Source organism: Canis aureus, chromosome 3 (assembly GCF_053574225.1).
Source record: "Canis aureus isolate CA01 chromosome 3, VMU_Caureus_v.1.0, whole genome shotgun sequence".
NCBI classification, from domain to species: domain Eukaryota; kingdom Metazoa; phylum Chordata; class Mammalia; order Carnivora; family Canidae; genus Canis; species Canis aureus.
The window spans coordinates 33,489,906-33,560,648 of record NC_135613.1 but is presented as its reverse complement, the minus strand read 5'-3'; the positions used below and the strand labels follow the sequence as shown (position 1 = coordinate 33,560,648).

Sequence of the window (70,743 nt, the reverse complement as noted above, 5' to 3'; positions counted from 1 at the left end):
TGGGGCTGCCGGAGCCAGGGGCCGTGACCCCCTAGCCCAGGGCACCCTCATGTGCACAGCTCCTTGCTCTGAGTACTGAGGGCATCCCCAATCTGCAGCAGCTGGACCCTCACAACCTCCTGGCACAGGGCACTCCTGTGATGTCCGCCCAGCAGAAGAGGAAGCCAAGGCCCCGAGAAGAGGCGATGCGCCCGCAGCCAGGCAGCTGGACAGTGGGGAAGCTGGGGATCAGAACTCCGATCTCCTCACCCCAAGCACACAGCTTTGCTGCTACCTTTAAGGCCAAGAGAGCAGAGAGGTTTCATGTGCCTCGCGGCCAGCCTGCTGTTCTCCCTTCATACTGTCCTGGAAAAGCCTGAAGGTCTAGGAAGCAGGGATGGCATGCATATTCCAGGCCTGGGCCTGCACCTGGGGAAGTTTCTCAGCTCCCCAGGCCTCCATTTCCCCTTCTGAAGATTGCCAGGTCACACCAGGCTCTGCCAGTGATAAGGTCCTCCATCTCTCTTTTTTACCAATTTTCAGGTAACCTTCAGAATCTTCCAGAAAACCGGAGCTCATTTAGTCCACTATGCATTTCCCAACCGAAACTTTGTTTTTCAAAATAAAGTAATTGAACTAGTGCGTGAAACCATGTGAAGACTCAAATATGAGACACCTCCCTCTCTTCTGAGGGATAAATTGGGGGGAAGACCCCCTTGCCTTCTATTCAAGCATGTGTGGCAGCTGCACATCCTTCAGGTCCGCCTGAAGGAGGACTTGGCTGCACTAGGCTTCTTTTGGGGGTGCTGATCCTAACACACTGTGAGAGCAAAGATGTGCAGGCCTTGTTGCCACGGCATTCCAGGCCTTCCTGCATCTGCCCTTGAACGGCTTCTCTGGCCCATCTCTTAACCTTGTGCCTCCGTGCTCCAGCCATCCTTCCCTGAGCCGCCCAAGACGATGGGCCCGTGGGGACAGTTCCTGGGAAGGGAGGGTTGTATACCTAGGTGGGCCAGGACAGACATCTGAAAGATAACATTGCATTGAAACCAGAAATAGAAAGAGGAGCCAGATTGGCAAAAGCCTTCCAGGAAGAGGAAATAGCAGGTGCAAAGGCCCTGGGGCAGGGATGAGCTTGGTGTGTGTACAAAGAAGCCAGCCTGCTGGCATGTGGTAGGTGAGGGGAAGAGTGGTAGATAGTAAAGGGAGGGGTGGACAAGTAGGGACCTGGGCAACGCTGGCCCACAGCCAGACCCACACACCCGAGTGCCAGCAGGAGGGAGAGTGTGAGAAGCATGGGATGCCATCGGGAACATCACCCTGGGTGAAACAAATGGGCTACAGCAGCCCACAGAAACATGGATGATTGTGAGCATATAACATCCAGTGAAAAAAGTTTGCTCCAAAGACAATAGCCTAAAATAACTTTTAAAAACTAGGGATCCAAAAAAAAAAAAAAAAACTAGGGATCCCTGGGTGGCGCAGCAGTTTAGCGCCTGCCTTTGGCCCAGGGCGCGATCCTGGAGACCCGGGATCGAATCCCACGTCAGGCTCCCGGTGCATGGAGCCTGCTCCTCCCTCTGCCTGTGTCTCTGCCTCTCTCTCTCTCTGTGTGACTATCATAAATAAACACAAATTAAAAAAAAAAAAAACGAACCATTGAGGAATACATATGGATGTGATGAAATAAAAAAGGAAAGCAGGCAAATGAGGCACTGGGATTCAGGATGCTGGTGACCGCAGCTTTGGGGGGGTTGGCGGTGGTTGAGAGCTGGATTGGAGACCAGATGGCTGGGCGGAGGACGCTTGTCTGGAGCAATGGATTCATGGGCACTTGTCACATTATCAAAAAGAAACAAACATCAAATCAGAGTGGTCATGCATGGACCGATGCTGAATTTGTCTCCTGGACCGGCCTGCGTAGGAGCCATTTGATCCAGAACCTCGGAGACCAGGCCCGGGGATTGGGATTTTATTTGGGGAGCACTGAGAGCCACTTCAGGGTTTAGGGTTGGGGAGTGACTTGACTTAATTCCTATTCTGCAAGGATCACTCTGTGAAGAACAGAGGAGTGGGGAGGAGAGGGAGGCTAACCAGCCTGTTAGGAGGCTACTGTCATTACTGTGCAGGGAGCGATGTGGGGGTTCGGGTGATGTGGGGGTACAAGGATGATGTGAGGATGTAGGGGGCAATGTGGGGTGCAGGGGTAATGTGGGGGTGCAGGATACAATATGGGGTGGCCAGGGGCAATGTGGGAATGCAGGGGGCAATGTGGGGGTGCGGGGACCAGCACTGGTTGTTAAGTGAGAGCTCTATTTTGCACTCAGGTTTGAGATGTGAGCTGGTTACTCTCCCCGTGCACCTCACACACACATTCCCTTCTCCACACTTTGTGTCCAGAGGGGCTGACCCCATGGACGGCATCTTCTGGGTTCCCTCAATCTCTGGCTCCCAGGAGGAGACCAGAGGGCAGGAGGAGCCAGATTCTGGAATATCACCGCTAAAATGAAAGACATGGCTACACCTCGTACCAACTACTACTATGTAAGAGGCTCAGTACTGAAGGGGTCTCTCTGAATTTTGGAAGTTGTCTACACCATACCTGGGGGCCATTTCCTTGGGAACTGGCACGCCTGCCAGTTTGGGATGGACCTGAAGTAAAAGAAGGCTCTGCATCGTGTGCAGATTATGGTGCCAGCTGCCCTGGCACCCAGGCCCTGTGGCCCAGCAGATCCAGTGGAGGGTGGATGGCCAGGGCAGGTTGGGGTGGGGTGGGGTGGGATCCCTGGAGCCCCACAGAATCAGCACAGACCACTGAGGCTCTGGGGCCTGGCCTGTTCTCCTCTACTGACAGCTCCTCTGCATTAGAAAAACAGCCCAGCCTGGCTGCTGGCTCTGGGAGAGCCTGGAGCCCACAGCCACTGGACACCTGAGAGCAGTGTGACCTGAGCTGCTGGCTGGATGTCCTCCTGGGCCTACGTTCCCCACCCGCTGTCTTCTCCCTGCCCCATGCTGACCTGTGGGGACTGTGTTAAGGGGCTCCTTTGCCCTCTGGCTTCTGGCTGAGCTCAGCATTGAGGAGCCCTGGCAGGAGCCTGGGTGGGGAGCAGGCAGGGGTCATAGCAGTTATTGTCCCAGGCCCCTTCCTCCAGGGTGTCCCTGAGAGAGGTCGCTGCTCCATCACAGCACACTTCTCTATATAGCTGTCTCCTTCCAGGTCTCACCAGCTGCTCTGTCTTCATACTTCTTCAGCCCTTCTTCAGCGAATGAAGCTCTCCAGTTACTGCACTAACCTGTAATTTCCTACTGCCTACCAAATTTTTTCTATTAGTTCCCTTATTGACACCCCTCCTTAAGTTACCTCAATCCGAGCGTGCTGTTTCCTGCTGGGACCCAATAGGATGATAGGTGTGCACGCAGAATTCCATTTAAATTTTATTTTTGAGAGAGAGAATCTCAAGCCAACTCTCTTCCAAGCGTGGAGCCAGAGCTTGACATGGGGTTTGAGCCCAAGACCCTGAGATCATGACTTGAACCCAAATCAAGAGTCAGACACTTAACCAATCAACCCACCCAGGTGCCCTGTGCAGGCTGAATCCTAAAATGACCCCAAGGGTCCTGCCCCCTGGTTTACACATCCTGTATGATCCCCCTTTGCTGAGGCTCAGCAGGACACAACAATCACTCCTGTGATCATGTTATACGAGACCCTGCCCCAGCTGACTGGAGAGAGAATCTTCTGGTGGCTTTGAAGAAGAAACTAGCATTCTGGGAGAGATCTATGTGCTGACGTCCAGAGGGTGGCCTCTAGGAACTGAGAGTGAGTCCCAATCAACAGTCAGCAGGGACACGGAGACCCCAGCGCTGCAACTGTCAGGAGTCAAATTCTGCAACAACCTGGATGGGTCTGGATGAGGACCCTAAGCCTCAGATGGCACTGCAGTTGATTGACGTTGGCAATCAACGTCACCCTGATTCCTGCCTGGTGAGACACCCAGCAGAGACCCCAGTCGTGTTAATTACCCAGTCTCTAACCTACAGAAACTGTGAGATAATAAGTGGGTGTTGTTTAAGCCAGTAAGTCCCTAGTAATTTGTCATGAAGCAATAGAAAACAAACACACTGGATTGGATACACTCCTGCAAATGGTGAAGCTGGGTGTGAGCAGCACACTCCTGCATTTGATGGTGGAGGCGGGCACAGAACTGGGTGGGAGCAGGTCCAGGAAGCACAAGTAAATGAAATGAACGCGTGGCTTTGATGCCATGGAACCTACTACTGGTGTTCTGACATCCCTATGGGGGCATTCCCTTTGACCAGTCAGCAGAAGAGAAACCACTGGGAGCCCCATGTTGACAAATGAGTGTGCATCAGACTGGATGGAGGTGAATCACAGCCCCACTTGGGGCTGCCCTCAAATCTCATGAAGGGAGAGTCTCCCATGGGCAGAACTTCTTTTTTTTTTAAGATTTTATTTTTATTTATTCGTGAGAGATACACAGAGAGAGAGGCAGGGACACAGGCAGAGGGAGAAGCAGGCTCCCCAGAGGGAGCCTGATGTGGGACTCGATCCCAGGACCCCAGGATCACACTCTGAGCTAAAGACAGACACTCAACCACTGAGCCACCCAGGTGCCCCATCCCATGGGCAGAACCTCAAGTGGTGCCCTACTGTCCCCTTCAGCAGAAGAGATAGCCTGAGGCTTGTTTGCATTTACACTGATCCATGGGTAGAGGTTCCTGGGTCAGCCATCTGCTCAGAGACTTGTAAAGATCAAGATCGGAAAGCTGGGGGACAAGGAGTTTTTCCTCTCAAAATAGGCAAGGTGCAAAGCCCTCATCTCATGTAAGCATACGCCAGAGGGTAGCCACTGCAGAAAGAGGCTTCCGTGAACTACAGGGACAGGATGACTCTGGAGGTCAGCTCCGCTCTCTCCCCAGCTAGTCCTGTCCTCGTTCAAGGGGCTCATGAACAAAGTGACCATAGCAGCAGGTGTATTAGTCTGCGCGGGCTGCTATAACAGAGTAGGGGCCTTAAACAACACAGTTTCACTACTCATAGTTCTGGAGGCTGGGGAGCGCATGATCGAGGTGCCTGCAGGGTGGGTTCCATTCCGAGGTCTCTTCCCTAAGCTTGGAGGCACCACAAAGCTGCCCCCTTCCCTGGGGTCCCTTACCTCCCCCCCGCATGAGGGCTCAGCAGAGTTCACCCAACAAGAGCAAGCCACACAGAGGGAGACAAAATCTGCATGCCTCCCAGGTGAAGCCGCAACCCATAGAAGGCGAACATGGTGACAGCTCTCTGCAGGCTGGAGACAGAGCTGCAACTAATTCTTGGGTGTCTATGTGCATTTCGGGCTCTGTTCTCAGCAGAGACCTTACGGAGGGTCCCCAAATGCAGGTGTCAATGGGACACAGGCACACCACCAGCAGAAGCATCCATGCTCAGGGTTTCCACCCAAGAGGCTCCCAAGAGGCCCATCTTGCTGTATGCTAACATGACCTCTCCTCTTGGTGTGCATGGAAAGGAAGAGAGGGGGAGCTCTCTGGTGTCTCTGCTTATAAAGACACTAATCCTATGGGATCAGGATCCCTCCCTTAGAACTGCATTTAACCATAACTACCTCAGTAGAGGCCCCATCTCCAAATACAGCCACACTAGGAAGTGGGGCTTCAACATATGAATTATTGGGAGATACAATCCTTCAGTCCATAACAGCCAAGGCTCTGTTATTGCAGAGGCTTCTCACAGGCTTAACAGCATGGACTTTGCCCTACAAAAGCTGATTTGGCTACTGTCACTGTTGAGTGCCCAGTCTGTCAATAAGACAGGCCCATGCTGCCCACTTTGGGCACCATTCCCGAGGGAATCGTGATGATGGCAGGTTGATCACATGAGGAGTGCATCGATTAATCCTCATGGAATGTGGGTATAGATTTGCCTTCTCTACTGGATACTTCCGCCAGGACCACCATCTGTGGCCGTGCAGAATGCTTTATCCACCACCAGGGCATGCCATACTGTATGGCCTCCAACCCAGGAATGCAATTAACAGAGAGATAAGTTTGTGGCAGTGGGCTTGCACCCAGCAGCTAGCCTGCAGGGATGGCGGGGCGGCCTTCTGAAGTTTCCGTTACAGCACCAGCGGGAAGCTAGCACCCTGTGAGGCAGCAGATCTGTCACATAGGATGGGGAGTGTGCCTTCATTAGTGACCAGTGGATGGTGCTGTCTCCCACCAGGAGCATCCCCTCTCACTTTTTAATTTAAATAACAGCTTGCTTGCATTGAATTCATATGCCATACCATTCATCTGTTTCAAGTGTACAATTCACTGTTTTTTTGAGCATGCACGGTGGTGCAACCATCATGGTAGCCTGCTCACTCTCATGCCCCCATAACTCTCTTACAGAACTTTCATTTCCCATCTTTGCAACATAGCAGATCATGTCCAGCTCTGCCCAGGTTCCCTTTTTCCATGTTCGAGCCCTTCCTGAGTTCAGCGTGTTTTTGCATCCAAATGCACCTGAGGCTCTTCTTCGAAGAACATCCCTTGGACTCCCAGAACGTACTTGGCCCAAAGTCTCAGACAGCTGGAGGTGCCCAGGCATGTACATCACTTTCAGGCAGCCCTTAACCCGTGACTGAGAGTGCTGACTACCAGAAGGCAGGCAGAGAAGAGAGGGGAACGTGGCCACAGATGGAGGAGCAGCAGCCATGAGACAAGAACAGAGGAGAAAGGAGTGTCCTGGAAGTCCAAAGAAAGGCATGAAAATGTGTGAGGAGGTCAAGGGAATAGAAGACAGCAAACTGACCACTGGATTTGGCCACAAGGTCATGACTGGTGACTTAAATGGGTAAGTTAGATGTCAGCCTTACCTGTAATGAACCCAAAAAAGAGGCAAGAAAATGACGTGAAGTCTTGGAGGATGACATGCAGGCCATACGTGGCATCAAAGGCAAGCAAGACTGGACTCCTCATGAGACTCTGAGCAGCCCCCTCGGAGGTGGTGGAGGTCCAAGGAGGGGACTGGCCTAGCCAGAGGACACTGCACCAGCAAGCCCTAGAGGCATTTAGGGAAATTCTAGTGCAACAAGGACTAAAGGCATAGAAGATTCTGAAGAGTCAATTGGGTTGTGGGTTCCAAAGGCCTTGCGGGTTGGCCTGGGGAGCTGGGCCTTGGTCCTGGAGCAGTGGGGAGCCAGAGAAGGGTTTAGGTGGGGTGTTAGGATGCCCAGGTCAGGACCTGGGAGGGAAACACTCACTTCATCTTAGGAGCAGCACAAGGCCAGGCCCACTGGAGGTGCCTGATAAATGCTTACTGACTCTGGCATCAGAACACAGGCTGTTGCAAATGCTGGAGATGGTGGTTGACATCACCCCATGACTGATGTTAATATACTGCGGTAGTAAAAAATTTACTCCAAATTGGAAAAGAAAAATCTAAAAGCCAGATGCTCAAAAGCACTGTCTTAATTACAGACTGACCGTGAAATAGCCAGGGTTTCAAAACCAGGTATGTTCCACACATTTCAAACTGAGGTGTTATGGCTTGTTTTCCCAAGTGGGGGGAGGGGGAGCAATTGTTTTGGCAAATGGCTGACGATGTCAGAAGGCAACTCAGTGTTTGCCGGGGAACTGGCTTAGAGCTGGGAATTAATTGCCCATGAATGTGGAAAAACAGCCAAGTCCACACAGTGTTCCATGGACTGTGTCTACTACCCAGAAGAAGAAAGAAAGAAAGAAAAAAAGATGTTCTGATTCCAATTATAAAAAGAAAAAAGATGAAGAAAAGACACCACCCAGCAGCTAATTACTGACAGGCCAATGCCTGTGCTAGCTCAAACGCAAGAGCTGACATGATAGAATGTTAGCATCTTACTATCTGCTGTTAATAAAATGTAGCACAAAGGCTCAGAGGAGCTGTACATCTGCTCACAGGATGCTCCACAGCTCGGGGAACCCTCCCCAGGCCGCCTACCCACTGGCTCACCAGGGCTAGAGTGGGATCCCGAGCCTGGGGCTTGGGGACAGGAGTGAAGGATGCCCTGGTGTGGAGAGCCAACAGCCCTCAGAAGGAAGGGGGTGAAGGCTGGAGCCAGCTGGCCAGGATGCCCTCTGCAGATCTGCTGTGTATGTGTCACCAGCCGAGGGGCTCTGCATGCCAAGGAGTCAGCTGCACAGCCCCGCTTGGGAAGAAAACCCCAGCAGGAAAAAATACTTATAAAATCAAGTTAACAGTCACAGGAAAAGATTGGAAACAACCTCAGAGTCTTGTAGCAGGACACTGGTTAAGTAAGTGAAGAGGCATCCCTTCGATGAAATACTACACAGCTGCTAACAAGAACGAGGCAGCTGGGAGGATCTCCAAACTTGAACGCAGACGTTCACTACTGGGGTCGGGAAGAGAATTAAGGGCTCTGTGAACTTGGCGGGGGAAGAATTGCATCTTGATTTTTGCTAACCTCTAACTGGAATTTAGTGTTTCTTTCCATTATGAGTGTTGGCCACAGACCCTGGAAGAATTAGCAGTGACCTGGTCACCAGAGAAATCACAGATTTTCTCCTATGGCTTTACAGTTGCTGCAGGTATGTCAAACATATCCATGACATCACGACTTTGAAAAACTACTAATAATGATTACACCCACCGCCTGATCTTGTTATTTAATGCATTAGTAAAGAAATACATGTATTACTAAACCACAAATGTATTTCTCTATTTTGACAAGTATATTAAACATAATTGGTTTCCTCTGTAACCTTGTATGTTTTATTTTATCCATTTAAAGCACTGCTCTGTGAAGAGGTCAGAGGCTTTCCCAGACTGACAAAGGGATCCATGGCTCAAAAAAGACTCAGAAGCCTTGATCTGGCGTTAATGAAAAGAGAAATGAGCAGAACAGCGTGGATCAGATGCCACCATTTGTGTGTGTGTGTGTGTGTGTGTGTGTGTGTGTGTGTGTTTTAAAGCAGATCAACGGGGGATCCCTAGGTGGCTTAGCGGTTTAGCGCCTGCCTTCGGCCCAGGACATGATCCTGGAGTGTCGGGATCGAAACCCACACCGGGCTCCCTGCGTGGAGCCTGCTTCTTCCTTTGCCTGTGTCTCTGCCTCTCTCTCTCATGAATAAATAAATAAAATCTTTAAAAAAATAAATAAATAAAGCAGATCTATGGAACAGATTAAAAACCTGAGAAATAGACCCACACAAGTAGGCCCAATTAATGTTTGACAAAGGTGTAAAAACAATATGGTGCTAGAGGCACTTAGACATCAGTGGCAAAAAAAGAGAGACTTCAACCTAACTTAACACTTTATACAAAAATTAACTCAAATGTAACATGTAAAAATGAATCTGAATAAATTGGTTCGACTGTATCAATGTCAATATTTTGGTTGTGATCTAGTGCTATAGTTTTGGGGGAAACTGGGTCAAGTGTCCATGATTTCTCTTATTTCTGACAACTGCATGTGAATCTATAATTATCTCAAAATTAAAGATTAAACAAAATAAAGCTTGTACAAATTATCTCTGGGAGGAGACAAACAAAAAAGGAGGACATCGCCGAGGAGATAAATGAGAAGGGACAACAGAGGTGGGGAAAAAATCTGTTTCTGGCTTATACTTATAAATTGTGTATGATTTCCATGCATTCCTTATATTCACAATTAATTATTTTTAAAGAAAAACAAATAAACATCTCCTGGAGAGAGATGAAGAAATGAGCATGAAAAAGAAATTATCCCAGTAAAAAATCAAAACTATTTCCTAGGTTACACGTGAATTGCAAGCATTATTATTGATACATTTCCCAGCAGCCTTGTGAAAGGATTTCGATTAAAATTTTAATATGCTATTAATACTCATTTCTTTAAAAACTGACTTCATGCTTCCCTGTTCATTTTCAAAATGAATTAAAAGTTCTGGAAAAAAAATTTTAATGATTTCATTCCTTGTGTGAGAGCACCTGAGCTGGATTGCCGTTTGTGTGCAGCCTGTCTGTCTTGAAGACCAGCTGGGCTGGGTACACTGCAGTGGGCAGTAAGTCCCCGGAGGCACCACAACTCCCCTGAGACTCACAGCTGTCCCTTGCTGGGGAGCGGGAGAGCACCATGTGGTTAGGAACTCCAGACTCAGGTGGCTCCAGACTTAGGTGGAACTCAGGTTTAACCCTAACTCTGCCACTTATAGACAGTATGGCCAAGCACAAGAACCTAGCATTTGTAAGTGTCAGTCTCGCTGGGTATAAGATGGGTGTATCATGGTGCCTGCCTGGGGGAGTCGCTGTGAGAATTCACAGAATTTGTGGAAAGTGCTCAGTATAATGCCTGGTGCAGTGGGAGCACCAGGAAGTAAAGAGTCACAGCCATGGGGCTTTGCAGCTGCTGTCAATCATCCAACAACACAGGTACCACATACACTGTACACCGAGGGGTGGTAATCAGAGGTGGCATTTCACACAAGAGCTCTCTGCATTCTCAGCACACCCAATGCTACAGGGAGGAAAGGGGGGCAAAGGGAGGAGATGTGATGTGCCCAAGAACACATGGCTAGGAGAAGGCAAGGAGGAAGAGCTGGACCTGAAGACCCTGGGCCTTGGCCAATGAGAAGAGGCCACAACTCATCTAGGGTCTCTGAGCAGCTCCTCAGTAAGAGAACCTGGGCCCAGGTCCGCCAAGACTACAGCACCCAGAAGTAGAAGGAGCTGTGAGGATCTCCAGAGCTGCAGCAGGAGGGTCTCGTCCCCTGCCCTGTGTGTTTTGTCTGCAAAAGGGTGCAGAGCAACCCCATTCTCCAGGAAAACCAGGGGCAGCATGGTGGGAGAGCTTCTCTCCAGGAGGGTTTTGGAGACCACACTGATCACCATGATGCCTACATTAGCATTTTCTCGGAGGGCTCTGTGTGCTGTGGTCAGTAGAGTGGGCAGTGGTTTCAAGAGGCAAACACGCTCAGAAACTAGGGTGCATTCACATAGTTAAAAAAAAAAAAACACCTGAAGGTAGTAACTCAGGAAAAAAATGGATATTAAAAACTCTGTAACTGGTGCCCAGGGATGTATGTGGCCCTCTGCACCTCTTTGGTCTCTTAAAACCTGTGACTTTGGGCAAATCACTATCTCTCTCTTTGCCTCACTTTTCTTCATAAAATCGGGAAAATACTACACCTCTTCCCGGGTTTGTTGCAAGGATTTAACGACGGAAAGGGTGCAGTGCTTGGCCACAAGTACAGTTTCAGTGAAGGCTGACGCCCTGTTCCTCTGCCCCCTGTGGGGGATCCCAGCCTGGAAACAAGGCGAAAGATGTTGCCTTGTGGCCAGAGGCAGGCCAACTCAACTTTCCACCCAACCGCACACGGTGGCCCCGAGATGCAGCCATTCACTCTCTAGCAGGCACTCCAGGACTACTTGCCTAACCAATGCTGAGCCCACATTGGGACAAATGGCACCTTGTCTCTACCTCCAGGAAGCTCCAAGACTTGTGGGAGGGACATCTACGCAGTGGGATCCGTGCAAGAAGAGGGCCGGTGATAGAGGGCCCGGACAGGCCCTAACAGGGCCTCCTAACCTAGGCTAAGGGGCCTGGAGGAGGGGGGCAGCGGAGCTAGGTCTGAAAAGGTAAGTAGGAGAAGAGTAGGTGACCCAGGAAGGAGTCTAGGTAACCGACTCAGCACATGCAAAAGTGCAGAGGAGGGAAAAGAGAGGACCGAGCCGAGGGACACGGTGGGGGTGGGCGGGGGTGTCGGGGTTGGGGCCGGTGTCTGCAGACAAAGACAGAAGGGCCTCTATCTCCCAGGCAGGGAAGCACAAAGAGGGTGGCTAAGCGGTGTGCCATCTAGCCTCGCTCATCGTTTCGATTTCCCGGGGTGATCGCAGGTCTCTGGGGGGCGCTGCAAGCCCGGCGCTGCGCAAACCCGGTCCTCCCGCCCAGCGGGCTGCGGACCTGCGCGCTTCTCGGCCGCCGGTCGCTAGGCAACAGGCCCCGCCCATAGCCGCTGCCGCGTGCCCTCTCCCGGCGGCGCCCTGACAGTGCATCCAGCGTCAGGCCAGGCCCGCCGGCTGCTGCCTTCCAGAACATTCTCTCAGTTTATGGCCAAGCCTCGGTCATTAGGGCTGGGCAGTGCTGCTGGCTGCCAGTCTGTCCCTTCCCTTCATTTTCTGCCTGGACCTGGCCGACTCTACCCCTGCAAGACCTGTGCTGGGCCAGCCAGTGAGGAGAGGAGGCTGGAGGGGGGCAGGCCCACTGGCTTGAAGATGTTGGCCTCGGGGCAGTAGGGAGCCATAGAAGGTGTGCAAGCAAGGTAGCAACGCGAGCAGATGTGGTGTTTCAGCCTCATGCTGTTGCTGCTGAAGGACTGCAGGATGGAACAGGACATTCAGGGAGCATAATGGATTGACTAGAAAGGCTACAGGGAGCAGGGGTCCCCTGACCTTAGCATGGTGAGAACGAGGAAAGGATGAGCCCGGGCTGTCGGAGCTTGGGGTTCACACCAGGGGGGAAGAGAGGAAGCAGGTCTCCAACCCTGCCCCGTGGCTGTCTTGTCACTGCAGCTGGCACCCTCAAGGTCCCAGGGAAGAAGCTAACCAGGCTCCGGAGATTCGTCAGATCACAGGTCTATAGGAGAACCGAGCATTCCTCCCCTCCCTGGAGTTCTGTGGACACGGATTTCAGCAACAGGACACTGTCCTTCTCAGCCTCCAGAGCGCCCCTTCTCAACCCCACAGACTGAATAAACATCCTATTTCCTTGCCCCGGTCTGGAATGCTTTGGAGTCCATGTGGCCAGACTCTCAGACCTGTGTATTGCAGATCAGAAATACTTTGATTAATGCAGCTTGGGTGAAAATCTTCAAAACAGGGAGTCTAAGATAAAGCAGTGTAATGAAGGAGTACGGAGGGGCACTGATCCAGCCCTACTTGGCCATACTGACGGGGCAGGGTGAGGCCATCTGGAACCCAGGGCTCCTCAGGGCTGTGGACCCCAAGACAGGACCAGTGCTATTATGCAGGAAGCATTGGGGGGCTTCAGCCTCAAAGCCAGGCTAGTCCAACATCACAGCATCAGGCAGAGACAAGACAATGCTGCCCTGCAGGCCTCAGTGCCTGGGTCGGCCCTGCTAGGACTGCCCAAAAAGCAGGGACAGAAACCTTCTAGGACTAGATCCTGCTCCAGTGCCAACAGAGCAGGCCGAGGCCCAGCCAGGACACTCATGTTGGGAGAACAGAGAGCATTTCTCAGCGATCATCTTGCCGCTTGTCCTGGGGATTCTGGGACACCCCTGCCTACAAGCCAGGTGGCATGCAGACTGGCCTGTTTGAGTGCCAGTCTGCCCCTGGACAGAGGACAGGACACAGTGTCTCACCCAGAATCCTTCACTCCAGGTCCCTTACTCTTTCTGCACCCACCCCCCAGGAATGCCTACTTTCACCTTTAAGATAGAGTTGAGATCCCAACTTCTGACCACCCCCACAGCTGAGTGAGGGAAACTAAAAGAAATCTTTACATCTTGTGTGTCTGCAATGTCCTCAAAAGGTCTCCACTGCTTAAGAAAAATGGTGGGAATATCAACGACAGACAGAAATCTAGTAGCCTGGCCCAACCCTCTCCCTTGGCAACAGGGAAAGGGGAGGTAAGCCAGGAAGGGACTTGCCAGGCCCAGACGCTCTCCCCAAAACCACCTTCCACAAGACTTAAAGAAAATGAAACTTGCACGATGATTTCCACTGCTTATTTTATTTCAACAGTCAACTGTCCCCAGAGAAGAAATGGATACATAGATGATTTAGAAGCACCATTCTCTTCTGAGAACTGCATCAGTGCTTACAAACAGCCTACTTTTTAAAGTTGGCAATCACTATAAAAATATCAAATAGTCAAACTTTAATAGATTTTTTTTAACCAGAAAAGATGCCTATAGTGGCTTAAACTTTATGGAGAGGAGAGGAGGCAGCCCCAGCAGTCAGAATGCTTGGTGCAGCCCCTTGGAGAAGGGGCGAGAGGCAGTGGCCAGGCAGCCCTCACAAGAGATAGAGCAGCAGGGAAGGACGCTGTAGAACCTGCTGTCAGCACCTGGTCCCAGCTGCCCACACAAACCACCTGGATGTGCTTGGGGCTCAGTGTTTGTGCTGCCCCCAGCTGGGACCAAGCAGAGGCGGAAGCAGAAGGCTGAAATAGATGGTGCCTCCTGTCCTGGAGCGGGCCCGAGGAAATCAAAGACCACTTCTGGGAGTGAGTCTAACAGCAGCACAACCCAGACTCAGTTAAATTCATTCCTAAATGTGAGCTTCCACCAGCCCCCCAATCCTCAAAGCCCTGGCCCTCCCCTGCTAACCATCCTCCATGTTCCTGGTCAATCCCACGTCTCTGGATAGAGAGAACCTTAGAAATCACCTTCCTCCCTCCTGTCTTGAAATGGAAATTAAACTGCCATTTTATGTCTACTACTACCCTTCCTCCCTACACATCCCCAAACCCGTTAAGAACATCATTGCTGCAACACCCGCAACCCCCACCCCGCTGGCCCAAGCATGCCAGGGCCTAGTCGGACTGCTCCTTGGAAGGCAGCTGGCTGGGCTCACCCGGCAGCACCTCCGCCTCTGCCTCAGGCGCCTCTGCCTCCACCTCAGGGGCCCCCGCCTCCGCTTCAGGGTCCTCCGCCTCAGGGGCCCCCGCCTCCGCCTCAGGCACCCCGGGCTCCTCTGGTACCCCTGCATCCTGGCCATCTGTGAAGGACAAAGAGGGGCTGGATTTACAAACAGGGGAATTACCTACTTTCAGATGCAAACTTTTGGTCAGGCATTCTCAGGGTTCCCAGCCCCTGCGGAGAATGCCTTTGCCCTCCATGGGCCAGGTGTCCGGACCCTGGCAGCCTAGCCCCAGCCCAACACAGACTCCAGCTCACACTCTGGCTCTGCCTGTCGCCAGCTGGGTGGCCAGGAGCAAGCTACCCCGAGGCTCTGAACTTCTGCACGCTTCTGGGGAATGAGATCTGCCCTCCCAACGTCAGGTCAGCAGGGGATGACAGGAAACAGGGAGAATGAACACAAATGCCGTCCTGGGGTGCAGGTTCAGATGGGTCCTCAGAATCACCTCCTGAGGTGGGGCCGTTAAGCCCACTTCTGCAGAAGGTGAGGGAGGGGGGAGGCTCCAAGGACTGAATGACCTTGCCGCGGGTCACAAAGCTACTGTCTGGCTCTGGGGCCAGCATGCTTCAAGCCACACACCATCTCTGCCTATCTAGGCATCTCAAACACAGCACGTGTGTACAGAAGGCCTCACTTCCTTTTCCTAGGGAGCCTCAGGGAAGGACTGAAAGGGGAAAAAAAAAAATCCTAGAACCTTTAAAGCTGCAAGAGCCCTCGTAAGAAAACCTAAAGCACTTTTACCTCTAATATTGACTACCACAATAACCCTGTTAACAGGACCCATTTTACAGATGAGGAGACAGGCCTCGAGTGAGTGGGAGGGCCTGAGGTCACCCAGTGCGCCAGTGGCAGAGCAATGAAGGACAGGGTCCCTGGCTCCTGGCCGGTTTCTCTCCACGAGGACTTATCCCTAGCAACCCCCACCCAGTTCCAGCTGCTGCCCCAGCCTCAGCATCTGCTGCTTCCCTCTCTAGAATAGCCCCAGCTGAGCCAGAGCAGCCTGGCACAGCTGGTCTCCTGAACACACCACAGGAATGCCATCCTTCACATCTCTGCCCACAGGCCCTGATAAGGGGTGGGGGTGGGGGGGGGGAATTGGGAATTAGCATGAGCTCCGGAGCCAGACAGAATTCTGTGGAGATCCAAGCGCTGCCATCTTCCATTTACATATGTGAGAACCTCTCAGGGTTCCATTGGTTTTCTCACCTGAGACTGGGGAGCCCCTCTTGGATGCTTGCATATGGAATAAAAAGAGGGATATAACTGAAGAGCTCATCCCCAGACCCAATGCATTTTAAATTCTGCTCTCCACCTCTACTTTGTGATTAGGCCCCCTTCCTCCAGGAAGTCCTCCTGGCTCCCCAGAAGCTGAAAGCCTGGGGCCCTCTTACCAGTGGTTTCCTTGTCTGTATCAGACAGAATGGTGAGAGAGAAAGACGCCGGTGGTGGCGGCGGTGGCAGAGGCGGCAGAAAGTGGAGCGCAGACAAGAAGCCTGGTGGGAGAAATTGAGGCTGCGGTGGTGGTGGTGGCGGTGGTGGCGGAGGCGGCGGCGGCGGTGGAGGTGGCGGCGGCGGCGGCAGCGGGTAGTAGCTTGGCTGGAAGTCTCCCACTGGCTCCGGGACCTGCATGGCGCCCAGAGGGAGAGGGTTAGCCAGACAGGCTGGTCAGACAGGCCTCAGACTGCTAAATAGGGGGCTCCCAAAGGGGTAGATTCACCTCTGTGACCCAATATCTAGGCACAGGGCACATGAAACAGGGTGTTCAGCAAATACCCATCCAGTGATTGAAGGCAAGAAGAAATTCAGGCATCTCAGGTACGCCTGGGGAACAGCCACATAGTCACACTGAGCCCTTCTGACCCTAGGAGGGAGGTTCTAGCACCATCCTCACTGCAATGAGTGTCAGTGGGGTGAAGCTTCAGGCCGAGGGCCACAGAGCTGGGAAGTGAGAGGCAAAAGTGGGTCCTGTGGCTGCTCTGCTGCTCTGTGCTGGGGAAGGTGCCAACACATCCCAACCCCTGTGGTTCCTTCTGGTACAGCTAAGGATGTAGACACCAGAGTCGGGGGCCTTATTCCCATAGCTGTGACTTAGGCAAGGGGAGCTGGGAGACCACAGCAACACGGCTCCAGCGGGCAGCTTGTGCGTCTGCTGCTTCCTCGGCAACCAAAGGATAAGCTCACGCTACAGGACCCTATGGCTGGAATGGGGCATCTGCAGTGATGGCCACACCACTCACAGCTTAACAGAGAAAGACATGAATGTAATAAAAAGTGGTAATACATTTCAGATGTAGGTCCTAGTATTTCCTTCTGCATCAGATACTTCAGAGCAGCATTTTACAAGCTGTGTTTTGGAGAACCCTAGTGTCCTATAAGGTATTTTACGTGCTCTTAAGTGTTCTTTGTCAAGGGATTGGAGTACCCCACACACTACCCCACACTGGTGAGTCATATATGAGCACACTGAAGCCTTGAGGCAGTCTGCATTTTCTAACAAGGAAGGGAGAAAGCCCACCTTTAAGTATCCAGTACGTGCCAGACCCTCTGCCAGGCACTTCCCATGCATCACACCTTATTCAATCTGTCCACAGCCCTGTGAGGTGGGTACTCTTTCCCCTACTGTTCAGACAGAACCTGAGTCAGACCCTCAGAGATCAGAGGACTTCCCCAGGCCATATGGCTGGGAAATAGTGGAAGTAGGGTTGGATCCCAGGTCTATCCAACTCCAAGCTTGTGCTGTTTTGTGGGAAGAGAACAGAGGAAGTGAAGCAGCAGCAAATGGGGTAGGAACAGGAGTAGGAGGCTGAGGACATCCATGGGGAATATCTCAGAGCTCGGTCAGGAGGGACAGCAGGACAAGGATGAAAGCAATTCATAGGCTCTTGGGTTTGAAACAGCTTCAGAAATAAATGCCTGATCCTCTATCCAGACGTGAAGGGGGTGGGAAGGGGGATTATTAGTGCTTTAATTCCAAGCTGCTCAGCCAAGTCTCTCCCTGGATCACAGCTCCTGCCTGGGGCCTGTGGTGGCAGCTCAGGCCCAGATAAACCAACTGAGATCACACTCTTAACAAAGGCCGTCTGGCAAGCCTGTCAATCAGAGCTCCACCCTGGACGCCAGGCTCCATCCAAGCTTCTGTGTGAGCAGACGGTGGGTGCGTGCTCTACTTGGCCAGAGGCCCCTCTCTTTGTGTGAAGGCTGGAGGCGTTGTGCTCTCCTGGAGTTGCAGTGGGGTGGCCAGCGTCCCCAGAGTTCAGGTATAGCAGGGGTGGTGTAGAGTCAAGGGCCGTGTTTGCTCTGCCTCTCATGACAGAGATACCTTGGAGAGCAGAAGTAAGTGCCAGGGCCCCAGAGTTGGGGTGACAGCTCTGTTCTGATCAGCTATGTAATGTGAACACCAGTCCTTCACTCCCAGGTTCTGTGACCATGAACAAGTACTTAACTTTCTCTGAGTCGTCTTCCTCTATGCTACAGTGGGGTGATACAGCGTACCCTGATGGCTCACAGGAGGGTCACAGGCACCCTGGAAATTATCAAGACCAGTGGGTTTCAAAGCTTTTCCTTAGAATCAATGGAAAAGGACTTCTAGAAAACTTAACAATGTCTAAAACAGACAGAAGAGATGCTGCTGGGGCTGCAGCAGGAGTGGGGACCCTGTCCCCGGTGTGCCTGACCTGTGTGAAGCCCCTCACAATGGCTCCACACACTGCAGCTAAGACTCTCCGTATGTAAATATCAAGCATTCCTTTCTTCTCAACCACTTTTCACAAAAAAGCATGCTCTGTCCTCACTCTTCTTTACCTGCCACCCAAGAGAAACGTCACTCTAATACCCAGGGTTAGGCTTTTAGCCCTGAGGGAGGGAGGAAAGGTAATGGTGGCTTACATTTCCCTGAACTTGAGCTGCATTAGAACTGACCTGCCCCACAGATCCAGTCTGATGGGGCCCCATCAGGACTGGTTACCCAGGCCTCTGCAGCCCTGACAGGCCTCAGGGTTGTCAAAGGGGAAAGGGCTTTTAGCCACTCTGGTCTGGAAGGAGCTGGTAACCAAGGCCACAAACCTGGTCACCCCAACTTGTACCTCATACAACAGGGACGGCCTGATTCTTACATACTCAGTATTCAAAACACAGGCTTAAAGAACACAGCTGTTAGTAAATGACCACTGGTCTTATAAAAAGATTACATCTTGTCCATTCTTTCAACAAATGTTTCCTTAAGGTGACAGGTGTTTGGAAGAAGGCTTCCATATTTTGAGACTAAGCTTAAATTCTTCCTGAAAGCCCCCAGCAGTCTCAAGTGACCCCTATCTTTTGGCAGGGGACCTCCATGTGCTCCTGGCTTTGCCCTCAACAGTGTGGTTCCAGGAGTGATACTTTCCTTCTGGTACCCAGCAAGATGAAGCACCCTTCCAGCTCCAGCTGGTGGTCACTCACTCAGGCCGTGGTACTATGTGGCTGTTCCCCAGGTGTACCCGAGATTTGTCTACAGTCCTTACCTGAACCCCTAGCTCTGAAAAGCACATACCACAGCACAGACAGCCCAGGCCAATGTGCTGACACACAGATGGACATGCCTACACGTGTTCACTCCGAAAGGTGCACACCGCACAAGGTCAGTGTTGTACCTGTCCTACCAGTGCTCAGGCCCTGGCACAGATGGGTACTTCAGTTCACTTACTAGGACAGAGGATCCAAAATAACAGCAGCAGCATCTGGGATAAAGAAAAACCAGGAAAGGAATGGGGGATGGGACCTACCAAGCCTCCTCCATGGAAGTGGCTGCAGGACACATGCCGGAAGCCCCGCTGGAGGGGGATCCCCGGAGTCGGGGATGCATCCTGGTAGCCCAGTGGGAATGGGCAGTAGGAATGCATGTTGGAGCAGCTGGGATACAGCTTGGAAGGCTCTCTCTCCAGGTACTCAGGCCCCATTACACAATCGGAGTTGACGCTCAGAGGGAGCCCTGAAAAGGTAAGCAACGAGGGAAGCGTTAAAAACACACAGAATAGGGCACCTGGGTGGCTCAGTGGTTGAGCGTCTGCCTTTGGCTCAGGTTGTGATCCCGGAGTCCTGGGATCGAGTCCCACATCGGGCTCCCTGCAGGGAGCCTGCTTCTCCCTCTGCCTCTGTGTCTCTCATGAATAAATAAATAAAATATTTTTTAAAAATTAAGTTAAATTAAAAAATTAAAACATAGAACTAGAGAAAAGAGCGTATCCCTGTACAAAGGTAGCAGTACAACACTCAAATCCACTTACAAAGAACTGCCACATCCATTATGCTTTTGATCCTCCCTGCTTTTAGAGCCCTTCAGCCACGTCCCACTGCTCTTAGAAAATGCCTTTGGCCCTAAAGCCCCATGAGAGCTTGTTCCTGCCTCCACCCCGGCCTCCTTACACACTGTAACCTCGCATCTTCTTCTTTCTCAGCAATCTCAAGGCCTTGGCACCTGCTGTTCCTTCCCTCAGTTTGGAAGGCTTTTCCCCCAACCTCACTGTGCTTAAATAAAGTCCTCAATATCTAGCTCCTACTCTTCCTTCAGACCACAACTAAACCATTACCCATTCGAGCTCTACACATTGATTTGTGGGATTCCTTGATCTGTGCTGTCCCTCCCACAAGGAGGAGATCCTTGAAGGCAACAAATGTGACTTTCCCCGTCACTTCTTCATCACTAGTGTCAGGCACAGTTACGTGCTCAGTCCCTGTTGAGGTGGAATAGAGAAAGGCACTGTCTCTGTGGAAAGATATCTTCTAGAATTGCTGTTTCAGGTCTGTCATCCCTCTCTAGTTTCCCAGAGGCCTGAGTTCTCCTAGAATGTCCCAGAAGGCAGAAATGGCCTTCAGAGGGCATCTAGGCCAATCCCCTTAGCACAGCGGGGAGAGGTTTCCACAGAATAGCTCGCCTCCTGTGCTTTCTACCACACCGCCATAGAGAAAAACAAAGGAAAAAAAAAAAAAAAAAAAAACCACGTGTCTGCACCCAAAAGGAGCCTCAAGTCTGTATGTGACTTGAAATTGTACTTTTAATAGTGAAGACCACAAGACATTAAGAACCATGCGTTTACCAAGAATTTATGCATATGGCGGGAAGGGAAGGAAAAAAGGCAGGATCAATAGACCAACTGCTCTCCAGTGGGGAGCAGAGACCGCGCTCCCACTCCCCGGGAAGGCGGGGGGGGGGGGGGGGGGGGCAAGGTGCGCACGCGCAAAGTTGGCTGGGAGGAGCCTCCCGCGGAGGCAAGGGGAAGAGTGCGCAGGCGCAGCCCCGTCGAGCAGGCCCGCGCACAGGGGCGTCCTGAAGGAGGCGCCACCAGCCCAAGAAAAGGGCGGGAAGAAGCGCGCAAGGGCACTGGGGCGTCTTCCTGGAGGAGGAGCCACGGCTCAGGCGCTGGGGGCCATTTTCTTTCTCTCAAGGCCGGAAGGCCCGCAGCTGGCTACGTGTTAAGAGCCTCCGGAACAACCGTATTTCTTTCTAGCCTTTAATCTTTTGCAAAATGGCACCCAGCCCCGGACTGTAGATTACGGTTTTCCAAACCCGAGTACGCCCGGAAGCATTTACGTCCCACCCCCACCCCCACCCCCACCCGAGGGCCCATGGCCGCACCATCCACGCCGGGGGGCCTGGGCCGCCGGGCCGGACTCTTACCGAAGTCGGCGAACGGCGGGCTGGGCACGGGCCGCAGCGGCCTGCGCAGCTCCAAGCGGCCGGGGAAGCCCTTGCCGGCGGCCTCGGGCCCGAGCGGGAGCCCCAGCGGACCCGGCGCGGCCGCGGCAGCTCGTGCGCTCAGCCCCGCGTGGCCGCGGCCGCCCAGGACCGGCTGGAAGGCGCTCGGCCCGGGGCTCGGGCCGCGCGGGGGCCTCTCGGGGAAGCCCGCGGCCACGCGGCCCTCGGGGCCGGCCTCCCGCTCTCCCGAGGCGGCCACCGGAAGCAGCTGGCGGAGGCTGGGGCCCGGGGGCGCGGCGGCCGCGGCCCCCGCCGCCGGCTCGGGCCCCTGCGCGCCCAGGGCCATGTCCTGCTCCTCCTCGGAGGCCTGCCTCTTGAGCACCTTCTGCGCGGCCATGATCTTCTGGCGCTCGGTGATCAGGTAGCACTTCTCGCAGGTGCACTGCTTCCAGCGGCACTTGCCCGCGTGGCCCTTGACCGGCACCAGGAAGCCGTGGTTCCGGCACCGCGAGCACTTCGGGGTCCGCAGCATCTTGTCGGCCAGCCCGGCGGGGTCTGCCTTCATAGCACAACCGCCACCTCCGGGAGCTGCCGAGCGAGTGCAGCGAGGACGAGCGGCGCCCCGCAAGTCCCTGGCGCTGGGGACTTTGGATACACTTGTAACAAAGTGGTTCTCGTAGGTCCCGGGAACTGCACGGGACCCTTGCATTTTCCCTCCTTTTTTTGGAGTGCAAAATGTGGAGGCTTTCCGTGTCTTAGTGAATTGCATGCAAAGGCTTGGGTGGAAGAGATTCTTCGGGGAGTGCTAGTGCATGTATGTCGTCCAGGATATCTCAAGTCTTACCCGTTTAATTTTCCAAACTTTCTGTTCCCGCCACAGCGTGGACAGAAGAGGTTTCTGTAACTTCAAAAAAGGCGGAGTGATAGTCAACGGTCCAACAGATTTAAAGCTCCAGAGGAACAGGCCTCTCCGTACACACCCGTTCCAGGAGAAAAGCATTGAAGGGGGCAAACCATGTTTCTCCTTCCAAAAGTTTCTGCTTCTGCTGGATTTCATTTCTCCCTCCTGCTGAGAAGCAGCGGCTCACGGTGATGCTTCCAGAATATTCTCAAGAGCTCAGCGCAGTATGATGGTTGCTCAAGGGTGTGCCCTACTAGCAAGATAGAGAAATGCATTTCTGGCAAATGGTGCGTTGCTGTTGTTGATGGCTTCCAAGGTAAAGCATGCTTTAGACAGGATATTTTAGCGGGAGCTTTTATCCTTTTTAACTTTGCCACGAATTTGGTTGTTCCCTGTAAAGCAGCCCAAATCTTGGTACATCTGAAAACTGGCACAAACTTCATAGTTTTCTAATGCTACTAAATTAATTCATTTTCTTGTTTGAAAGAAAGGTATGATACTCTGAGGTCTTTTTTTTTCTTTTCTTCCAGGTCCAAAAAATGGGAAAATTAATCACCAACACCTACATTGAAAAGCTTGTAATCACAGGATCAGACATATTTAAGAAGGTGGTTACACTTAAAACCTTGCTAAAATGTGTGTGTTTTAAGCTGACCTTTTTCTGAAATTTTCTTTCTGCTAACAGAATGGCAGAAGCCGAGGCCTGGTGTCCACCTTGAATTTCTGGAACTCTTGGTTGCTGCTGGCTCCTTTGCATTTCTCACCAGCAGCCTGACAATAGGGAATGGTTGCCATTCTGAGGCTGATTAGAAACCGGGACCTGAAAAGAGGTTTGTAAGGCCCTTTTCTGCTTTAAAGAAATATATTCCTCATTTTAATAAGAGGGCAAAAGTATATGCTTCCTGTATTATTTGGCCCTTCAGGGATTTCACTGGTAATTTTACATCCATTTAAAGAGATCTAGGTTGTCTCTGCTTTGCTCTAACACCCCTAAGTCTTAGTTTTTGATTTAAAAAAATATGATCCTGTAGATAAAAGAACAGGCATGCTCATTTTCTGACTCCACCAATTCAAAATGTCTAATTTTTTCACTGAACTTGTCATTCGAAAGTGGTACTTAAAAATCATAGTTTCAATACTACTGTCAAAAAATCTGGGGCATAAGCTGCATTGTTTCATGATAAGGTCATATTCTGCATTATCAGATTTAAATTTTAACATTCGAGGATAAGACAAAAAAGAACACTGCTCTCATTTACATTTCATGCTTGACCACCCAAGCTCTCTTCATTTTCCTATTAATGATTTAAAGGAAAATCCTATTCAAAGCCAACTATTCGAATTAACATATTTTGGCCTTGTTAACTACAAAATGCTTCCATATTTACTTCATAGCTTTAGAGGCAGAATATACCCATAGGTGATGTGAATTTGCATCATGCTTTGAGAACATTAGTAAACAACCATATATCTTTTTAATCAGTAGTCACATTATAAGATGCAAAAACCCCAGGGTTTACAGAGTAAACAAATCTAAGAAAAAAGAAAAAAAGACTAGTTTATTTCTCTCTTCCCTGGGAAGTCTCAATTTGTGTAGGTAAATTCCAACAGAGCTTTATTTATTTCACTCTTGGAAATTCAGGAAAATTGATAGTTTTGTTTTATTTAGTTTGATGACTGATTACTTCTTAGGCTGCTGCTTTTTTAAAGAAATATATACGTTTCTTTAAATTGTTATTTTTTAAAAATGGTAAAAATGAAAAACTGAAGTCATAAAAAGATGGGAGCCATAAGTATATAGTAGACTCCCTTTTTTTCTCCACACCTAAACCTTAGGATATTTATGTTTAAGAAAGTCTGCATCCAGCCCCGGTGGCGCAGCAGTTTAGCGCCGCCTGCAGCATGGGGTGTGATCCTGGAGATCCAGGATCAAGTCCCACATTGGACTCCTTGCATGGAGCCTGCTTCTCCCTCTGCCTGTCTCTCTCTCTCTCTCTCTCTCTCTCTCTCTGTCTCTCATGAATAAATAAATAAAATCTAAAAAAAAAAAAAAAAAAACTTTCCTTAAAAAAAAAAAAAAAAAGAAAGTCTGCATCCTCTTAAGCAGTGGTTTATAAAATAACGGAGTCATAGTGGCTGAGGAATCACCAGTTTGACTAATTAACCACAAAGGAGCGGCTTGGTGGTCATATGTGACTCCCAGCTTCAAGCGAGGCTCCTTTTCCCTTCAAGTCCCAAGCTTCCTGTCTTGAATAATGCCTCTTCTTTTCAGTTAATATGACTGCTATTGGTACTGCTTAATTTGTATTCATTGTAAAGAGTCTTGCATTATACAATGCATGGAGGTATCATTTATAATCATTAAATATTGCATGCACTGTAATGCTTCCTTACTGGGAGTACACAAGAGGAAGAAAGGGCTTTTTTTGCCTATAGCTTCTTTCCCCTAACAGTTATAACCCAGATAGCTGCTATCTTCCCCTCTTCAAGCTCTCTCCAGTGAGCAATGAAAACTTTATTGAAGATTTTGTAGAGGATGAAAGGGAGGATTTACATGACACATCCTATAGCCAATGCTTGAAAATCCTGCCTTAGCATCCTGCTGTGTTATTGGAGAGAAACTGGTCTACTCCCTCCCTCCACCCCCAGCCCCCAGCCTCTCTGGTTTCTCTCTTTCTTGATTTTTTGGGAGCTCTGTAACAGCTGTGACTATCTTATTTTCCTTTATGTCTAGCACAAAATAGACATTCGGTAAATATTTGTTAAATGTGCAAATGGCTCTTGCCTCCCTCTCCTGCCAGTGTCAAAATTATCTCATCTCTAATTGGCACAGTAAATTAGCTTGGCTTCAGCAACTCTCCCCAAGCATACAAAACAGAAAGCCCACGGTGAGTGAACAGGACCACTCTCTGACAAGCAGAATTTGGTGATCAACTTTGGTTCCTTGAGCTCACCCCCAACCCCTGATGGTTTACTAACAGTAATAATAACAGCTAGCACTTACTGTTTCTATATGCAGTCATTTTTAGTCCGTTGAGGATTCATACAATCCTTACAACAGTCATCTAAGGTAGGTGCTGTTTTTTTCACTCCCATTTTACACATTTTACACATGAAGAAACTGCGACCTAGAGTAGTAATTTGCCCAAGATTTTCCAGCCATTGAGTGGCAAAGCCATGATTCAAAACCAGGAAATCTATCCTCAAAGTCCATATTCTGCTAACTCAATATTTTTTCTACACAGATACAGTGCTCTCCCTAAGAAAGCTTTAGTGATGAATAGAAATTGTCTTATTATATATACCATTACAGATGGGGCAAAGGGGGGTGAAGGTAGTAGCAACCTGGGAAAGCTTCCTAAGATGCCCTGCTCAGTTGCTCTCCTCCACCCACAGCCAATATTTATTGAGTGCCAACTATGTGCTAAGTGTTTGAGACACTTTATAAATAAAAATTCAGAATCCTTACCTTTAGGCATATATTCTAGCTGGCAAATCAGACAGTAAACAAATAATTCCAGATAAAAGCTAGGGAGTAGGGTACAGGGAGAACCAGAATGCTATAGGAACACATAAGGGAGCCTAACCTGCATCAAGAAAGCAGCTCCCAGGGGCACCTGGGTGGCTCAGTGGTTGAATGTCTGTGGCTCAGGTCATGATCCTGGGGTCCTAGAATTAAGTCACACATCGGGCTCCCCTAGGGAGCTTCTCCGTCTGCCTCTGTCTCTGCCTCTCTCTGTGTCTCTCATGAATAAATAAAATATTTTAAGAGAGAGAGAGAAAGAAAGAAAAAGAAAAGAAAGAGCGAGCAGCTCCCAGGGCACCTGGGTGGCTCAGTCAAATAAGTGTCCAGCTCTTGATCTCAGCCCAGGACTTGATCTCAGGTCGTGAGTTCAAGGCTGGCTTTGGGTTCCACACTGAGTGTGGAGCCTACTTAGAAAAATGCTCCTTTTAGGGGCTTGTTTTTCTGCTGAGGCTGAAAGGATGAGTAGGAATTAGGTACAGGAGCAGGAGAGGGGTATCTTAGACAGAGGATGTTTGAAGGCCTGTAATTAGGTACAGGAGCAGGAGAGGGGTATCTTAGAGCATGTTTGAAGGCCTGTAATGTGGCTATAAAGTACAGTGAAGTCAGGACTGGAGAGAGAGAAGGTATAAAAGTTTAACAGTAGCCAGATCACGGAGAGAGTCCTTGGGGAGAAATTATGGGTGTAACTAAGACAAAGGAGAGGCCAAACTGGAATCCACATATCCAGACATGTCCGTGACCTTGGTTTTTCTTTCAGAAAGTAGAACTAGTAGAAGTAGTCCTGGTAAGTAACTAGGACTCATATAGGTATTGCAAGATTAAAATGGAGTTGAGTATGGTTTTCTTTGGGGTGGTTGTTCCCGATGGAACACACACCCAAGGCTAGCCACAGCCCTGGACTAACAATATGCTAGCCACCTGATTCTCCTAACCCTGCAGCCCTGTTCACTGATTCGTGTGACCTCTCCTAGGAATCTCCTAAGAATCACAAAGTAGCAGTGATGGAAGACAAAAGAGTGACAGAAAAATAGAGTGAGATGAAATCAAGCAAAAAGCAGTTGGAGAAGTTTTGTAGATAAAGACTAGAATAAACAATTTTGTGGAACAAACGGAAAGTATACAATCTGGGCAGAGATGAGGCATACTCAAAGTGGTACAGTTCACTGAATTAGACCCAATAGCACTGACCTTTGTTTTGTTTTCACTTCCTAATTTGATGAAAAAATATTTTTACATACAGAAATTTTCACATGTAACTATTACAAGTACTATCAAATTTCAATAAATTTCAGGAAAACTTTTGTCTTAAAAGAGGCACATGTCCCCATAAATACATTGTTAATGGGGAATAATAGCCTTAAATATCTCTCTCTTTTAGTAAAATGCAGATTTGGTTTAACACAACATATATGAATTTAATGTCAATAAATGCAAGGCACTGTTCCCCCAATAAAATGAGAGTCTAAAAGAAGAAAGGAGCAAAGAAAATTAATCTTCCTCTATGTGTATGTTCCTTGTCTAGTTTTTTTAAAACAGTAAATTTTTATTTACACAAAACAAAACACCCAGAATTTCCCCCTAAATTCTGCTTCTATGAGAATGGCAAACATATCAGGAATTTATCTTTCAAGAGACCTTTCTTTTCATTTTAAGTCACAGCATCGGTACAAATTTAGCCCATATTGTAACTATAAACAGATGGCAAGAAATAATTGCTTTAGAGACAGGCAAACTGGATGAGAACTTGATCATTACTCATTAGTTGTGTTACCTTGGCTAAGTCACTTATCTTCTCTGTACTGCAGTAGTACAAGCAGTAATAATATTTGTATAATGTGCTACAAATTCCAAAGTACATTTATCCACATTTATCCCATTTAATATTGTTAATATATAATGAATGCATACAGCTTTGCAGGTGGAGGGGTTCAGAACAAGGCTCCTCAAAATGTGCTACTGTTGACTCTTTTGAGCTGAAGTCACTCAAGACCCTGAAAGCTTAAGAGAAACTTTCTACCCTTCCTAAACTACCTAAAAGAATCTAAATTGAGGGGTTTTGCCAGAATAAGAGTTATTATCAGAAATGTTTTATCTGAATGATTGATCTGTACGACAGGTCAAACACCTAATTACTAATCTGCTCTTACTGCCCTCCTCCCTTTTGAAGCCCCAGATCTCTACCTTATTCCTTAGCTCAGGATGTCATATGTGCCTCATTTAAATTTTCTGTTATTAAATCCCTCATGTATTTGAGGATTCTCATACATACAAAATTAATTTTTTTTCTCCTGTTCATCTGTCTCGTGACAATTTAATTCTTAGACCAGACAGAAGAACCTTTAAAATGTAGAGAAAAGGGCAGCCCAGGTGGCTCAGTGGTTTAGCGCTGCCTTCAGCCCAGGGTGTAATCTTGGAGACCTGGGATCGAGTCCCATGTTGGGCTCCCTGCCTGGAGCCTGCTTCTCCCTCTGCCTGTGTCTCTGTCTCTCTCTCTCTCTCTCTTTCTGATGAATAAATAAATAAAATCTTTAAAAAAATAAAATGTAGAGAAAAATTTTTCCTCCCCAACATAGGCATAGTCTGATTTAAATCACAGAAGAACAACTCTAAGGGAAGTACTTTTGTTATGTCCATTTGACAGATAATAAAACCAAGGATTAGAGAAGTTAAGAAATTTCTTCCCCAAGGCAAACAGGAAGTAGAAGGAACATGTATGTATAGCTCCCCAGTCTGTCCTCTTAACTATTATGCTCTCATTGTCATTATTTAGTTATTTCACTTACTTTATACATTTAAGATCTCTGACTCTTACAGGATTATAATGCCCAGCCCAGTGTCTGGGACTGGCACATGGTTAGCATGCATTATATGGTACCAAAGAGGAAGAAGGGCGAGGGAATGGGGAATGAAGAGAAAGAAATAGTATCTCCACCTCCAACAGATTTAATTCAGTAGCTCAACTTTTCCAAGTGGCTTCAAGCTTCTCCAAGCATAGATTAAACCTGAGCTGACCAAAACCATAGCTTTACTCCCATGTGACTATTGAGCACTCTAAAGTGTGGCCAGTCCAAATTAAGATGTGCTAAAAATATAAAATACACACACCAGATTTCAAAGACAGTATAAAAAAGAATGTAAAATATCTCACTGATAATTTTGTATAGATTATATACTGAAATAATGATATTGTGAATATTGAGTTAAATGACATATTTTAACATGGTCTTTTACTTTTTAAATGTGGCTTCCAGAATATTTCAGAATACCTATATGTCTCACGTTGTATTTCTACTGGACAGCACTGAAAGAGAGATTTGTCTGTGTAGGCCTTCTACTTCCAAGGAGCAAGATTTTTAACAGTAGATCAAATTCAAGCTGTTACACCACTGTCCTGTAAGCCACTTGGATGCATTCCTTCCTCATGTTGATTAGATTGCCTTCACTAACTTGAATCTACTCTTTGTTATTTAGGGCCTTTCTAATGGAATCTGTCTCGTGCTTTAGAATTGGAATTATTAATTAGAATATGTCAGCCAGAAGAGTCTAATAAAACTCTAGTTTGCTTTTTTTTTTTTTTTAAGATTTTATTCATGAGAAACACACACACATACACACAGAGACAGAGAGAAAGAGAGAGAGGCAGAGACATAGGCAAAGGGAGAAGCAGGCTGCCTGCGGGGAGCCTGACAGGGGACTCGATCCCAGGACCCCGGGATCACAACCTGAACCAAAGGCAGATGCTCAGCCACCGAGCCACTCCACCCCTCTAGTTTGCATTTTGGATCTTTAGCTGTATTGATGTTATTTTTATAGGAATATTTTCATATTTATCTTGTCAGGTATAAATTACTAGTAATCTGTAAACTAGAAAAGAAAGAAGGATATCATTATATATCAAGGCTAAACCATTCCTTTAGATTCTTCTAAGATCCCAACCAGAGGGCATGGATCAATTATGAATATGCTGCTTGGTAAGTGGGGATAAGTGGAGTCCTTTGGACATTTAAAATTGTTAAGAACTTTGGAAATTTTATAGAAAATTATTTTATCTATGCCCTTATCCCTCAGAACCCACCCCAGATAAACAACTGCTACTCTAGGAGTACTAATGTTGCTTTGCACAAATAATTCCTTAAACAAGCAAAAAGGCATGAAGATTTGTTATGAATAGTTTTCATCTAAACATCTAGGGATTATTACTTCCCACAACATTTTCTTTAAACATGGTTAGAACATATTTAGTGTAATGAGTTTGGAGATTGTTGCTTTTTCCCCTACAACTTGCCAAATAAATCAGAAATAGTTATTTTCAGAGACAGTTTAAGGAACTCCGTAATTCCCAGTCTGTTCAAGTTTTACAGTAAATCTTAGTTGAATGGCTGTCATTGTTTCCAGTCTGGTCAAGCAAAAAAGAAAAAAGGCATACAATTCATCAGAACAATTAGTTGATTGGGGTTAAATAATTCTAGGAATAAACATTTGACCCCCTGGCACATCATAAACCTCCTGGAGTAAGAAAGATTATAAATTAAATGTACATGATTTAAAATCATCCAGATACACCTTGAACATTATTGCAGGCATGTGGGACACATTTAGATAAGTTAAAACCAAGTGTGGGTTTAGAGTTTAGCTATCTTTGATCAGTGGTTTACTAAAGCTTTATTGCTTTGGTGTGAGGAGTGAAGGGAGGAATAGTGGCAACGGTGCCCCCTACTGCCTGATGGCCATCTCCTCTGTTTCAGGGATTTTTAGACATCCGGTACCCCAGGAGATCATGAAACTCCTAAGTATAAAGGGTTCAGGAAGGGGGAAAACACCTAACATTCTTTGAGGGTCTATGTCCTTGCAAGCACTCATTGTCATTTAATTTAATGATAATATGAAGTTTATTACCAATTCAGGAAAGAATAGGATGAAGCTTAAAGAAACTGAGATTCAGCAAAGTTAGATGACATTTATAGGATTTGTAGTTAGAAATGGGACAGGCCGGGATTTAGACCCAGGTCTGTCTGGCTCCCAAGCCAGGAATTCTTATCTGCAGTATGCTAGCTGTGGCTGGAGGCCTTGGGCACAGCTGGGACTTGTAAAAGTATCATGACCAACCATCCTGATTGGCCTGGGACTGAGGGGGTTCTGGAGTCACTGGACTTTCAGGGTTACAAATGGGAAAGTTGGGGGCAAACTGGAAGCTGGCTGCCCTAGAAAGAATTCAACTGAATAAAGCACTAGGCTAGGAGGGGCAGTTTGGAAAAGGAGGAAGTCTACTCAGTTGTGTCTGTCCTGTTCCTCTCTATGGCCCAAGCCGCTATGCCACAGGTGAGCAGTCTCCGTCCTATTTATTTTATGCTGTGACATATCCTGGGGGACTGTCACAGAAGCTCACGTTTCTGCCAGTTATGATTTCTTCATTTCTCATCCTAAATCATCAGTCAGTTGGAATTTAGTTAATTGAACAAATCATTCACTCAAGTGGAGGGGAAAGAGTAGAGACAGACTAGAGTAGAGACTAGGGCATCACAGAAACATGAATTCTGTGAGGATTAATGAGGGCCAGAAAAGATAGGGGAGTAACAGAACAAGGACATTCATGGAATGCTTATTAATGCACAGGGTGCTGGGCCAGGTATTTTGTGCGCATTATCTCATCTTTTAACAACTCTAAAGGTAGTTATAATCAACCCTAATTACAGATTTTTAAAATAAATAAATGAAGCTCAGAAAGAGGCTAACTGTTCAGGTCACACAGCTAGGAAAAAAGGTGAAAATTTTTCATACTGAAGACTCTTAAATTGTTTCCCTTCAACTTGTACTTTTTCTTGAGCAATATTTTAAGGGTACAGAACAAGTATCTCCTATGAATGAGATAAATTGTTTAACCTCTGTTTTCATAACCAGTGACCCATGCATGCTACATGTTAGGAAAACATCCAAGTTATACCTTTAGGAAATAGAGGCCTAAGTAAATGGTACTGCTATTATTATTCTAGCTTCCCTTACTCTTTATTTTCTTTAAGTTCTATTTTTTTTAAAGATTTATTTATTTATTTATTTATTTATTTATTTATTTATGATAGACATAGAGAAGAGAGAGGCAGAGACACAGGCAGAGGGAGAAGCACAGGACTCGATCCCAGGACTCCAGGATTGAGCCCTCAGCCAAAGGCAGGTGCTAAACTGCTGAGCCACCCAGGGATCCCCTTTAAGCTCTATTTTTGACAGAGTTCAGCATTTCCCAAAATATGTTCCATGGAAGACTATGTCTGTGAAATGTGAAAAAGTATAATATAAAAAGGGGTTCTGGGGATCCCTGGGTGGCACAGCGGTTTGGCGCCTGCCTTTGGCCCAGGGCGCGATCCTGGAGACCCGGGATCGAATCCCACGTCGGGCTCCCTGGTGCATGGAGCCTGCTTCTCCCTCTGCCTGTGTCTCTGCCTCTCTCTCTCTCATTCTGTGACTATCGTAAATAAATAAAAATTAAAAAAAAAAAGTTTTAAAAGGGGTTCTGAGATCTAATAAAATTAGGAAACCCTACGTTAGAAAGTTAAAGTGCTTTACTGTGGAACTTCTCACTCTGCAATATGTTCAGGTGCCCTGTGAAGCTCCATGAGGAAGCTCTAGTGCTGTGTTCTCAACCTGTTATTATTCATTATTGGCACTCCATCTCCAGAAGCCTTTTTAGATATTCCCCTAATTGCCCCTTTCTATCCACCTGCCCCTCCACCAAATTAACTACCAAGGAATAAGACTTTGGTGAGTAGGATGTTTTAGGGGACACAAACTATCGTATTGAGGGTTTTTTTGCCCTCAGTGAACTAATTTTTGCCCCATTGGGGTTGATACCGCTTTACTTGAGAATGAAAGCTCTGGTATGAAATGCTCTTCAAACATGTTTGAGCGACCACTGACCTTTTTCAGGTGGACCGATATTCCCAGGAACATACTTTGGGAACCCTGATTTATTCAGCATGAGATAGCTTAACATTTTGTTTTCTTATGACTCAAGGTGAGAATCTTTTCTTTCATACTTAAATTCCTGATGTTATAAGATACACTGAGACATATTAAAAGTTTTAAGAGTTTATTTGAGCAAAGATCAATTTCAGTTGGGCAGTACCAACCAAATGGGAAGTAGTTAGATGCCTCTGGTGACAGGAACTAGGGAAAAGACTTTTATAAAGATCACAAAGCAAACCAAAGAAATGATTTGATTGGCTGTTGCTCAAGTGGTTGCCTTACTTGGAAAAGACTAGTTGGCCATTTGTGCCTGGCTGTCCTTAGTCTTCAGTTTTTTAACACTGATGGAATTACGGGCTTAGTTTTTGGTTTCCTCACATAGGCTGCTAAGCATTAAAGCCACCTTAGTCTATTTGCCTTGTTTAATTAATATAACACTGGTATAAGACTACAATAAGGATGGGACTTCAGGAATGCCTGGGGGAGTGTCTGACTTTGGTTCCGGGCTTTGGCTCAGGGCGTGATCTCGGGTCTGGGGATCGAATCCCACATCAAGCTCCCTGCAAGGAGCCTGCTTCTCCCTCTGCCCTCCCTCTGTCTGTGCCTCTCTTTGTGTCTGTCTCATGGATATATAAATAAAATCTTAAAAAAAAAAGACAGGACTTCAAAAAGACTTGATTGAGAAATTCTTCTCTCCCAATGGCCATCATCCTCAGTTTGTGATTTGAATTTTATACCACCAATTTTTAAAAAATGGCAAAACACATAAAGTGTCTAATGTTCACTAATCTTAAGTGTAGAGCTTGATGAATGTGCAGAGTTGTATACACACCTATTTCCAGATAAAAGTACTAAATTCTTGATCAGAGAACCTTTATTTTTTAAAAAAATTTTTTTTTATTTTTATTTATTTATGATAGTCACAGAGAGAGAGAGAGGCGCAGAGACACAGGCAGAGGGAGAAGCAGGCTCCATGCACCAGGGAGCCCGATGTGGGATTCGATCCCGGGTCTCCAGGATCGCGCCCTGGGCCAAAGGCAGGCACCAAACCGCTGCGCCACCCAGGGATCCCTTGATCAGAGAACCTTTAAAAAAAAATCTTTGACCTCCCATCATTCACATACTGTGTTTTTCAAAACTTAATGAAGTTTAATGAAGAATCCACCTAAGGGAGCTTGTTACAATTGCATATTCCTACCCTTGAGGATTCTCATTTAGAAGGCCGGGGGTGATTGTAGATTTTAAGTAAAGCATTACAGGTTGTCCTGATGCAAGTGGTCTACGGATCACACTACTGAGAGATGTTGGCCTCCCTACAGGATAAAAGTCAAACTGCCAAACAAGGTGTTAAGACTTTCCCTAATTTGACCCCATTCTATTTTTCCAGACTCAACCCTTGCTAGCTTCCATGTTGAATTACTCACCTCTCCCCAATAGTTCCTGCATTCATGTTTCCCCCAACCTGGACTTACCTTTGCATCTACTTTTTTTCCCCCTCTCCATCTACTCATTGTGACAGACTCCTACTCGTCCTACTCATTATGACAGACCTAGCTACGTTGTCATCTCCTCTGGGAAGTCTCCTTAACCTCATGAGGCAGAATAGGTTGCACTCTCATTGTTCATACAGAATTTTATTCAGACCCCTATTATACTACTTATCACACAATCCTGATTTTTAAATCTCCTTATTTAGAAATAAGCAAGAATATGTCTAGCTCTTTCTTAAACTCCTAACCCTGCTCATTGCCCCGCACACAGTGGGTGAATGAATGAATGAATGAATGCTACCGATTTACACGTGGAGTCACTTAGTTCTCATTTCCTAGGCCAATGAGACTGAAGTCCCCCTAAGGGAAATGAGGGTTTCTGACTCACTTTTGTGATCTCCAAAATTATGCCAGGGACTCAGTAGTCAAGAAAAAAATACCTAATGAAAATAATCAACAGACTCTCTGTCCCCCCAATTTAGTGAGTACCTCCATGCTTCTTAGGCCCTCACTTCAACACTTGGTACACAGGAGTGGAGTGTGAGTGCTGGGGGGAGATGTCATCCATACATATCTAGCACCAGAATGTTAGGTTAGGAGCCGCAGGAGTGGCCTCCAACACCAGGTTCCTGGTTCTCCTACACATTCCCTCCATAGAACACTCTGTTGCCATGGAGATGCCCATTGTCCTAAGTGGACACAATTCGGTGAGGACTCCAGAAAGGCAACAGTGCATGGCGACTCTCCGCCCCCTGGTCCAACTCCTTATCTATTTGTTCGCCTATTCCTGTGTCTACTCCTGTTTGTACTTGTTGATTTATTTCTTTAGCATCTTTGTAGAGCATTAGGCAGCTGGGCTGGACAGAAGCCACCTGGGCAGAAGAGGCCTTACCTACCGTTCAAGGTGAGACCTGGGGACCGCCGCCGTGGGCTAGGGAGGGCGGAGGGGCGGGGCTCCTGCCGGTCCCATTAGTCCGTTGGGCCGAAGAGGTGAAGGGTGGGGCGGAGGGCGGTCCTGGGGGGGTGAGGGGCAGGGGGTGCTCCTCCCCGACCTCCCAGAGCCAGCCTCGGGTCGCCACAGGGCCGCCGGTCGAGCTCTGCAGAAACCCCGACGGACACCGGCTGCGCGGGTCGCTCCCACCGGCCGTTGGGTTGTCAGGCGCGCGGGGGAAGCTCACGCCGACGCGCACCTGCCCTGCGGCCCCTGCAGAGGCAAGAGCTCGGGTGAGGGACGTGTGTGTCCGGCCGAGCACGCTCGTGCGCGACGCCGCGGGTTACCGAGAAGCGCGGGCCGGCTCCCCGGCAGGCCCTGGGCGGGGCCGCCACGGAGGAGCAGAGCTACGAGCACGAGCACGGCTCCACGAGGCAGGCTGAGCTGCGGGCTGACGCACACGGCCGTCGTGCGCCTGCACCTGGGCAAGGGCCGCGTGCAGGTGGACGCCGGCAGGTACAGGGGCAGCGGCAGCGGCGTCGGGGTGACGGTGCGCGACGACGGGCTGCGCGGCCTGGCCCCAGGCTGGGCCCCGACCCTGCAGGGCCTGTGCAAGTTCGGCCTCTACGAGCTCCTGGGCCCCGAGGCGGCGCACGCGTGGAGGACCAGCCCGTGCCCGGCGGCGTCGGCCAGCGCCGAGTCCTTCCCCGACGTGGCGCCGGCCCCCGTGGGGGCAGTGAAGGTGCGCATCCAGACGCGGCCGCTGCGCCGCGATGAAGTCCGCCTGCTTGGAGCGCACGGCGGAGGCGCCCGACGCGCGCGTGGTCCCGCAGCCGCAGCACCGGTGCACCAAGGCCGAGCAGCTCGCCGCCACCTTCGTGGCCGCCTACGTCGCCGGCACCTTCTGCGCCGTCGTGTCCCCCGGCCGACTCCGTCGTGTCGGTCCTGCACAAGGAGAAGGCAGCACGGCCTTCGGAGTGCTGCACACACCGGGCTGCGCGCGCGTGTGGAAGCGCCTGCTCGCCCGCATCCTCGTGATCGGCGCCCCGACTGCGTGCAGTGGTGCATCTGGGACTCGGTCAAGGTCCACTTCAAGCTGCCTCGGCCTCCGGCCCCCCAAGCGCCCCCAGACCAGGAGCAGCAGGAGTAGGAGTGGGTTTGTCAACGCCTGGGGCCACCCTTGGCCCGAGAGCCCATCCACTGGGGGATTGTGTCCAGGCAGCAGTGCCAGCGCGTAACGTTTTGTTTTCTGATTTGGGAGAGGTGACAAGATGTAGTCCAAGTTCTCTTTAAAAGGGCCGATTCCTTCCCCTTTTTGGCAATCCTAGGCAATTGCAGCCGTTTCCTTTAGGAACCCGAACCATTATCTTTGGGGAGTCTGCACAGCTGCTTTAACTCACTAGCTCTCCAGCTACTGTAAGGAGAGCATTCTTAACGGGAAGTAGTGTTAGGTAATTTAGGGCCTCTAGGTTGTTTCTCCTCTGATGCACCGTTCGGTGGAGATTCCTGAATAGCCCACTAATGAGGTCTTAAGGTCAGCACAACTATATGGGGCTGACAACAAAGTAAAATTCCGCTGCAAGTTATACACCCCAATAGAAATCGTGTACCTATTGAATAGATAAAGGACTCATTCTGTGCTTCCTGTTCGTGTTCATTACAAGTAAAAATTATTAAAAGTTAAACTGTGGCTTCTATTGCCTGATAACTTAGACTGAATTCACTATTTTCAAAGAGACATGACATGAGAAGATCTGCATTTTCTCATTTTGCTTTGTCCAATTCTGTTCCTGATGTTGCTGATTAGAACGTAGTTCTCTCCAGGAAGTTCTACAATTGGATCAATGTGGAAATCCAAAATGAGATGAAGGGCAGGCTCTGGAAATAAATATGTAAAGAAAAGCCTCTGTTCTCTAAAAATTTCTTTTGTACAACTCAGCTTTCAACAACCACACATCCAAAGAAGATCATACCACCCTGACGTTTAAAAACACACACATGAAACCCTGCAATTCCAGTTTTTTGTTGAATGTTGAAGTGTGCTTTTGGTGACTTTGGGAGGAAAATCTCACTTTTAATGTCACAAATGCCATTAATTTAATGTGGTGCATGTTGCCATGATCTCTTACGATGGTTGAAGTTCATAAAATTTACTGAATTATAAGGCACATTCTCAGTTTTCTGTATCCTTCATATCGCTCATTGGGAAAATTATAAAATTAGTGAGACTCTGAATTAGAGATGTTTGTAGAATGTAAGCAATAAACTTCAGTGTGATAGTTGCTGTAATTTACCACACTGTTACTTGATTGCCTTAACTTGTGTTAAAGATGGCAAACTTTTTAACTATGTAATAAGAGTAAATTTAAATTGTTCAGTGGTTAACAGAAGTTAAAAAGTGCCTAAAGTTAACTAAGTTTTTTTGAACTGTCTTGATTGGATAATAAAGAACTTGGAGGAAAAAATCAGAACTTGTGAATGAGCTAGAATCAAATTTATATTTAATGCTTCTGTTTTGTTTATTATTGGGGAAGAGGATGGGAAGGATACTATGTATTATTAAGACACTGACTTTCCTTAGGCAGTTGGTGTCTAGTGTCCAGGTTTTTGAAAAAGGAAGTTCTCAAAGAAGTTAGAATGATAAATTTCATGGCACTAAATTGTGCAGGTTCTTTCCTGGAAAATTTTAAAATAAATATATTTCTGTCTACTGTTGCCTTATAAAATGTGGGAAATTTCTTTGGTCAATACTTTAGTAAGTAAAGTTCTTTCTTTTCTTTTTTTTTTTTTTAAGATTTTATTTATTCATAGAGACACAGAGAGAGAGTGAGGGGCAGAGACACAGGCAGAGGGAGAAGCAGGCTCCATGCAGGGAGCCAGACATGGGACTCGATCCAGAGTCCCTAGGATCAAACCCTGGGCTGCAGGCGGCGCTAAACCGCTGCACCATTGGGGCTGCCCAGTAAAGTTCTTTCTATCCATACTGTAATTTAGGGATTTGCTGCAAAATCTTGGAGTTTCAGGATATCACTTGTTCTGCTCTGTCGTATTTCATGATTGTTCTATTGAGAATACGAGATAATTTCTGTAATATACACTGTATGCTTAGAGAGTTATAATCTAAGGAGAACTCTTTGGCATGATTCTATCATGGACATGGTCAAGGAAAATTACTTCGTTTGGGTTAGCAGTTTTTCTATTCAGTTCCTAGATTTCTGTTCACCTTTTTCTGTTGCTAGTTTACAAATGTCTGATTAAATAGGAGCCACGGTAGCTAACAATAAAGAATAAAAATTTAAGTAAGGTTAATAAATAAAGGTTAACAAACAAATATGTTTAAGTAAGATTAATAAAAGTTAATTAAGTAATTTAATGACTCTTACATTCAAAGTCATTGGGGATTTTTTTCCTAGTTACTATTCCTTTGGTACAACTTAAACTTCTTCTCAGTGTTTTGCTTTGTCTATAATTACCAGTCTGAAATTACATGAATCTGTTAGAAAAGCCATAGTATATGTCTGTGAGTCATTTTTTTTAAGATTCATGTATTCGCCCAAGAGAGAGAGCATGAGCATGCACACACACAAGCAGAGGTGGAGGGCATGGGGGTGGGAAGGGGCAGAGGGAGAGGGAGAGACTCAAAGCAGACTCCTCACTGAGAGTGGAGCCCGCTGAGGGGCTGGATCCCCTGACCCATAAGACCATGACCTGAGCCAAAACCAACAGTCAAATAAATATTCAACAGACTGAGCCACCCAGGCTCCCCGGTATTGTGAGACATCTTTTATATGCATTTTCTCATAATCTCGATCCTTGAAGTTAGTACGTTTTATATATAAAGAAACTGAGACTCAGAAGCTAGGTAACTTTCTCAACATGATATAGCTAATAAGTGATAATAGTCTGAATCAGAGTCCACACTTTCTTCATTACTCAAGCTCAGCACCATGACACAACCAATAATTATCCTTTTCATAAACTCCTTTTTATAGTACCTCAAAAAATATTTTTAAAATTTCTATTTGTAAAAAAAGATTTCTATTTGTATATATTATAAAACTTTCCTAATTTTGCACTAATGGAAAGTTTGTGTTTCAGTTGTGAAAAACCTATGGATAATTGCTTAGAAGTAATCAAACTGCTACATACTTAAATATATTTAACTTAATATTTAATTTTTTTTTCATATCAGGTCAGTGCCTCAGTCCTAATTTGAAGGGACTGATGGTCATAAAAAACATTAGTCTTTTTTTTTTTTTTTTTGTAATTTGCGGTACTGCAGTTTCAAGGCTTTATTTCACCACATTTTCTAATTCTTTAATCTTTAGTTCCTACAGCTAAAAAAAGCTTGTTTAGGCTATTTATCTTTTCCCCCAGGTGGTGATAAAAGTAGCTTTTTCAAGTATATGAAATTAATTTTGTGATAGGAAGCTGTAAGCTCATCCATTGATCTGTCCTTCGAGAAGTGAATAAAGAGAGTAGATAAAATCTTAAAAAACAAAGCCATATTTACATGTTTAACCACAATTATAAAGATTGGAAAGAATCAAGGTATTAATGTTATGAGTATTTTTCCTTGCTTTATAAGTGTGTCTTTAGAAAGCATTTCTTTTGAGCCTTTCAAAGCAAGAATAATCACTGAAGTCAGATCACATTTTGATAGGCAGCCATTCAATTATAGTATGCTTGTGCTATGTGCTCTTAAAGATCTTTTTTTTTTAATCATGAGCAAAGAACTATTTGAAAGGGAGTTTATTTATTTATCTATCTGTCTATCTATTTTAAGTAGGCTCCACACTGGGTGTGTACTTAACTTACCACCCTGAGTTCAAGACCTGAGCTAAGATCAGGAGTTTGATGCTTAATCGACTGAGCCACCCAGGCACCCCTGAAAGGGAATTTACATTTTAATATTATTTTGAAAGCTTTGTCTTGTTTTGTCTTTTCTTTTTTTAAAAGATATTATTTATTTATTTTTTAGAAAGAGCATGAGCAGAGGGAGGAGCAGAGGGAGAGAGACAAGCAGACTCTGCACTGAGTATGGAGCCCAACTCAGGGCTCAATTTCACAACCCCAAAATCATCACCTGAGCCAAAATCAAGAGTCGGATGGTCAACTGACTGAGCCACCCATGCACCCCCATCTTTTTCTGAATGCCATTTTTGAGCAGGTGGATAAGTAGGGAAAGCTTTAACAATGTAATTATAACTGAAATTTGTATGTATGTGTGTCCATTTTAATTCATGTATTTTGAGACCTTCAGTGATTAGAGTATCTAATTTTACAGGCAGTTTGGGAATTCTGCCCATACCCAGTCTATAACACTATTGATCAACACCTGTCATATACCAAGTGGTATGCTAGGCAGAAGGATTTTTGTGATGAGCATAATTCATGGTCACTGCCCTTGTGAAGCTTACAGTCTAGTAGGAAAAATAATTTACAGTTTTGCAAAGTGCTGCAAAGAAGTACAGGGTGTTACAGAAGTAAGTTTGAACGTGTAAGTCATGTTTGAGATGAGACCTGGAGGCTAAGTAGGAGTTAGACTGGCAAAGAGAAGATAGATGGCAGTGGACACAGTATGTGCACCTGTCCTGGAGAGAGGAACTGAGAGAGGTTCATTCTACATGAAGGCTTCCATTTGTAGAGGGGCTGGTATGAAATGAAGTAGGAAAGGTAAACAGAAAGAGGGTCACTCCCAGCTTTGTAGTTCATGTTTAAAAAAATGGGACTTCTTTGAGTGTTCATATGGCCATTGGAAAAACCATGAAGGGCTATGAGCATAGAATGACCCTCAGGCTGCTATGTGGAAAGAAATGGAATAGAGGGAGAAGAGATTAGTTAAAATGTTGCTGTAATCCAGGCGAGAGAGAATTTATCAAAGCCTGGACTAGGATGGTGACAAAGGGGATGTTAAAATATCATGAGGAGCCAAAAGGTAGAAACAACCCAAATGTCCATTGATGGATAAATGGATGGATAAATTGTGGTATAGACATACAATGGAATATTATTCAACCATAAAAAGGAACAAAATATTGATATATGCTACAATTTAGATGAGCCTCAAAGACCTTAAGCTAACTGAAAAAGCCAGTCACAAAAGGTCACATGTTATAAGATTTCTATAATACATCAGAATAGGCAAGTCCATAGACATAGACAGCAGATTGGTGGTTACCATGGGTTGGGGTGCAGGGAATGGGAAGTGAGTGATTACTTGATGGATATGAAGTATTTTTCTCAGGTGATAAAACGTTTTGAAATCAGGGAGAGGTGGTGGTTGAATCACCTTGTGAACACATGGCACTTAATTGTACACTTAGGATGATTGTGTGTTAAATTAATTTCACCTCAATAAAGATATTGTGAGATGTTTTATTCATAGGAGCCCCAAAGTGGAAAAAAACCAAATATCCATCAACCAATGAGTGGATTAAGAATGTTGCATATCCATACAAAGGATGGTTTTCACCATAAAAAGGAATAAAATACTATTTGACATAATAAAACACATGCTACAAGATGGATGAACCTTGAAATCATTATGCTAAGTGAAAGGAGCCAGACACAGTCAAATATTGTATGATTTCACTTACATAAAATGTCCAGAATAGGCAAACCATAGAAAGTAGATTAGTGGCTGCCAGGGGCTGGTGTGGGGTTGGAGGGATGGGAGGGAAGAATGGGGTTGGAAGGATGGGAGGGAAGAATGGGGAGTGACCGCTAATGTGTACAAAGGTTTCTTTTTGAAGTGATGAAAGTGTTGTGGAATTAGTGATGATGACTGCACAATTTTGTGAATATACTAAAAACAATGATTTATCTTAAAAAGGTGAATTTTATGGTATGTGAATTATATCTCAATAGAGCTGTTGTAAAAAATGTCTTGAGACTGTTAAATACACTTCAAATATCTTTTCTTTCCCTGAGATACAGTCCTTACTTCTGTCTTTCTCAATCAAGTTAAGACTCTGGCTGCAAAGATGGTAACTAGATTTAATGTGGTGATCATTTCACAGTGTATGCAAATATCGAATCATTATGTTGTACACCTGAAATTAATATGATGTTATATGTCAATTATACCTCAAGTGAAACAATAAGAAACCTAGTGTTTAAAAAAAAAAAGACTAAAGCTGCAAAAGTATACTACTAGCTGTCATTGTCACATTAAATTCCATACAAATGAAGAGGGAGAAATCTATCACGTTGTAAAGGCTGGAAATTGCCTCTAAGGAATGAATGATATCTTAGTCTCTTAGTGATGCAGAGAACATTCATTTTGGAGAATCACCTCACAATGTGAGTTGAGCCACCAACAATTGCGCCCTTTATTGTAAGAAAGAAAGAGGAGCAGATGAATTTTGAGAAAAGCAGATGTGCATATAATGTACAAGAAAACCTCAGTTAACCCAAATGTTCAAGAATTGGTGGTTTTATTAACTACAAGGTAACCAGAAATTTTTTTTTTATCTTCTATTCTTTTTTTTTTTTCTTTATTTTTTTTAATTTTTTATTTATTTATGATAATCACAGAGAGAGAGAGAGAGAGAGAGGCAGAGACACAGGCAGAGGGAGAAGCAGGCTCCATGCACTGGGAGCCCGACGTGGGATTCGATCCCGGGTCTCCAGGATCGCGCCCTGGGCCAAAGGCAGGCGCCAAACTGCTGCGCCACCCAGGGATCCCTTTATCTTCTATTCTTGATGAATTTTTGTCTATACGCTTGATGACTTCTCTTTTATAATATAGTGAATATGATTAACAACCAGAGGTTTGGAAAGCAGGACCCCTGAGTGGCTCAGCGGTTGGGCATCTACCTTTGGCCCGGGGTGTGATCCTGGGGTCCCAGGTTCAGGTCCCGCATAGGGCTCCCTGCGTGGAGCCTGCTTCTCCCTCTGCCTGTGTCTCTGCCTCTCTCTGTGTGTCTCATGAATAAATAAATAAAATCTTTTTTTTTTTTTAAAGAGGTTTGGAAAGCCTCTTGGCTATCGGTTATGAAACTCAACGCTTATTGTCTAGCCATAGAAGGTGTAGGGCTTTTGGATGGATGCACACTGACCCTATACATAAGTGGATACGGATGTATGTGTGCGTTTAATCCCCAGGTCTACTTTGAAATCTTGTCATTTGCCTCTTTGCTAAAGCATAGTGAAGGGGAAAATCTGGTTTACTTTAAGATTACTTATTGAGTGTCTACTATATGATATTACTTCTATTCTGCTAGGTATTTCTACGTTATCTTAGTGTGTTTTAGTTATCTTTGTGTTCTATTAGGTTGTTTCCAAAACTGGTGATTTCATATGCAAACTACATGTAGTCCCGTGAGTTACGACAGGGCTCACAATGGTAGGCTGTATCTAAGAAAATGATATCCCTCAGTTATTATATGTTTAATATATGTCAGTGCATCTTGCTCTCCCGCCACAAAGACATAATACATGCTTTTGGAAAATACTAGTAAAATTTGGTATTCTGGAAAGAGATTCGGTGGGTTGAAAGCACTCTGCCCCTTCGTAAGGCTGGTAATTCACATTCGCGTAATTGTTAGTGTTCAGACATGAATCCGAGCTGCTGACAGGGCGATTGTCCGTTTGTAAGAGGATGGACAGAAACCTGGCAGGGAGCCCCAGTCCTTTCATCTCCATTAACGTCCGCACTAGGACTGCAGTTACATCTTACTCCCGGACACAGGATTTGTCGCTGCAGTCATTGTCTTAGGCCTCCACGTCAACCATCAACCCCGACCCTTACCAGAAATATAAAGCTTTTTTGTTGTGCTAAATCAGCACCATTCATTTGATTCATCTGTTGTGTTTGGAAACTTTTGTTCTCTTGGATCATCACCTGTCTGATACACGGTGTTACTAATATTTATAGCAACAATTCACTCGGCCAGGTATTATGGTACATAAAAATATCATGTATTTACAACCAACCACCCTATGAGGTAGGTGTTTGTAGAAGTTTAGGTGTTTTTTTGTTGTTGTTTTGTTTTTACTGCAAGCAACACAAAACCCAATACACCACAGGTTAGACAATAAAAGACATTTATTATTAACGAGAAATCTGGAGATAGGTAAACCAAGTTCGGTTCAATAAAGGAGTGTTGCTCCAAGAACCTAAGCTCTTTCGGTCTGTCCACTCTGCCACCTTTAATGTGTCGATGATATTGCCCCTCGTTTTGAAGATATGGCTGCTGTAACACCAACCACCATGTCTCAGCAACAGCATCCAACTCAGGAAGCAAGAGGGGCAAAGGCAGCCCTCTTTCTCTTCGTTGTCTCTCTTATCAGAGAGGAAAATCTTTCTCAGAAGCTTCTGCCAGATTTCCCCTTTGGCCTCAATGGTCAGAATTAGGTCACTTGCTTTCCTGTGGACCCTGAAAAGGGATCACCAGTAACAGCAATGGATGGCTTAGGTCAATGCAATGCACCTGCTGGGATTAGCCCCCCTGGGAGCCAAACAAACACCAGGATTTGTTGTTGTCACTGCTGTTAGCAAGGAAGAAGAGTGAACCAGCTCTTGGGCAAGCAAGCCTGGGCAAGCAAGCCCTGCCCTTATATCCTACCCTATTTCACAGACAAGAAAACGGAGGCTCAGAGAGATCAAGTGAGGTGAAACCATAGTGTCAAAACGAGGATTCACACCAGGGCTGTCTGCCCCCACAGCAGTTTGCTGTCACATTACTTGCTTTAGCTTGGAACTTGCTATGAGGCAGAGCTACTATAGATCATATCGAAAGAGATTTATTACTGAAAATGTCAGAAAAACCGCTTTTGAACAGTGACTAAATCATAATGAAGTCTCAAAGCCAGGAAGCTTTGGACAAGGGCAATCCGTGGATAATGAGATATGATTAAGTATAAATTCTGCTGTCAGGCCCTGAAAAAGAGAAAGTAGGTGAGAAAACACACACAGAGAAACACCTCAAAAGAAAGCAAATGTTTATAATCCTGTTTTGCTGGCATCCTCAGTCTTTTCATTGAACTACCCTTTTCCCCCTGTTGACTTTTCCAGAAATGGCTGATTTCCTTCAAATGCTGCATACTGGAAGAATCCAAAGGATTCATCAGACAAACAAATTTCAAAGTGCCACTACCAATTTTTTTCCTTAAGAAATGCATCAAGCATCTGATTTGCTCCTGATAAATTCTCTGTAAGTAGCATTATAATTAAGCACACACAAAACCGTTCTGTGTTTCCAAGAATACAGCTGGGCTGGCACTGAATCGGCGATAGCGCATGGGCAGCGATCGGGAGGGTTCCATTGCATCTCAACTACCATGTACCTTCTTTGTGTGGGGACCAAGCCGTCCCCCCTCCCTGCCCCAACACCCTCTGAATCGCAGGCCATTGCCCATTCACTCCGTGTCTGTCACTAAGCTGGTTTATTGGGCACCTTCACTGAGCCTTGAAGCTGGCTGTCCTGCTTCCAAGCCCTGGTCAGAAAAACATGCCAGGGAACCGAAATGGTGCACCTCTCCCAGCATGACTCCCTGCCACCCCCAGACTGGTAGACTCGGCTCATGAAAATGAAACAATGGTATGCAGCAAAACTGGGGAAAGAGAGCAACAGTGAGGGGTTGGGGATGGGGGGCAGGAAAGGGCTGAGTGAGTGATGAGCTCCCAAACCTGGCTTCACCAGTGTTGGCTTGTGTGGCTTTGGCCAGTTACCTCACCTTCTGCTCCCCAAGTCTCGGTTTCCTCATGGGTAAAATGGGGAACCACAGCACCTACCTGGAAGACTGTGAGAATTAGCAATAAATTATATAAAACATATGGTATAAAATAAAAGCTCACCATATTATTATTATATTATTACTACCAGCTCCTTAGTAAACACTGAAGTCTGTTAGCAGAGAGAAAATTAGCCTGTATTGTTATTGTTCTTATGCTTGTTCTTGGATATATACAAGATATATTTGCTTTAATTTTTAATGCATCATAAAGTACATAACCCTTTGTGGGAAATGCAGTAGATAGGAAAATGAAAAGCAAGTAGCCTGGGGGTGTTGTGTGTATAAAAGCCAATAGTGGCAACCCCATCTCTCCCTGGCTTCTATGCAAACAGTTTCCTTTACAAATGTGTTTTTGGTATGCAAATCACTCTATGCAGATTTCTGTGTGCAAAATACAGCATAGAAAAATGGCCCTCTTGCCAAAGAAGATAGGAGATGTTGGCTGCTGTCAAATGAATTAGCAGCAAATTTTAGATTTCTTTTCCTACTGCTCTTTCTAACAATGGATGGGGTGAGTGTATTTTTTGGCACATTAAACAGAACTATTTTGGCTTTAGATTGTGTGTTCTCGTGACAAAAGTGCGCTTATTGAAGCCTGTAACTACTTTTTGAAGCTATAACAATGTTTAGTGGTATTTAATTTAGCATTTCACAACAGCATGCCACCTCCAGTTAGGAAAAGCGCTTGTTCTAAAGTCACAGATGGCTTCCCAGCTCAGGTTAGGCTGCTGGTCAACCTTACTGCCGACTTTTCTGTGAAGACTTGTGCTTAGTAACAGATTTAAGTTTATGTTTTGGAAAGTCTTTTCTCATAATTAAGGTATGTCTTAAGGAAAGGAATATATTTAATATTAAAATCCTCCTTTTCTAAGGACAGGAACATGGGAAGCTAGCGCTGATTTCACAGGGCAGTGTTTTACCATCTAGGCAGATAACACATCTTTTTCCTGGTGTTCCTTACTTTTTTCAAAGTCTTTTCCTTTTCTTTTAAAAGTCTTTTTCCGTTGGCTCCTCCTGTAAGGCAAAACTTGGTGGGAGGTCACTTGTAACAAAGGAGCCCGCCTGGGGGTTTGTTTTCTTTTCTCAGTGGGGCTCAGGGAAAAAAACGGCACCTGTTGGTCAGTGACCCACCATGACCCCCACCCCCTTCTCGTCTCTCCTTTCTCTTCCACCCAAGCATCTCTTGTTACTTTGGGATGTTTCAAATTTGCCAAATGAGACACTCATTAATTTTATAAAAACAAGGCTTAGGGCGGAGGCATTTTTCAACACAAAGGACCTCATCCGGGGGAGAGGACAAGTTAGCTTGCTTCCACTGGATACCTGGAATGGCCGGGGGAGAGGGAGGCGAAGGCATCTTCACTCATTTGTGCACTGATCCTGCGTGCGTGCATTCATTCATTCGACGTGGTGCTCAGCATGAGCTAGGCCTTACCTCGGCACAGGAACACAGATCCGAACCTGATCACAACTACTGCGGGCTCGCTGTCTAGCAGGAGCGCAGGTGTAGACACAAACTACACCAAACTACACTGCACGGATGTCCCAACAGAGGAGGTACAACATACGAGGGCGGGACCATTAACTCCATCAGGCCCCCGGCGAGGAAAGGTTCCAGACAAGCTGCATCTGTGTTATGTTTTGGTTTTTTTTTTGTGTGTGTGTGTGTGTGTGTGTTATGTTTTAAAGGACAAATAGGTTTTCTCCAGGTGGACAGAGGGTCGGGGGCCAGAGAGCCCTGGAGGCCGGGGGAACAGTAGGTACCCAGGCCCCGGCGCACCAGGGAAGGGTGGGACGTGTTCCACTGGAGGAATGTCTCTGGCCTATGGAAGGAGAACAAGGAGAACGGGAGAGGGACCGGAAATATCCTCAGGGGGCTCCTGCATCTGTTCCCCCATCTGCATTCTCACTCCATGCTGGGTCACCGCAGCGTCCACACTGTTGCCAGAGCTTGGAACTGACCCTGTTGCCCTCAGCCTCTTTCCCTACTAACGTGAGAATATTTCCACTGAGACTCAGTTTCCCCAACCGTAGAAGACGACTGCCTACCTTGTACTGATGTTCTCAGGTGATAAGCAAGAGTATGTTTATGAAGTGCCTGACACATAGTCAGTCCTTGGACATTCGAGCTGTTTTTATTACCATGATTTAACCTTTTCGTGAAATTCAAGGGATGGCAACCACTTAACCTAACTTGCTATGAGGATTGTATAAACTGGTGAGCAGGAAACTCCTATGAACTGAAAAGCCCTTCAGATGAAGCTAAGATGATTGGTATCTCTTAACACATTCATCATCATCTTCATTCATTCATCCACTTATTCATTGAACATTTGCTAAAAATTCCCAATATTTGGTACATCCTAAGCTCAGCATGGGGGAGACCGAGATGAATTTGAAATGTGCCCAGAGAGCCTCACTGGAGACTCACACAGGGAGGCAGTCAAGTCTACAACCAGATGGGGAACCCTGGGATCAGATTGGGCTTCGCAGAATAAGGGAAGGCTCCAGGCTTAGGGATGTGTTCCAGAACCGCAGCCCCTGTGCCTGGGTCTGCTAGGATGTGGTGCAGGGGAGAGAAAGGCATGTCAGGCTCAGGGGCTGGATCACCCTGCCAGAGGGGTGTGAGATTGCTCAGGGTGTTGGGAATCTGCCATCAGGGCCAAAGAACGGGGTCTGGGGCTAATGGGTTAGAGAGTGAGGTGGGGCCAGGTGGTCCTGGGGGAATTGGAGCAGAACAGGGGAGGCCGGGCACAACCCTGGCCTGGGCTGAAGGTTCTCAGTGCTTGTGGCTGGGATGGTCCCAGCAGGGCTGAGAGCTCCTTGAATGCAGAGATCAGAAATCGTTTCAGTTCTTTTTCTTCCCTCATGGTTCTCACAGCCCAGCTCATGGGGCCCCGTGCTGAGCAGTGAGTCTGACAGACCATGATGGGACGTTCTAAAGTGCAGGAAGGACTGCCGCCCCAGCCACCACCACCCCCCAGTTGTGCCCCCTGAGTCCCCAAACCCTCCTTCCTGGCATTGAGCAGTGAGGTTGGCTTGTTTTTACCAGGGAGCTGCAATACCCATAATGTAAAAATGCAAGTCAACAGGAAACTAAAGTTTGTGTTACAGAATTTCACTTTGAGTAAATTTTGCTCAAATGCATATGGTTACAAACTAAAGGACAGTCTGCCAAAGTGCTTTCAAGTTGCAGGAAATGATTCCCTGTAACAGTTACTCCCTTTAAAGCCTGAAGGACAAGGCCAACAACCATGTAGGTGTTAAAATAAACACTAACTTGTTGATCACAAAACAGGTATAGGGTACTGATTACAAATTGCTTGAAGTTGAGGGTTAATGACCTTTTTCCCCCTCCATATGTGGAAAAATAAGCACTTGGAACAGAAACACCCTCTATCCAAATAGGAGGAATCCAGTCAGATCTGGTACTATGTTACTACCACCCTCTGAAGTTAGATTTTGAAAATAAACACTTGAAAGTCTGCCCAGATTGTTGTAATCTTATTAATCTAACAAAGAGACTCAGTAACCGCCTCAACCAGGGGGATCTGTGTTTACCATGTAATTTGCAACAAGCTGATAAACACACCCCTGCCCCACTTGCAGAAAAATCTCCTGCTCCCTGCAAAGAAGCAGTTGGCAGAAAAATAGTAATAAAGGATTAGAGACCAAAAAAACCCATGGTTTAGGTCCTGGGTAAATGTTTGCTCATCTCCTCTACCCCTGGCCTCCCAACCTCCTGCCATCTCCAGGTTCAGAGGTATGGTGTGTCATTTTTCCTGGTCCTGTCCTCCTAAGGGTTTTGTCATGATGCTTCTGGCCCTTCTGGGCAGTCTACCAAGTTCTCCCTATGAGGGAATCTCTGCCCTGAGGTCTTGCTGGTCAACTCTGGAGTCATTCTGGATTCCCGCATGGATTTTTAGGCCTGTCTTCTCTCCCTAGACTGAGGGAGGTCCAGAGGGGCTGTGCTCCCTCCCCCTGGTCTCTAGCAGGCAGTGGTATTTGATAACACCACTAAGCATGGCTCCTCTAAGAGTTCTTGGTTGCAAACCACAGGATGACCTCCTGCTAACTCAGCAGAAAAGGAATTTATTGTGAGCACAGGGGCAGGAGCCCAGGAGGTTAGGCAGCCAGGGCTGTGCCAAGTTACCACAGGGCCAGTGCAGCTGCCCCAGCACATCACCCAGCCATCCCTTCTTCATGGCCACCAGCCCTGCAAATCATCTCCCAGTGTGGTCCAGCGCCTCTATCTCACTCACTCAGGATTAAAACCGCAGGAGAGGGCATGTGTTTGGCTGGCCCAAGCCCACCTTCTTACCTCCTTTGGGCAAAGTAAGCCCTGCTTCCCACCAGGACCCACACAAGAGATTTGGATGCTGGGTAGTCAAAAGATGAAAAATGTCCACTTCACTCCTCTCAATAATAATAGCTAACGTTCACTGTGCCACACACTAGAAGGGATGAACTCATTCAGTCCTCACAACAGGCCTGTGAGCCGGGGCTTCATGTTACAGATGAGAAACGGAGGCACAAGAAACTGAGCAACATGGTCAAGATGACCCAGCTAGAGGTGACCAGAAATATAAGTGACACTTCACCAGTGAGGGTCTAGACAGGTCTGCTGTTGTCTGCAGAAGCTCTGGAAGCTCCATGTAGACCTTGCCAAAACTCTGCCTCTCTCATATCAGCCAGCTCACTTGCTCTCCATCTCTAACCTCTCCTTCTTTCTGCCGTGTTTTGCTTTGCTTCCAGGCCCACTGACTCCCTCGCCCTCCCCATCCATCGTCCATCCAGGCTCTTGCCCAGGCCTGCTCACCCCCAGTCTGTCTGTGCAGCGCCCCTCCTGGCTCCAAAGAGTATGTGGCCCAAATCAGAAATGCATCAGGCTACAAAATGCCAAGATTCACTCTAATAAATTCCTCCACTGTTTTTTATTTTATTTTATTTTTTAACGATTCTATTTATTTATTCATGAGGACACAGAGAGAAAGAGACACGGGCAGAGGGAGAAGCAGGCTCCATGCAGGGAGCCCGATATGGGACTCGATCCCTGGAACCCAGGATCATGCCCTGGGCCGAAGGCAGACACTCAACCACGGAGCCACCCAGGGATCCCCCTTCCACTGTATTTTAAAAACTGTTTGTCCTTATGAGGGTCTGTTCCAGGACTGGAATCATGAAAAGAAAGGAGTATATTAACTTTTACAAATCTGATGTTTCTTTTTTTTTAATTTTTAAATATTCTCTGGTCCCCACCTGGACCTCACCTGAAACTGGTGACTGTGATCCCCACCGTGGCCTCACCTGGACCCAGTGACTGTGGTCCCCCACTGGGGCTTCACCTGGATCTGGTGACTGTGGTTCCTACCTGGGCCTCACCTGACCTTGTGACTGTGGTCCCCACCTGGGCCTCATCTGGACCCGGTGACTGTGGTCCCCCCACTGGGCTTCACCTGGACCTGGTGATTCTGATCCCTACCTGGGCCTCACCCGGACCTGGTGACTGTGGTCCCCACCTGGGCCTCACCCAGACCTGGTGACTCTAGTCCCCAACTGGGCCTCACCCGGGCCTGGTGACTCTGGTCCCCACCTGGGCCTCATGTGGATCTGCGACTCTGGTCCCCACCTTGGCCTCACCTGAACCTGTTGACTCTGGTCCCCACCTGGACCTCACCTGGAACTGGTGACTGTGATCCCCACCGTGGCCTCACCTGGACCCGGTGACTGTGGTCCCCCACTGGGCTTCACCTGGATCTGGTGACTGTGGTTCCTACCTGGGTCTCACCTGACCTGGTGACTGTGGTCCCCCACCTGGGCCTCACTTGACCTGGTGACTCCGATCCCTACCTGGCCCTCACCCAGACCTGGTGACTCTGGTCCCCAATTGGGCCTCACCCAGACCTGGTGACTCTAGTCCCCAACTGGGCTTCACCTAGGTGACTCTGGTCTCCACCTGAGCCTCATGTGGATCTGCGACTGTGGTCCTCACCTTGGCCTCACCTGAACCTGGTGACTCTGGTCCCCACCCGGGCCTCACCTGTACCTGGTGACTGGGCTCCTCAGCTACCAATGACTAGGATCCAGGATGGACCCTTAGTTGCTACTGACACCAGTACCATCCCCAGGGTCTCACTTGTTCCTGGTGACTATGGTCCTTGTCTGGGCTGACCTGGCTCATCCTTGGCTCTGATCCCCTCTTGAGCCTCACTTGCTCTTGCAGGTATGGTCCCCCCTGTCGTGGGTGTGTAGTGTCTATGGTCCCTTCTGGGCCTCACCTGATGGTACTGGGCCACGATATTGGCCCTTTGCAAGGCCAGCAGGGCCTCCAGGTCCTCCTGCATCGTGCTGCAATCCAAACACATCCAAGAATGACGGCGCGTGAGAACCTTCCGAGGACACATCAGGCATCACACACGGGCCCTCGCTGCCCATCTGTCCCTCGCCCACCTACAGTCCACCTTCCCAGCCACTGTCCCAGGACACGCTGTCACGCTGGGGTCACAGAGCACTCCCTCCCCGGTATCAGGGGATAGTCACACAGAGAGAGAGAGAGGCAGAGACACAGGCAGAGGGAGAAGCAGGCTCCATGCACCGGGAGCCCGACGTGGGATTCGATCCCGGGTCTCCAGGATCGCGCCCTGGGCCAAAGGCAGGCGCCAAACCGCTGCGCCACCCAGGGATCCCAAATCTGATGTTTCTAAGTCTGTTTTTTTTAATCTTATCAATCAATGATTATAACATGGATAGCAATAGAATTTGACATCTAGGGATTTCTTTTTTCTTTTTTTAATTGGCATGTTTGGAATCTGGTAAATGGTGGGCCCCTAATCAACATTTTCTGCATTAAGAAACAAGAACGAGAGGCTTGTCACTCTGGTAATTACAGCCTTTATTGAAAGATTGACTTTTTTGTGTGTGTGTGTGAGCATGTTACAAACAAAGCCTCACTTTCAGTCTTAAAGCATCCTATTTTTTTAGTCCTTTATTTCTCTGTTTCTTACCTCCTTTTAGATTACTGATTACCTCTACTTGCACTGTTGGAAAGGGCTTTTTTTTTTAAGTAATTTTTGTTCTCCGCCCCCCACGACACACACAGCATGAGAGAATTCTTCATGTTGCATGCCATTACTGAAATCTAAACATGGCGATTTAGATTCTGAATCTATCAGGCAGGAACGTGTATGTCAGTTTGTCGTCTTCTACATAACCCACATCCCACTGTGATTTCTCAGCAAGACATAATAATTATCCGTAATTGTAGTGGGCATGACTCATAAAGTCTGAACATTAAACTCATCCTTCAAAAAACAAAATATATGCAGCGCACTGTCTTTTGCAGTCCTAAGTTGTGGTTAAAGGTATCCCACAAGCTCCTTAAACTCAACTCTGAGTCAAGTTTCGAAAATGATAATGGGTCAATACTTTCAAAATAAATGTGTTTTAAATAAAAAGGTAATTTAAGACTTAAGATTCCAGGAGGGGGTTCCTGGCTGGCTCAGTCAGTAGAGTGTGTGACTCTTGATCTCGGGGTTGTAAGTTCGAGCTCCACATTGGGGGTAGGGATTACTTAAAAATAAAGTCTTTAAAAAGAGAGAGAGACTCCAGGAGTGATACAAAAAGGAAAGGAAAGGCCTCAAGATGCCTTTTCCTAAATCAGAATGATCGAATTTGTTTCCACCAGCTTGATCCTTTCCTGAAGGCGGTGAACCAGAGGGCATCCAGTCACCCTCACACATCTCATCAATTTCCTGCCACAAAAATGAATCAGTGGGGACAGTAAGGGACATCCAGTCCCTTACCCTACTTCCCTCAGCCAGAGCACTGCCAGGCTGCATTAGAAATGAGTGATGCCAGCACAGATGGAAGTCCACGCACTCCAGGGCTGGGGGGCCCACGGGAGAAGAGGAGCCCCCACAGCCCAACACTGCCTCTCCTCCCAGACACGTCGGGCTCACATTCCCTCCGGCGTGGATCTGTCACAACCCAGTGTCAGCAGCAGAGCAGCCGGGCAGATGTGCGCGTGGTCAGACGGTGGACATGCTGCCGCAGTGGAGTGGCTGCCAGGGCAGGTTTATGCGGGAGGGTGCGGGTCCATCAGCAGCTTCCAGGCAGGCCCTGCCGCCAGTTGCTTCGGGGGCTCGTCTCTCTAAGAGGTCTCAGCCCCATAAAAGTAGGGGGATCCCGGGGTGTCTCAGCAGTTTAGTGCCTGCCTTTGGCCCAGGGCGTGATCCTGGAGTCCTGGAGACCTGAGATCGAGTCCCACATCAGGCTCCCGGCATGGAGGCTGCTTCTCCCTCTGCCTGTGTCTTTGCCTCTCTCTCTCTCTCTCTCTCCCTGTGTGTGTTTCATAAATGAATAAATTTAAAAAATCTAAAAAATTAAAAAAAATAAGCCCCATAAAAGCAATTTCCTTAAAACTTCTCTAGGGTTGCTACTCATACTGTGACCTCCTTGAGCGTGGCCACCTGGCCTGCCAGGGTGAATTTTTAGCAGGTGCTGCATCCACTGAAATGTCTGTGGCCCCAAAGCAGCCATCCTCCTTCTGCCTGGACAGGCAGATGAGAGTCTCCTGAGATCCCTGTGGGGCAGACAGATCTGGAGATAGATTGCAGCACAGCCACCAGGGCAAGTCCCCTAACCCATGTGAGCCTCAATTTCCTCACAGGAAAAATGGAGATAATAATACTCACCTCCAGGGGTTGTCATGAAGCTCAGAAGTGCCTAAGCACAGCACCTGGCGTGGCACCTGGATGCCCTAGATGTTCTCGTTTACTGGATGTGTTTATTGTCCAGAGCTTTCAGACGGCCACCCATGTGGCATTTAAGAGACTGTATTGAGGTCAGAAACAGTGATGAGCCCTGAGGGACTCCCAAGTACACAAGACTCTCCTTTCACTGAGCTCCCTAATGGTGTTTGGACTCCCACCTAGGCCCTGGGACACAGGCCTAGATTCCTCGGGGCTCTCCTTAGCTCGGTCTGTGACAGGGCTTGCCAGCCATCCTATGAGTGCTTCTCTTAAAAGCACTTCCCTCTCCTTTTGTGGGTGCGCCTTTCATAGTTGGCATCAATGACTTCCAAGAGCCAGAAGGGACCATAGTGACCATCTGGCTCCCAGATGGGGTAAGTGAGGGCCGTGGCAGAGCTGTGGGTGATACCTCAGGCTCCTAGTCCAGTGCTCCTTCTGTTCCCCCATGCTGCCCTGGGCGTGCGTGTCCTGAAGTGGAGTTGCCAGGGAGACACTGTTCAGAGGTGCTCCCCCACGGGCTTGACAGCACAGCTAGCTTGTGCAGACGGGAAGGTGGGCAGTGAACGCTGTGCTTAAAGCCTCTGTTTTGGGGTCTGGCCATGTTGCCTGGGGAGCCTCCCAGAAGGCTGGATGGGTCATCCTGGCCCCGCTGTCTAGAGACTTACATGACTTTCTCCCATGGCTCCCTTCAGATCCTGGGAGGTTTACACCCATGAGTGCACCCCTCCTCCCTGGCCAGCCAGCACCCACCCCCCCGCACCCACCTGCACACCTGTGTCCCTCCTCTCCCGGCCAGGCCCACCTCCCCACACCCACCTGCACACCTGTGTCTCCATCCTTCCCCCACCTGCTGGCAAGCCCACCCTAAGGACATCCGCTTGGGTGTCCTCTGTGCTACCCAGGCTGCCAAGCGTGGCTGGCTTCTCAGCATTGCCGGGCTGTTCCCAGCTGTCACTGTCCCTGTTCCAGCCACCCCGCAGCTCCGCCCCTTGCTCCTCTCAGGAGCCCCCTGCCTCCTCCTCCGGGCCCCTGGCTCCAGCTCTCCCTAACAGGAATCTCAGCCTCCATGTTCCCTAAGCTGCTGGCACCACCCAACCGGCCCCCACTGCCCCTTCTCCTCGTACCTGGGGGTCAGTAGTCCTTGATCCCGTCTCCCTACGCTCAGGCTCTCCTTCCCCATTCCTGCTTCCCACAGTCACTCTCGCCCTGCCTCCAGCCTGGCCCCTCACGCAGTCCTCCCCCGACATCCAGTAGGTTAGCAGGCCAGGTCAGAGTCTCTCCCCAGCCATGACCCTCAGGGGTACCCTGGCCTTCTGGGTGGGGCCTACCCCCAAATTTGCCAACATCTGTGGCCCCTGTGCTCTGGTGTCCTCTCCTTCTACGCCCCCTTCCTCCCTGGGACTTCTCTGAGCAGGTCCCCTCCCAGCCCCTAGGAGTCAGCTGGCCGACTCCTGGCCACCCTTTCAGACCCAACTGCTTAGCATCACCACCCCCTGGGGCAAGACCTAGTCTCTAGGGTCAGGTTACAGCCCCTCAACCCCACCCTTCTGTCCAGCCTGGATCCCAAGCCGCTTCTGTCTCCAACTTCACCTTCTACTCCTCTCGACTCCAATGACAAGAATGGGGCTACGCAGCCCGACAGCCCCAGCTTCCAAAACTGACTTGACCACTAACTAGTCCAGGGACTTTGGACTCTGGACTCTGGACAACCCCTCTGAGCCTTAGTTTTCCCATGTGTAAAATGATGATAATGCCTGCCTCCTAAGGTTCTGATAAAAAATGAAAAGAGAGGATGCAAATAAGGGACTGGTAGAGGATCTGCATGTAGCAGACATGCGAAAGTGGAAGTTACTCTCCAAATGGGCTTTATTTTAGCCTGAGGCCTTATTGTGATTTTTAGGAACTGAATTCTATTGAAAGGCAAAAGACCAGCATTGGAAGGCCAAGTAAGTCAGCAAGTCCTTACCTGCATGCGTTTCCATCCATGTGAGAAGGTGACTTTCCTTCTAAAGGGGTCAGAGCTAATAATGCCCAAAACAGCCACTTTGGGAGTTTCAACAATGCTCAGCATCCCAGCAATCACCATGAATGGCTGGCAGGAGCTTACGTCTGCAAAATGCAGCCTTCTAGATGAAATTTGAGGCTTTAGACATCACAGTGTTTTCAAATATCATTATTACTGTTCTATAAATATCCCACGCCCACAGTGTATCAGGAGCCACATGGGAAATATTGGATTCAGTTGGAGATTTTCTTAAAAGACTCATAACAGGACCATATGCCAGTCATCTTGGATAATATTTATGTACATGCTGCAGAAGCAAAGATTAGCTGTGTCAATATGTATAGAAAAACCCCACAAAAGAGTCTGTGGTATATGTATTATCTGCACTTATGATCAAAAGCATTTGCCTAAATTGTTCTCTTCTTTAAGAGCTGTTTCACCCATAAACTACAGAAAGGTTGGAGGAGTGAAGAATTAATACAACAATAATCAAGGGGAAATTATCAGAGATCCCTGGGGTCTCCTACTACCACTAGTTCAGAGCCTCTGCAGCTAAACCGAGCAGTTCCATAGCTGTGAACAGCAATTAACCCTTCCATTTGCTTTTAACTACTGGGATTCAAACATAGTCCATTCCTTTGCAGTTGTCTTGCCAGCAGACCAAAGGGGAAATTGCTTGGGGGAAGAAAAGTTTTTGCGTGGGAGCCATGCAAGGGGAAAAAGTATCCCCACTGATACGATTCCAAGTGCAAATTTGCACATGAGCACTGTGCAAACAACCAGCCAGCTATTTTAGTAGGTGGGTGCTATGGACTGAATTGTGACCCCCTCTCCATGCATGGGAACTCTCCCTCCCAATGTGATGGAATTTGGAGATAGGGTCTTTGGGATGTAATTAGGTTTCGATGAAACAAAGAGGATGGGGCCCCCTGATGGAACCAGTGTCCCTTATAAGAAGCAACAGCAGAGGGCTTGCTTCCTCTTTCTCTGTGCCATATGAGGACAGAGTGAGAAGGTGTCCTCTACAAGCCAGGAAGAGTGAGCTCCCCAGAACTCAACCCTGATCTTGAACTTCCAGTCTCCAGAACCGTGAGAAAATAAGTATCTGACCTGTTGTTTAAGCCCCCAGGCTGTGGTATTTTGTAACGGCAGCCCAAGCAGACTACCACGTTGGGGTTCTCACACTGAGCTTTCATTGTAGGCAGTGATGAGATCAAATTCCAGGATTGCATTAAGCAAAGGGACTCACTCAAGTGGCCCTGCAGGCAGTCAGGTTACTGCCTTTGACAAACTGGTGGTGAGGGTGGGTGTCGCTGGTTAGAGCGCTGGTTATTGACTGAGAGGATTGTGACGATCTGTTAGGGAATCGGTCCCAAGCTGAAAATATGCAATTGTTTACTTATTTGGAGAACAGTGCAGTACTAAACGTCTAATGGCACCGAATGGTTTGAAATTGAGAAGCACTATTGTGGAACCCAGGCGGGTGGAGGGCGGGCAGGGAGAGGGGACAACTTGGTTTATTGTGAATTGCATTTCTCGTTACTACACAGTTTTATTTTTAATTGCAAAGTGTCTGGTTGAGCAGTTATTACTGGAATTTATTTTTGTAATAAAAGCCCTTTGTTAAATCACAGTTTTATTAACAGTGACATGAACTGGATTTTGCTCTAATAAATAAGCTGCTGAAGTGCTTTTAAAATTGGAAAAAAAAAAAAAACCCTCTGTAGCCAACCCCAAATCTTACTATGAGTGTGAGGCAGGAAAAGAAAAGTGACCTAATTGTATTATATGGGAATTCTTGGGGTACTTGTGTTGAGCATGCTGTGGGCTTGGCTGGCCTTAGGAGCCTGGTGTTCTGGATTCACCCTCAAAGAGCTGTGTGACGTAGGGCAAATCCCTTTCCTTCTCTGGGCATTGGTTTCCTCGTCTGTTCAAAACAAAACAAAAAACAATTTTTTAAAGACATTATTTATTCATTCATGAGAGACACACAGAGAGAGGCAGAGACATAGGCAGAGGGAGAAGCAGGCTTCCTGTGGAGAGCCCAAAGCAGGACTTGATCCCAGGACCCCAGGATTCCGACCTGAGCCGAAGGTAGATGCTCCACCACTGGGCCACCCACGTGCCCCCAAAACAACACAAAAATTTAAAAAATACACGGAGGCCAGATCCTTCTGCTCTGACATTCTCCTCAGGAATTTGAGTCCACTCAACAGCAGGCAGCTCTGAAAGATGGATTCCCGGCCCTGGCAGAAAATTAAAGGTTAGGGACAAAATTGAAGTATAAGAACCATTTACCGAGGTGAGGAAACCCCAGTTTGTCACCACTATCATCTTGCCCTTCCCTCCACGCTGGCGGCTGGTGGGGCGTTGGTGGGAATGGGCTCTAGGGCCACGTGTGGGAAGCTCCAGGTCAGGGAGAAAGGGCTCAGGCCAAGGGCTACCAAGCAGCGGGCACAAGAGTGGCCTGGTAAAGCAGGCTGTTCGGAGGTGCACCTCGGGCTGGTACTTGGGGGCTAGATGACTCTGTGCTCCCAGCCGGGCTGGGCAGGTGCCAGGTGAGCCCACAGCGCCATGTGCTGACTCCTGCACCCCAGCCTGAGCCAGCTCACAGCAGTCATTGAGGCCAGCCCTGAGAAGCAGACCCGGACAGCTCCAGCAGCCCTCCCAGCCGGCAGGGCTTCTGAATGTTGGGGCTTGGCGGGGTGTGGTCGTTTGCTCAAGCCACCAACAAGGTACCACAGGTCACATGGCTTAAACAACAGAAATTTATTTTCTCAGGGCACTTGGGTGGCTCAGTCAGTTAAGAGTCTGCCTTCAGCTCAGGTCATGATCCCCAGGGTCCCAAGATCGAGCCTCATCGGGCTCCCTGCTGGGAGCAGGGAGCCTGTTTCTCGCTCTCCTCCTCCTCACTAGTGCTCTCTGTCGCTATCTCCATAGCTATCTCTGTCTCTCTTAAATGAATAAATAAAATCTTAAAAAAAAATAAATTTATTTTCTCATAGTTCTAGAGACTAGAAGTCCGAGATCCAGGTGTCAGCAGGGTTCATGTCTCCTGAGGCTCCTCTCCTTGGCTTGTAGATGGTCCCTTTCTCCTTTTGTCTTCACATTGTCTTCCCACCGCCTATGTCCAAATATCCTCCTATAAGGTGTATTAGGGATCACCCTAATCACCTCATTTTCGTTTAATCACTTCTTTAAAGGCCTTATCTCTGAATGCAGTTGCATTCCACACGGGCTTCCAGACGGGAACTCTGAGCAGACACAGTTCAGCCCCATGACAGGATGTGCCTGGAACTTTATTTTCATAGGGACCTGTATTGGGGTTTTCTAGGGCCACTGTAACAAATACCACAGACTGAGTGCCTTAAAATAACCTTAATAATCTCCCAGCTCTGGAGGCTAGGAGTTTGAAACCAAGGTATCGACGGAGCCGTAGCGTCTCTGCAATGGCTCTAGGGGAGGTTCTTCTTTACTTCCCCCAGCTCTGGTGTTTCCTGGCAAGGCTTGGCATTCCTCAGCTCGAACAGCCTTCTCTCGGTCTCTGTATCCCCTTCACAGGGCGCTGTCCTCTCTGGGCCTGTCTGCGTCTGGGCCCCTCGCCTTACAGGCGCACCCTGACCTAGTATGACCACCCTTAACTTGGTTACACCTGCGAAACTCTATTTCCTAAATTAGGTTACATTCACAGGTATTGGGAGTTAGGCCTTGAACGTACTGTTTGGGGGGACAAAATCCATCCCTCAAGAGACCTCTTCTCCTTATTCCCCTGTCCTCTCCTGGCCTTAGAGCTCCTCAGGTATCATTAGTTGCTGAAAGGTTCAGAAAGGGAGCTAACTGGTTTCCTTTATTTAATACTTTTTTAAAATGACAAACATCTTTCTCTCTTCCTGGTCCCCTTTCTCTCCCTCTCTGCCTCTCTTTATCTCTTTTTTTTCCTTCCTCCCCCCACCCCCCAGCTCTGCCCTGTTTTTGGCTCTGCTCTGCCTCTTTCTCCCCTGTCCCCACTCTCCTCTTGGCGTCCCACCTTGTTTAGGTACCTGCCCAGAAGACATCATTTTTTTCTCAGACATGATGACCAGCAAGAATGTTTCTCAGATATTATAAAAATCCTGAATCTCTGCTTTGTCCCGGTGAGCAAGCAAAGGCTTTCCTTTCCAGCATGTCATGGCTTGGGGCTGCTTTTTTCAAGTGTTTTATAATAATTGTTTGGCTTTTCACCCTTCTGCATTCTTTCTGGAATTAATAAAGTTAAAAAAAAAAAAAGACTGGTTGTTTCCTTCTAAGGAAGCCCCAAACTGAGATGGGTCAGTTAATTCAACATGAGTCCACTCTGTGCCCGGTGGAGGAGACAATAGCTGGTCCCTTGTTAATAGGAGCCCGCTGTGGGCTGCATGTGGGGTTTGTACATAGAAACAGGATCATGCAATCCCAGCTTTTTCTAAATTTTCCTTGTTAGCACCCTGAAGCTTCTAAACCAGATGTTTTTCTAGACTGCCCCTGTCTATCTGGTTGGTCTATTCTGGATCCAAATCTTGGTTCATTGCCCTCAACAAGGAATACAGATGCTTAAGTCCCAAGGGAACTATTAGCAAAACAAATCTAGCAGAGTATTAAAAATAGGCCATGACCAAGTATGGCTTATCACAGGAATTCAAAGAAGATTCCAAGAAATGAACCACTGATGCACATCACACCATGGATAAATCTCAAAATCATTATTCTGAGTGAAAGAAGCCAGACAAAACAAGGGTACATATAAAACCCTAGAAAGCGCCAATTAATTTAGAGTGATAGAAAGCAGACCCTGGCTGCCTGGGGAAAGGGGTACTGGGGAGGGGTCAGGAGGGAGTGATTTCCAAGGGGCAAGAGGAAACAAAAGGGCAAGGGGTGTATTCTCTCTAGATGGTGGAGATGGTCTCACAGAAGATACACAGGTGCCAAAACATCAAAGAACACTAAAAAAAGATCAAAGAAGATCCCATGTTTAAGAAATCTGTTAACACAGTCAAGTGTACAAGATTTGGTACAAGGGCTACAGCTTAGCCAGGGCCCCCCAGCGAGGACAAGCTGGGACTTGCCCACAACTCCCTAAGAACCATGAGTCCCCGCTTACTCAGACCCCACGAGGCTCTTGCTGAGGGCACAGCTGGCCAGAGCCGGGGCTCCAGGTCTCTCCATCTCTCCGATCCTGTTCCTTTGTCTCTTCCACAGGGACCTGACTCCCATAGGGCCAGGCTTCAGGCTGAGGATAAGGGGGCTTTCTTGCCTCGGCTGCCCAGTCAGGGGAAGGAAAGAGAGCCTTGCAGTTGCCACCCATTTGGACAAGCAGGGGTCCTCCTGACACCCCAGGAGAGGCAGGCATCATCCAGGAGAGTGGATGCCGCATTTTAACGACCTTTAACACCTGCCCATTGAAAAAAGAACATCCACACAGAGAAAATTAAATGAATGCCCTGCTCAAAAGACTTTCATTGGGGAAGGCTTTTGATCAGATCTGGGAGTGCAGCCAGGAAAAAATCATTTCCACAGCCCTGCTGGGAATGGAGACAATGACCCTGTTAGAGAGTCTTTGGGAGGGGCCTATCTTGATGGTCCCCTCTGGAAGGGGTCCCTACCACCTCTTTTATCCTGAAACCACATCATCTACACAGTTCTTTAGGACCTTTGGTTGTTCTCTTCTTGAGAGAGGAGCTGGCCCCTCAGCTGGGGGCCAAACCAACTGTGGTACATCCTTCCTGTGGAATACTAGTCAGCAATAAGGAGTGGACGACCCACACGTGAAGCAACATCGCTGAATCTCAAAAAGAATAAGTGAAAGAAGCCAATCTCAGCCCACATACTGTATGATTGTGTTTCTCTGAGATTCTAGAAAAGGTAAAGCTACAGTGATAGAAAGTATAGGGGATCCCTGGGTGGCTCAGCGGTTTAGCACCTGCCTTCAGCCCAGGGCGTGACCCTGGAGACCCAGGATTGAGTCCCACATCGGGCTGTCTGCATGGAGCCTGCTTCTCCCTCTACCCGTGTCTCTGCCTCTCTCTCTCTCTCTCTCTCTCTCTGTGCGTGTGTCCCTCATGAATAAATAAATGAAATCTTAGGAAAAAAAAAACCTACAGTGATAGAAAGTATAGACGGACTAGGGCTGGTGGTGGGGAGGCATCAATGGCAAAGGGTCCCCCGGGGAACTTCTGGGGACAAGGGAAATGCTCTGTTTGTCAAAACTTCTCAAACTGTGTTAAATAGGTGAATTTTATTATATGTGATTGATCCCTTAATACAACACCCTGACGATCACTGAAAAAGGAAGGAAAGAAGGGAAAGGGAGGAAGGGCGAGGGTGGCTGTGGCTGCCCCCCCATCCCTGTCTTCACGATCACCTGGGAGGGGTTCCTCCCTGAGCTCTCTGAGGAGGAGAGCTCCTTCCCTGTGGGAAGCCCTCGCCAGGCCCAAGACCCATGCGCACTCACACTTGGAGTGGAGGAGGGACTGCAGAGACAGCTCCACCGCAAGGTGCACCTCTGACCACAGCTCTCACAGACGACAGGGATGGCAGGTCCCTGACCCCACCCAGCAGATGCTCCTTGGCAGCTGCTGCCCTGGCTGGTTCCCAGGGACTGCCCCCATCCTTCCCCCTGACCCCGCTGAGCCCCCTCTTGGGTGCCAAGTCCCCGAGCTGATGCCAGGACAGGACCCTTCCCTGGCGGTGCTCCCACTCAGCCAGGGAGGTGGAGGTGGGCACAGACAGGCAGGGCAAGGCAGACGGAACCCCTTGACCTCAGAACCCCAAGGAGCCACCTGTCTTGCCGGGAGGCCAGAAAGGCTTCCTGGCAGAAGCGGTGCTCACTGGGCTAGACTGAGAACTGGGTGGGAGCACTGAGCTGGTGCCAGGGGAGCATGAGGAACCAGGACAAGCAAGAGGCAGCTTGGGGTCGGGGAGGGCGTTTGGGGAGCAGCAGCAACTGGTCCTTGCTGGAGAATGAAGACAACGGCAGCTGATCAGGGACCTCTTGGTCCAGCCGCCTGGACTTTGAACTGTCCGGAGGAGAGCATCGTCATCAGATTTTCCCTGTAGGAAGGTCCACGTGGCAGGACATTTAGATGAGCCCCAGCCAACACGCTGAAGACACAGCTGGCTCCCCCAGGACACTGAGGGAACAGACACGGAAGCAGTCTGCCGACTCGGTGCAGCTCTGACGACCCACCTCAGCGAGCGCTTGAACCCCATCTCACGAGGGAGGTGAGACTTTCCCAGACTCCCAGTCGCTCTGTGGCAGGCCGACCCCAGAGCTGGGTGCATCTCTCTTCACGCTCTGCTGAAGACACGGGAGAAAGGTCCTGCACACAATTTCTGTGTTCGGTGGTTGGGTGTCATCAGAGGCAGCAGAGCCTGAGCGTCCCCGTGGGGTGCCACCTGCCTGCGCCCAGGAGGAGTGCCAGGCCCACCTGGAAGGCCCCGGCCTGACGCGCGGAGCAGGGCTGCACCCAACCTCTGAACCTCTGACCCTGCTGTAGAGGCCTGAGCTCACCTAAATGCCATTTGGGGCCATGACCAGCAGGGGGCGCCCCAGGACCGACGAGTTCTTTGCACGGGCCCACAAAGATCGCCCAGAAATCCTGTCCTTCACACCCTTAAGACCGGTGTCCCTGCTCTTCTTCTCAAAGCCTCGAAGGTGACATGTCTTCAGTAAATCATGTTCAGACAAGCCCTTCTGCTCCCGACACTCTCCATCAGGCCCGGCCCTGAGGAGCAAGCCCTTCTCACCAGGAGAAGTTTTTCCAGACGATGAGTCTGTCCCATTTATCAAGGAAGGTGGACAGATAATTTCAGGTGAAGGCTGGGGAGACCCTGACTAGACAAGGTGCCCGGGGGGGAGCCCGACTAGCATTCACCAGGGCTGTTTCTCGAAGCCCACTCAACCGGTCCCCTCTTCAGGCCCTCTCTCAGGGATCTGAATGGCAGGAGGAGTGTCAGAATCTTGGGACCCTTCTCCCACAACACCCACCCCGGGGCAAGCTTGGCTCTGACCCAAGGCCAAGGGTTTGGGTCAGGTTTATCCTGACTTCAGTTCCAAGGGTGGCCCAGAACTGCCCTGCGGGGCTGGAGGAAATCTTTAGTGCTTGTAGGGTGAGAGCAGACAGCCTTGCTCAGGAGCATGCAGGGTGCTGTGCAGATAAGCCTCAAGCAAGCAGTTTGGTGCTGTAATGAAGTCCTACGTACAATACGGTTAATCCCACACATGTGATGGCACTTGTGCAGCCTGCTAATTGGACAGAATAGAAAATGTTTTGCGTGAAGGACTATAATTAACCCTGCTTTTGCTCAGCAAACCTTATCACGGCTTCCTGTTCTCTGCTAGTGTTTTCCTGTCTAAAGTAGAGGTAACGGTTTCTTTCTTTCTTTCTTTCTTCTTCTTTTTTTTTTTTTTTTTTTTTTGATAGTTTCTTTTGACCAGTTTCATGTCCATCCTACCCACCTGGACAGAAACATAGATTTTTGGAATCTTCCTTTCTCACTTGTAGCCCTTGTGGTTTAAAGATTTTTATTTATTTATTCATGAGAGACAGAGAGAGAAGCAGGCTCCATGCAGGGAGCCTGATGTGGGACTTGATCCTGGGTCTCCAGGATCAGGCCCTGGCCTGAAGGCAGCACTAAACTGCTGAGCCACCTGGGCTGCCCGGTCCTTGTAGTTTAGATGGTGCTGCTATCCCCATGCCCAACCTCAGGAGTAAGCATGTGACCCAGACATGCCCAATCAGAAAATTGCACACACCTGTGCCCCAGTGATCACTTTAGGAATGGGTATGCAACCCAGTCACAGTCAATGAAACCCAACCCTTAGACTTTGGTTAGATCTGTAGGGATGAAAGAAACCTCTCTTTCTGCTAGCCTTGATGTGGAGAAAGTGAGGTCAACCCAACTTATGGTGAGTGAGGGGGAGAATTAAGAAAAAGGCAGAGAGACCAGGTCCTAGTGACATCATTTGATCTCCTGGATCCAACCATGCCTGAAGCCACCATGAAATTTTTAGTTAAAAAAAATTCCATTTTTTGTTTAAGCCAATTTGACTTAGGTTTATGTCACTTGCAAGTAGAAGTCTCTTACATTAGAGAAATTTAAGGCCAAAGGAAGAGAGATGGAGAATGAGAGGGAATCAATCAGATAGGAGGACCTGAACTTGGACAGGTACTAGGAAGAGAGAGAAGTAGACAGATTTAAGAAGAATTTAATAGACATCATCTGTGGGACTCCCGAAATGAATGGATTTTCTGGGAGAGGGAGAGAGAGGAATGAAGAGGAGCCTGGGGGGCGGGGTCCTGCTATTGTTACTATCAAAGCCAAATGGAGACCAGCCTTGAAATTTTCCTGAATGGACAAAACCAGTTTAGTCATATAAGCAAAGCTTTATTTAGTTTATTTTGCAAGGCTGACTTGACCTGGGTCATTTCTTGCTTATGACTTGGAAATTATAAGCAAAACTTGTTTTCCAAGGATGATATGAAGTAACCACTGACCAATTTCCTATCATTTAAAAAAAGTATAATATTATAACCAATCACTGTGAAAAATAAGCAGTCATGGCTTTCTCACTAAGATAAGCTGTTTTACAACTACGTAGCCCTGAGCCTCATTCCATCCATGTTTTGGTTTGAGTGCTCGCAGTTTGCAAGCTGTCTTTTCTGATGTGTGCACAATAATTTTTTACAAACTACTACTTTGGTGATTCTTTGGTTTTATGTTGACTGTTCCTGAAACTTTGACATCATTCGCGGAGGCAGAGAGTATGAGGAGGAGGGGTACGTGAAAGCCACCAGCTTCCACTTTGCAAATATGTTGCTCAGGTGCCCTTGGGCAGCCAAATGGGCTGCTGGCCATGGGGATCTGAGGAGGCACCGCGGTAGGTCAGCAGAGCAGAGCATTTGGAGGCCTTGAGAGTAGAGATGCTGCGGGGGAGAGAGGATAGGAGGACAGGGTATCCTCAGTACTGACCTGCACCTGGTGTCAGGATCAGGAGCTTGGTGACTGCGCTAGATGAATGAGTGAATGACAGAAGGAGAAGCAGCAAGGCTGGTGGACTACAGATACAAATTTGGTCCAACTTCTTACCCCCCCAAAATCAGATTGGGCCGTTAGGACATCAGGTTGGCTTGTTGCTTGGGATGGGCACTTTGTCTGGCACCTCCAAGAGGGCCTGTCTCCTCCAAATCCAGGGCCAGAGTCCTCCCCCACCTCCCTCTCTCCCTTATGCCATCTCAAGTCACAGCCAGGAGGGAGCTGGCAGGGAAACAGGCCACTTGCTTTCATTTTCCTTTGCAAGAACTTAATGTAGGTGCCTCTCAGTGCCTGGCTCTGGCTCCTCTGTCCTCTCCTAACTCCCTGGCAACTTGTCCCTCTCCAGACATCTTCCTCTGCTGACCACCATGGGGGCCTACTCAGACCCCGACGGCCAGAGCCCGTGGGACAGGTGCCTGGCTGCCCATGGGCCCCCAAACCGAACATTTGCCACATGGAAACTGGTGTCTGTCCATGTACCCTGTCCCCCTCCTCCTACTCTCAGCCTTGGTGAATAGCATGCCCCTGGCCCCTGATCATCTTCACTCCCCTCTTTGTCCTCTGACCCCAGCACCACATTCAATTACTCACCCAATCCCTTTGATGCTCTTGCTAAATTCTTCTGCCCACTTTGCTCTTCTTCAATCCCTGTCTGACCTCAGACCTTTGAATCTGACTGGCTCGCCTTCATTCTTTACCCTTCCTCCTCTACCCCCACGCTCCCCTGATGACACAACAGGTGGGAGCCAGAACCAGCCTCGCCCTCATCCATCCCAGGCCTGCAGGGGCTGCTGCTTTCTTCTACCAAGGTTGCCTAGGCTCTAGGCACTGTCCAGCCCCAATGCAGTTATTTGGGGTGCTGAGATGGAAGCTGTGGGTGGAGAACAGGTGATAGGGCAAACAGTCTCTTTCAAACCGCCAGGAGCTGGAGAGCCAAACTGACTGCACTGCCTGAGAACCAACATGACAGAACTGAAATCGAAGCCGTTGTGGTCATTGTAATGTCACCTTGTGGTTTTAATTTGCATATATATCTATTGACTGATGACCTGGAGCACATTTGCATGTACTCCTATGCCCTTCTTATATCTTCTTTGGTGCTGTGTCTCTTCAAATCTTCTGCTCAACTTTTAAAATTGAATTTTTATCATCTTATTGAGTGGCAAGAGCTCTTTATATATTCTAGATGCAAGCCTTTTGTTGGATATATGTTGTTTTCTTCACAGCTTCACTGAAATATAATTCACATACCATAAAGTTTGTCCTTTAAAAATGTATAATTCAAAAAAATAAAATAAAAAAATGTATAATTCAGTGGCTTTTAGTATATTCACAAAGTTATGCATTGACCATCACTATGTTGGATGTGTTTGCAAATATTCACTCCCAGTCTGTGGCTTGCTTTTTCATTTTCTTAACAGATTCCTTCAAAGAATAAACCTTTATGATTTTGATTAAGTCCAATTTATTGATATTTTTTCTTTTGTAATTTTTAGTTTAAGAAATCTTTGCAAAAACCAAAGTCATGAAGATTTTTTCCTATGTTTTCTCCTAGAAGTTTTATAGTATATCTCTTATATTTAGGTCTATGATCCTTTCACGTTGATTTTTTGTATATGGCATGAGATAAGAGCCAAAGTTTTGCTTGTTTATTTTTTGTTAATTTTGTTGTTGTTTTGTTTTGTTTTGTTTTGTCATTTTGGTCTTATAATTGCTCCAGCACTATTTGTGGAAAAGAGCATCCATTCACTTTTTTCATTTTGTTGAAAATCAATTGGCCATCTATGCATGAGCCTTTTTCTGGACTCTCTATTCTGTTTCATTGATTTATCTATTTTTATGCCAATACTACACTGTCTTAATCATTGCAGCTTTCAATAAGTCTTGAAACCAGTAGTATACATCCTTTAAGTTTGTTCTTCTCGGGGCAGCCCCGGTGGCTTAGCAGTTTAGCGCCGCCTTTAGCCAGGGATTTTGATCCTGGAGTCCTGGGATCCAGTCCCACGTCGGGCTCCCTGCATGGAGCCTGCTTCTCCCTCTGCCTGTGTCTCTGCCTCTTTCTCTCTCTGTGTGTCTCTCATCAATCAATAAATAAAATCTTAAAAACAAAAAACAAACAAAAAAGTTTGTTCTTCTCTTTCAAAAGTCTTTGGGCTGTTCTAGATTCTTTGGTTTTATATAAACATTTTGGAATCACCTTGTGAATTTCCACACACTTACAAACAAAGCCTGCTGGATTTTTATTGGAATTGCCTTGAATCTGTACATCATTTTGGGGAGAACTTTTTAATTAATTAATTAATTAATTAATCTAAGAGAGAAAGAGAGGGAGTCGCAGGGGGAGGGGCAGAGAGAATCCTAAGCAGACTCCCCAGTGAGTGTGGAGCCCAATGTGTGGTTCCATCCCATGACGCAGAGATCAGGACCCAAGCCGAAACCAAGAGTCTGATGCTTAACTGACTCTGCCACCCAGGTGCCCCGGAGAGAACTGACTTCTGAACAATACAGTCTTCTGATCCGTGAACACAGTTGGTTTCTCCACTTATTCAGCTCTTAATTTTTCTCAGTATTGTTTCATTGTTTGGATCTTGAGTATCTTTTGACAAATTTGTCCTTAAGTAGTTAATTTTTTGAAATTATTGTATGATATTACTTTTAAAATATCAATTTCCAAATGTTTATTTCTAGTATGTAGAAATACAGTTAGTTGATTCCTCTACATTGGCCTTATATCCTGCAAACTTGTTAAGCTCCCTTATTATTTCTGGTAGCTTTTTTTTTTTAATATTTTATTTATTTATTCATGAGAGAGAGAGAGAGGCAGAGACACAGGCAGAGGGAGAAGCAGGCTCCATGCAGGGAACCCAATGTGGGACTCGATCCTGGGTCTCCAGGATCACGCCCTGGGCTGAAGGCGGCGCCAAACTGCTGAGCCATCCGGGCTGCCCTCAGGTAGCTTTTTTGTAGGAGATGTAAGATTTTCTACATAAGCGATCATGTCATCCGTGAATAAAAAAGTTTTACTTCTTCCTTTCCAATCTGTCAGCATTTTACTTCTTTTTTCTTTCCTTATTGTACTGGCTAGCCCCTCCAGGATAATAGTGAACAGAAGTGATAAGGAGGACATCATTGTCTTGCTCCTGGTCTTAGAAGGTATTCAGCTTTCTTAGAAATCACTCAGACTTTTACTGTTACATATATTAGCTGAAGGTTTTTTGTGATGCCTTTCATACCAGGTTGAGAAAATTCCCTTCTGTCCTTTGTTTGCTGAGAGCATGAGTGGAGACTAGTTATTGTCAAGACATTTTCCTTGTATTAAAATGATGATATGTTTTTCTTTTTTAGTCTGTTGATATCTTAAACTCTCCTTACTTTCCTAGGATCGACTCCACTTAGTCATGATGTTATCCTTTTTTTATATACTGCTGGACCGTTAAGAATTTTGCAACTAAGACTGGTGGAGAACACAAATGATTCCCTATTGTGTATGAGGGACATCGTGTCCCCTGCTCCACGTGGGTGGCTCTTTCCATAGCCTTGGGTTGTCTGCACACCACATGCCATGGTGAGTTCTCAGCTGAAGGCATAAGCAATGCAGACCTCCAGAGCTTTCTTTCCTGGCTTCTCTTCTCTGGTGCCAGTGGGCACTAGTGTCATGGCTCCTGGACTTTGTCTCCTCAACTCAGGGGGACCAGGCTCCACCGGGATTCCCCTAAATGTACCACAGCCTGAGCACGCTCTCCAGGCGGGAAGCTGAGGTAATCAAGGCTCTCTCCTCGGGGCAGGGATCCAATGTCCTGTACTGCCTGTTGTTCGATGTCTGAAATCCATTGTTTCATCTCTTCTGTCCAGTGTTTGTCTAGTGTTTCAGGTGGAAGGGTAAATCTGGTCCTTGCTATTCTGTCTTGAATGGACACAAAGTTCTTTTATGTGAGAACTGCTTTTAGGTAGTCAGAATTCTCTGTTTTTCTTACTCAGCATTTTAACATAAGCATTTTCATGGGATCATAAACATTCCACAGATGTCACTGTGAGGGATGCAAAATCTATCCAGGGCATGGCCAAGTTTCATTGATCCTGTCCCCAAGTCTGGATAA

At 47.5% G+C, this 70,743-nt stretch overlaps 1 protein-coding gene, 3 long non-coding RNA genes and 1 pseudogene across 4 annotated transcripts; 3 read left to right on the top strand and 2 right to left on the bottom strand.

The window, feature by feature from the left end:
- Positions 1 to 13,693: 13,693 nt before the first annotated feature.
- Positions 13,694 to 21,916, bottom strand: DMRTB1 (DMRT like family B with proline rich C-terminal 1). The gene is made up of 4 exons (XM_077891828.1): positions 21,276 to 21,916; positions 19,384 to 19,589; positions 16,015 to 16,246; positions 13,694 to 14,701 (listed from the first exon to the last, which is right to left on the bottom strand). The coding sequence occupies exons 1-4, from the start codon at positions 21,856 to 21,858 to the stop codon at positions 14,517 to 14,519; spliced, it is 1,206 nt and encodes a 401-aa protein (XP_077747954.1). The 5' UTR covers positions 21,859 to 21,916; the 3' UTR covers positions 13,694 to 14,516.
- Positions 21,494 to 24,201, top strand: LOC144310609 (uncharacterized). The gene is made up of 3 exons (XR_013376274.1): positions 21,494 to 22,510; positions 22,725 to 22,802; positions 22,880 to 24,201. It is a non-coding gene; the product is annotated as an uncharacterized LOC144310609 (long non-coding RNA).
- Positions 24,202 to 32,784: 8,583 nt separating this feature from the next.
- Positions 32,785 to 34,093, bottom strand: LOC144310610 (uncharacterized). Its single transcript, XR_013376275.1, has 2 exons — positions 33,763 to 34,093; positions 32,785 to 33,549 (listed from the first exon to the last, which is right to left on the bottom strand). It is a non-coding gene; the product is annotated as an uncharacterized LOC144310610 (long non-coding RNA).
- A 740-nt stretch (positions 34,094 to 34,833) lies between these two features.
- Positions 34,834 to 60,846, top strand: LOC144310608 (uncharacterized). Its single transcript, XR_013376273.1, has 3 exons — positions 34,834 to 35,071; positions 45,120 to 45,258; positions 60,556 to 60,846. It is a non-coding gene; the product is annotated as an uncharacterized LOC144310608 (long non-coding RNA).
- LOC144311587 (solute carrier family 25 member 3 pseudogene) lies at positions 35,190 to 38,422 on the top strand (annotated as a pseudogene).
- Positions 60,847 to 70,743: the final 9,897 nt, after the last annotated feature.

Bases quoted from the DNA above. Each gene is read 5' to 3' on its own strand.
- DMRTB1 (XM_077891828.1), bottom strand. From the start codon at position 21,858: ATGAAGGCAGACCCCGCCGGGCTGGCCGACAAGATGCTGCGGACCCCG. The intron at 19,590-21,275 runs GTAAGAGTCCGG...TTACCTTTTCAG, and splicing joins CCCGCCGTTCGCCGACTTCG to GGCTCCCTCTGAGCGTCAAC. The intron at 16,247-19,383 runs GTAGGTCCCATC...GGCGCCATGCAG, and splicing joins ACTTCCATGGAGGAGGCTTG to GTCCCGGAGCCAGTGGGAGA.